The 71,483-nt window shown below is 44.1% G+C and overlaps 2 protein-coding genes and 1 long non-coding RNA gene across 9 annotated transcripts in view; 1 reads left to right on the top strand and 2 right to left on the bottom strand.

The window, feature by feature from the left end:
* Positions 1 to 12,135: 12,135 nt before the first annotated feature.
* Positions 12,136 to 17,699, bottom strand: LOC121101553. Its single transcript, XR_005833544.1, has 2 exons — positions 16,574 to 17,699; positions 12,136 to 12,961 (listed from the first exon to the last, which is right to left on the bottom strand). It is a non-coding gene; the product is annotated as an uncharacterized LOC121101553 (long non-coding RNA).
* Positions 17,700 to 17,705: 6 nt separating this feature from the next.
* Positions 17,706 to 64,874, top strand: DAPP1 (dual adaptor of phosphotyrosine and 3-phosphoinositides 1). The gene is made up of 9 exons (XM_008707200.2): positions 17,706 to 17,924; positions 37,167 to 37,289; positions 41,084 to 41,217; positions 52,581 to 52,711; positions 56,951 to 56,998; positions 58,263 to 58,325; positions 59,320 to 59,405; positions 61,767 to 61,854; positions 63,172 to 64,874. Exons 1-9 carry the CDS (start codon positions 17,824 to 17,826, stop codon positions 63,238 to 63,240), a joined length of 843 nt encoding a protein of 280 aa, XP_008705422.1. The 5' UTR covers positions 17,706 to 17,823; the 3' UTR covers positions 63,241 to 64,874.
* Positions 64,875 to 69,490: 4,616 nt separating this feature from the next.
* Positions 69,491 to 71,483, bottom strand: part of LAMTOR3 (late endosomal/lysosomal adaptor, MAPK and MTOR activator 3) — a 15,596-nt gene continuing 13,603 nt past the window's right edge. For all 7 annotated transcript variants that reach the window (XM_040625414.1, XM_040625413.1, XM_008707201.2 and 4 more), the window contains one exon: positions 69,491 to 70,065. In XM_040625414.1, the coding sequence (XP_040481348.1) occupies positions 70,048 to 70,065 (18 nt within the window). In that variant the 3' untranslated portion in view covers positions 69,491 to 70,047. The remainder of the gene's footprint in view (positions 70,066 to 71,483) is intronic.

Here is a 71,483-nt window from a genome sequence, read left to right as displayed (position 1 = left end):
ATGGCTTCTCGCGCTAAACCTTGTCTACATCTGACAGCTCCATCAGGCCCTAAGCTCAGAGGAAAAACACCATCTGCACGTGTTATTTCTCATCCTCTGCAGCTGGAAGACACTGATGACATGTAATCCTCCAGACCTCTATCGTCGTTTCCAGGAATGAACGATTTTTCATGGCAGGTGTCCACGAATCACTCCATTCTATAGACGGTCAGGTCATTCTATAGCTGAGTCTCCAGGACTGAATGACTTGCTCTCTGAAAACTCCTACAGAGCAATGATGGAGTCAGGTTCGTAAGGCAGGGAGGGCCTCCAAAGAAATGGGTCACCCCACATGCAAACTCAGGAAATGAACATGTGGCCTCGGGCTCAATTGCAGGGGAGAACTCTTAGGAGGGTAAGTATAGTCACCCCAACTGTAAGACAGCCAGTGCTCAGGGTGCCAGCTCCGGGGGCTGACACGAGACCACTCTAGGAGCCCTAATTGCCTCAGGTGGATGAAATAGTTCTTTTAAGTCTCTCCTAAAAATGAATCTTCCATGAATCTAACTCCAAGTGTTGACTGTATTATCATTTTTTAAAGATTTTATTTATTTATTTGAGAGAGAGAGAGAGAGAGAGAGAGAAAGCCAGAGTCAGAGCATGAGCAGAGGGGGAGGAGCAGAGGGAGAAGCAGACTCCCTGCTGAGCAGGGGACCCCCCCCCCCAATGCAGGGCTCCATGACTTGAGATCACGACCTGAGCCAACGGCAGATGCTTAACTGACTGAGCTGCCCAGACACCCATATCGTTTTTAAATTAAGGATGAAGAGGTAGTGGTAAGGAGAAAGAAGAGGTGTTCATTTTTGAGAAATCAGAGGTACTGTCCAAGAGTTGCTCAGGAGCGATTTTTGAAAGTTGATTTTCTTCTTTAAAAAATTTTTTTTTCTTACAGACACCGATTTAATTTCTCCTTTACAGTATTCTTTTTGTTTTGAGAAAGCCTAAAAAGCGTATCTGTCAAAGTGTGGACTCCTCGCTGCCCAGGTGCGGGGGTCAGTCTCCTGCTCTGTCTGCCTCACCTTCAGAGCTGTCGGAATGCCGCCCTGAGGTGCGAGCCCCACAGTGAGTGAGGTGAACCCAACACAGGGGCCAGCAAGGTCCTTCTCCACCCTCCAGGGAGCCCCAGCCTCCGTGGGTGCAGGGTGGGTGGTAGAACAGAGCGGGTATGAGCAAGCGTTTTGGAGTCAGACCTAGAAGTTGCGCCAAGGTTTCACTTCTTACTGCCATGTCCATGCACAGACCTCAGGTTAATTGTTTCTACCTCAGAAATAATAATACCATGCCCTCAAACAGAGGCTATGAGAAAAGACAGGATGGCACAGAATAGTCCTCAAAGGACCGGCCAGGAGTATCATCCCTACACCTTTAAGGAATCTTGCTTAGCATGGAAATAGTAATCTTGAACAATTTAGGGAGTCATAGTTGCTTTTACTACATCTAAAACACTTCTGTAGGGGTGTCTGGCTGGCTCAATTGGTAGAGCATGGGATTCTTGATCTCGAGGTTGTAAGTTCGAGTCCCACATCAGGTGTAGAAATTACTTAAAATCTTTAAAACATAAATAGATAAAACACTTTTGTAAAACATGATTTGGTATTGGATATAGAGTACTGGGGACTGGGTTAGTTAGCAAATGACAGCGGTCCCACGGAATAACTCATGGAGAATAGCTTATTGTATCACTGCCAGAAATAGAGAGGGAAGACTCTTCTTAAATGGCATTTCAAATGTCTGCTATTTTTTTCCCTTGACTCTCAATTTTAAGTCGTATGAATTTGCTTCCTTGCTAGAAGTTAAGGTGGCATTCCACTATGGGAGCCCAGCTATGCCAAAATGGTTGCTTGTTTATGCGTTTGCCATTAGGAGTCTTCCATATTTTCTCATGTGTTTTTTTCCTTCCTCAAAAGCAGGGGCCACACGGGCACCTGTCTCGTCGCTTGCTTGCCCAGCCCAGGAACCAGCTAGTGTTCAGTGAACTCTTAGTTGATGAACTGTTGGGTGCATGTGGAACCATTTACTGCTGGGGGATTTCTCCACAGACACAACCTATAAGCTGAGTTATAGGTTATATATCTCTCCATCCAAATTTCTGTATTTAACTATAATTCTCAATAAACAAGCAGGTGTTTAGGTTTTTTGGGATTTGTTTTTTGTTCTGGGTTTTTTTGTTTTTGTTTTTGTTTTGTTTTGTTTTTGCCACTAGATAACACCTTTTCTGTTTAACTGTTTTTGTTTCAATCCAAGTCTACTTCTTTGTATTTTCTTCCTACAAACAACTTCTTCTCCTTCTTCTTCTTCTTCTTCTTCTTCTTCTTCTTCTTCTTCTTCTTCTTCTTCTTCTTTTCAAAAAAGGTTTTTCTCTGAGACTTTTAGCTTCCCTGAGGCTGGGCAGGTGGACTTATGTGGCTTGAATTTTGTTTATGTGCTTTGAAAATTCTAATTATAACTCTTTGGGGAGCTGCTGTGCGAAGTGCTGTATAAAAGAAGAGCTGGATGGTGGACTGACAGGCTGGCAGGGATTAAACGTGCGTGTCACTCTGGGGCTGGGCGCAGCTGCCGCCGCTAATGCCACAGCACATAACCCTGGGACAAAGGTTTGCTGTGACCCATTGTTGTATTTTACTGGGCTTTTAGAAGGGGGCCTGGTTAAAGGAAGGGAACGTAGCACTATTAAATATGGTGAAGTTGACTGCCTCCCTAAGCTGATTTAGGGGCACCAAGGGGTCCCCCCAAAATGGTGCAAGCCTTTCCTTCCCTAGCTGAATGGTCAAATGTGGAATCTAAAAATCCCTGCTAAAGTCATAGTGCACCACTTTCTAAGAGAGAGTCACCGGCTGGTCAGCGAGTGGCGATGAGGAGACAACATGGGGTCAATCCCCTTAGAAGGAGAGGCTTCAGAGTAGGGAACTTATTTTTATGCTCTGCTCCCGAGCTGGTGCAAGGAGGATAAAATAAATTTTCTTGTTAAGGACATCCCCTGAGGAGGCTCCCCTCCCACCGCCTCGCGTTACCGCACAGCTTACAGTCCACCGCGAACATCCAGCCTTGTGGGCTAAGCATTGTCTCCCCCCGCTTCCCGAGTAGTTATTTTTTGTCATTATGTGCGAATGCTAGGCCCAGGCGAAGGTCAATGGAAACATCAAGTTGCTTACACCTTTGCTTCTCAAAGCGCAACCATGGGCCAGCAGCATCAACATCACCTACTAACATCTCACTTGTTACTCGTGAAGGCTCCAGCCCCCACCCCAGACCTACTGAATCAGAATCTGTATTGTGACAAGGTCCCCGGATGGTGTATGTGCACATTAAAGTATAAGAAGCACTGACTCAGATCTTCATGTAGATTTATTCAATTTTGGTTTGCACATTAGAGAGACAATGGATCATTTCTGGATGTTGAAAGAGGATAGGAGGACATAAGAAACGGGACCCCGTTCCATTCCTTGAGAGATTCACTTGCGTGTCTCAAGGGCCCCTCATGCTGTCAGGCCTCAGAAAAGTCACTTTACCAGTTTGTCCCTGTGCTGCCTGGATCGATATCCTCCACCTGCCAGTGACCAGGTCTCCGTCATCCCCCCTCTGGCGTCCGTCTAGGGGTTTTCAGAAGGGGAAGGGAGCCGCGCTGCTTCCCCTCTGCTCCAGCTGTTGCTCTGTTCTTGGGCAGCCTCTGCTTCCGGTCTCTGCGGCCGCGATGCTGCCGCAGACAGTCTCCAACCGCCCACAGAAAGAGGGCGTATTCCAGACCTCCCAGGCCCAGAGCAGCGGCACTCCGGTCTACTGTTACCTGGAGCTCTCTGCTGTCTGCTTCCTGGGCTCTCATGGTCACCTCTCTTTCAAGTAAGAACATTTCCCTTCAAGTAGCCACCTCTCTTCTGGAGAGGGAGCCAGAAAATGACAAAGTTGGGAGAAGAAAGGGGCCCCACGCAAGATGGCGGGAAGTAGTGGCCAGAGGGCAAATCTGATCCCCAGATGATGCTCTGTGGAGATGGGGAAGAAGGAATTCACCACAGAGAGTCTGCTATTCATGTGAAGTTTCTTTCGGAGCTGTGCTAGAATAAGAGCTTCGCTCCATTTCTCAAGCAAGGCTTCAGCAAAGTCTGCTGTGTCCATCTTCTTGGCGGAGAGCTGAGGTTCAGGGACCGTGTCTGGCCTGCAGTCAGGTGGTATGGTGAGAGGAGATGTTCCCTCACCGTAGACCGTAGAAGGCACACCAGCTGCCTAAGTGACCTGGATTTCAGGGGAAGCAAGAAGTTGAGAACTCTAGGGGTTCCTGGGTGGCTCAGTCCATTAAGCATCTGCCTTTGGCTCAGGTCATGATCCTCGGGTCCTGGCATTGGGCCCTGCATTGGGCACCTTGCTCAGCGGGGAGTCTGCTTCTCCCTCTGACCCTCCCCCCTCTCATGCTCTCTCTCTCTCTCTCTCTCTCTCTCGCTGAAATAAATACAATCTTAAAAACAAAGAAGTTGAGAACTCTAACTATGAATGTGTTCATAGCATTCATAGAAATCTTGGGGAAAACCCTGTATTTGCCACAGAATATGGGATGGGGGAGCCTGGAGCCATTACTTTTTTAAATTAAATGAATGAATGCCTCCAGAAGGGACTTGGATCACCTAGGAAACAGTTATACTACTGAACAGTTATACTTCCTGCCAGGACACAAAGGTTCTGGAGGGGAAGAGAGATTAGGTTGAATTGAGATCTGGAAAAGCCACCGAGGCCTGCCTGCATCTAGCCCTGAGGACCACCATTGTCACTCTCTGAAGTCCTGCTTCTGCCCCTTCCCCCTCGGTCCCTTATCTGTCAGACACGTGTCTGTCTGAACCTGAAGTTCTAGTTCCCTCCCATGAGTGATATTGAGTAACCCATAACCCCTAGGAAGAGTTTGTCTGTGGAACACACTTGGAGGGTCTCCAAGGAGCCACCAAGTCCTGACACCTGCAGGGCTGAGTCTCAGCTGAGCTGTAGAGACACCAGGACAAGAGAGCTTGGATTTACTTAGCTGCCACTGTGCAAGCACGAAAAGACCCCTGCCTTTCCTGTTCCTGGACGTTCTCCTCGCTCTTACCTACCCAGCCCACTGCCTGCCAGCACACAGCAGATGCTTCAAAGGAATGACTGCGCCTTCTTTGGTCGGGAGTGTTGACCGGTGCAAACAGGTACAGCTGGCTAGGTCATGAGATGCTTGGATTTCTTCATTCAGGCTTACAGCACTCATTTACTTAGAAGCCTGAAAATCTATCACCACACCACTCATGGTCTGCAGGGTTTTCTGCCATCTCCAAGGGTCCTCAACCTTTGGAGGCCATGAGAATCACCTGGGGTGACTGTCAAGGATGCAGATTCCTGGGGCCTGAGCCCTGAGCCCAGTTGGGATTTGGAGATTGGTGGTCCGCAGACCCACTGGCAGAAGCCCTGCTCCAGCACTTGGCCTTTGGCTTTCCAGGGTGCTAACGCCAAGCCCCCCACCTTCCAGAGTCATTAATTTCTGCTCCTCCATGGCCTTTGGATTCTTAAACTCCCCTCAGGGCTAGATTCATCCTTTTTGCTTCTGGAATATTCCTGCTTTAAGAGCCACCTATTTCTTCAATGTAGTCAGGTTCCTCTTTTTCAGTTTCTCTGACTCCTTCTCAATGTTTCCCCCTAAAACCCCTTTCTTAGTTCCTTATAATTCTGCTCTTCCTCCTTCTTCCTCTCTCCACTTAACCTTCTGGAAATAATCCACCTTGGTAATAGTTCCTTTTATACAGACCACAGAACAGAACGAAACATATTTACATTTTAAGGGAAACTTCTCTTTTCTCTCATTAACATATATGAAATACCAAATACTCCATCTTTATATGATTCTAGACCCACGGGCATTGAAGGAGCACTGACAAACTTAACCTACCTCAAAATTGTTGCTGTGGCCAAATCACGTTCCCTGTAAACAGGGGGCTGCTCTCCAGCTGCTTTCACTGGGAGACCGAGCACCCAAAGACGTCTCACTGTTCCCAGTCACCATTACAATGAAAGGATGTTACTTTAGCAGTTTAATAGTACCTACATTCCTTATTTTAAATGAAAAATAAAATGCTTTGAAATTTATATTTACTAAATGAGTGGGAAAAGTGCTTAAAATATAATTGCAGGAACAAAGTAATCATTTTTTAGATGTAAAATTGAAGTTTTAGATTCAAATCACTTTTTATTCATTCAGACCCTTTTGGAAAGCTCTCAAAGCTTTAAAGGAAAGGACAGCTAGCTGAATTAAGAATTGAACTGTTTAAAACTTGATGAGACAGATAACGAATTACATCTAAATCATTTAATAGTTTGGTTTTTAATGTATCTTCTATAAATGTGGTGTTGAGTGATACTCCGTTTTTTTAATCAAGAGCTAAACTTTTGTAGATAGGAGGCACAAAAGCAGTGGATCTAATCACTCCAGGTAAAACAGTCGGAGCGCCCAAACCAGTGCGGTATGACTGCCCCCTAGTGGCAGCATATCCTCATCACAGAAGCCCTGCCTCGTGGAAGCCGAGGAGGGGGCAACCACCCGGTGACTCCAGTTAAGTTTTATTTTCCATCCTGTCTACACTTCTGGCTTCCAGGGCTACTTTAAGAAATATGTATTTGTTGATACAGTTTCAAAGAAAGTTATATAGAGACGTGTAATCATGGTCTTCACTCTCAGAAGTTTATCTTCATTTCACTCAGGCTCCAAATAGACAAATAATACATAGGTGAGGTTCAAATGTCCTCTCAATTTCATTCTACCCAGAACACACTTAGTGATTTAAAACTAAGAGAAGCAGTAAGGTTTGCTGGGTGTTGTAGCACCGGATTCAGTAAGGGGTGAACAGCGGGCCGAGTCAGTCCCCCAGCTGCCCTCTGCGAGTGCTCTATTCCTTGCCAACCCATCTGCCCAACCCGCTAAGCAGAGGGGTTGAAATAGAGTCTCTCTAAGATGCTCTCCAGGAAAAGTTCCAAGACTTCTCCGGTTTCTTAATTTCCACCCTAGGGGGGACCAAAATGTTTTGAAACTTTGGCTAAGCTGCTCCAATCGCCGGGCACCATCCCCCACCGAGCCTGCTCCACACACGTTGTTGTGGGTGATTTCAAGCCTGACCCATTTTCATAACCGGATTCTATCCCTTCTGGGAAATGCAGTGTCACAGAAATATCTAGCTGGCCAGTTGGTCAAATCATCTTTGCTCCTTGTCATTTGCACCGAGGGGTTTAGTACAGCCGTCTTTTCAAATAAAGTGGACCAAGAAGATGAAAAGGATTTGAATAAAGCCCACAAGTTTCAAAACTGCGTAACCTGATGTAGTTTCATTTTGTGGAGCTAGCAGCTACTTTAGCAGACTTAAAAAACTAACGCTGGTGTCTTCGAGGTTTCATTTCAGTCCGTGCTTTCAGTGTTCAGAAATCAGTGCCAAGACGATTAAGCATGACCTTTCCATTCCGACGGCTCCTCCCCTCGCGGGTGCAAACAGCATCTGTCACACCGACCTGCGAATGCAGATGTTTGCATATTTGCAGGACCCGGTGTCTTAAAATGGTAAAAGGAGTGCTGGAGTCCATGCTTGGCGGAAGGGAGCATCATACCACGTCATCTGTCCGAATGACTTGATAAGAAAGCCACGCTGCCGTTCTAGGAAATTAGGAGACGCGTAAAACGAAGCACCCCTCTTAAACCACACACACGTGTGCTCTCTTGAAGTTCTTGGCGTCCCATACAACCCCTGCTGCATCTGAAGGCATGCTGATTCACTGTGATAAGAGGCGTTTGGTGACATGTACGTGATCCCCCGCTTCCACAGCAAGCATCGCGCATACTCAGCGTCTGTGGGATCGCTCTCGCAATCCTGCGTCCTTGTTTCCGCAAAGTCCTACTATCTCACAGTTCAAAGGGATCTTAAAGGGGATTTCCTCCAAATAGAAGAATCCTTTCACTAGTAGTTACAAAGGCAGGCGAAAGGAAGGTTTGGGAGTGACCTCACTCCGAGGGTAGCCAATAAGATTGAGAAACAAGAATAAGCCTGTGAAGTCCGTCTGTTTTTATGCATCACCAGCGACCCGCAATTCCAAACCGTGTCAATGCTAAGATGCTCTTCCAGACAGGGGCAGACCACCTTCACTCCCCCCCACAGCCCCGCCCCCTGACTCCCAGGCTTCCTACGCTCTCTGGTCTCTGACTTGATAGTACATGACTAAGAGCATACTCCTTTCTGTTTTTCTTTTTCCAATAGATTTTCTACTTTATGTCTCCTAATTCTCAAAGTGATGTTTTATAACTTGGAAGGTATAAAAACAATATAAGCAAGCATTTAAAAATTTGTCCATAATTCCACTATCCAGAGATGCTTCCAGCCTACAAAAGGCCTGTTTCCTACATGTCCTCCTCCTATCAACTTTTCTTTACGTGATTGAGGTGATTTGTATATCTATACTAAAGACCTTTAATAAATCACATTTTTAAAGGCTGCATAATAATCCACTCTATTGGGCTGTGCTAAACATTTTTTAACTATTCTGTTAATGTTATGCATTTAAGCTGTTTCTAGCCTGTCACTCTTACAAGACAACATAATGATGAAGATGACTATAATAATATCGTTTTTGTCCAAGTATTTTTGTTAAAATTCCTAGAAACGGAATTACTGGATCACAGTTTAAGCACTTCTTGCAAAAACCTTAGCAACTATACTGCTAAATGGCTGGTTTGCATACGTACGACTGTGCATGAAAATGATGAACCCACCAGACCTCACCGACATCGAGCTTAATCAGGCCATTAGGTAGGAGGGAGAGAGGGTTGTTTGTTTCTTTTCATTTTTTTTTTTTTGCTAATTTGATAAGCAAAAAAAAAAATTCCATTACTAATACAATTTATACTTCTTTGATCACCAGTGGGATTTTGCATTTTCTCATTTACGAATTTCTCTTCAAGTCCTTTGCTCATATAGATAGCCACCCTTTGGAACTTAACTTTTACTAAAAAAATGCATAAAGAATCACAGTTTTTTATAAGTTTGCCTGCCTCGCCAACTCTCATTCTGAAATGCTTTCTCTGCTGCCATGTAACCTTGACCCGGCTGACCAAGTCCTGCCTCCCGGGGACACACATTACTTTTCATGGCCCTTACAGATAACCATTACAGTCCCGTCTGTGCTTTTCTTCCCAGATTGATCAACTGTTCCATCATTCTATTTGGTCACATTTTAGTTTGTTGGAGTCCACTAGAGTGGTAGACAGAGAAGGATACAAAAATCAAGCTATGGTCTCACCCGGAGGATGGGGCAGGACTTAGACCTCCACGGGCTTTGGTGCTGGTTTGTTTTTGTTAATGTTGCTGAAAGTTCTTAACCCTTTATCTATCATCTGTCTACCTATCATCTGTCTATCACCTATCTATCTATCTATGTATCATCTATCTGTATATCTATCTATCATCTATCTATCTATCTATTATCTATCTACCTATTATCTATCTATCTATCTATCTATCTATCTATCTATCTTCATTCATCTACTGCACTATCTTATGGATGTTTCACAAGTAAGAAAGCTACCAAAACTCCCATTCTTAAGATGACTTTTCTCAAGCCAGGTCTCTTTATTCTGTGCACAAAGGATTGATTTGAAGGCTCTAAAAGCAGATCTTTACATTCATGGGAGGTGTGACAGACACTACTAGCAATGCAAAAAAACAAAAAACAAACAAAAAAACCCATTCTCCTCTTATTTTAGCACACAGCTAGATTCCATTCCTAGGCTCCGTTGCAGTTGGGTAGAGCCATGGGATCAGACGTGTTCAGTGGAACTGGGGAGGTTATATGTATCTCTTATTGGTCCAGCCCATCCAAACCTCCCTCAACTGCTCCTCCATGCTGACTGCATTTATGAAACTGAGAGCAACTTTGCAATCCATGAGTTGAAGACAGCAGGACCACTGGTGGCCTGGTTTGCAAGTGACTGTGAGGTAGAGGCTGCCCCCACTGACTTGAATACCCTCACTGGACAATTACAGGAATAAGAATTAAACTCCTTACATGTGCAATATTGAATGTTGAGTCTCTGAAGCAGTAATTTAGCGTCCCCTATCTAATGCAGGAGAAAGCAAGGTGTAGTGGAAAGAACCTACAATGAAAATAGTATGTGGCAGGTCCGTTCCTGACCTCTGTTCTCCTTATAGCACAGGAGGCTGGAAGCCCACCAACTGCATTTTGTTGATTCCCTTGCCAACTGTCTCCCAGAAAGAATCTGTCAGCTGGGAGACTGGAGAAAGGAAGAATTTTTTTTGTTTTGTTTTGTTTTTTCCTTTCTGCTTTAGGCAGTACATGCAGCAGCAATGGTGGCATCTGCAAGCTCGAGAAGCATTAGTCCCAGTTTTCAGCTGCATCAACAGAGCTGTGTCCTCCTCGGTCCCCCAGACCAGCAGGGGCAGTGTCTCCCTCAGTTCATCAGCAACGCGGACTTGGGTGCTTGGATCAAAGGAAGTCACAACTTCGAGATCTCCCTCTTATTTCTCTTGTCCTTCCGACATCTTTGTAGCCAATTCCCGTGTTATATCCCTCCCTGGATAAAGTATCTAGAATGGTTTCTTTTTTCTAACCTGGACACTGACTGACAATACACACAAATTCTGTTTCTGGAGTTGCTAATTACTAAAATATCCCTTATCATTTCCAAGCTCCAGTTTTCTCATCTATTAAAAAAATAACAAGAGGGGCACCTGGGTGGCTCAGTCGGTTAAGTATCTGACTCTTGATCTCAGCTCAGGTCTTGATCTCAGGGTCGTGATTTCAAGCCCCACGATGGGCACCATGCTGGTTGGGGAGCTTGCTTAAAAAAAATAATAAGAAGAATAATGAAAGCCACTCTGCCCAATTAACATAATATGATATCCAAAGGAAAGTGGTATGGAAACTCATTGTAATTTATACATACATTACTATTTTTTTTTAATGGAACCTGGTTACGTTTCCGCTTGTTGGTCACATCTCCCTCTTTCTAGAATTTTAGGAGCCTCTTGAGTATTTCTAAATCTTGATCCAGTTAAATATGCTGATTATTTCCTCCTCTGAAAAAGACTAATAGAACTTGCTGCCAACAGAGAGAACTGTTCTATTACCACTGAGGGCAAAGCTTCAGTCCTTTCCCACCTCCTGTTGGCAAATGTCACCAACGAACCAATGAGCCTGGCTTCCTGTAACTATGTCGAACTGACTAAATGCCAAAGAAGGGCTTGGACACAGGATACATGATAGACACAAAGGAAGACAGACCTTAGTATCCCAGGTGAACGTTCCTTGATTTACTCACAGACACTTAGGCCCCTCTTCGAAGAGCAGGTCCTCAGCCCATCATCCCTCATATCCTCCCCAATTATTTCTGGGAGTTCCCAGAAACATCACCTCACGTGTACTGAAGACCAAGTCCCCTCCTGTTCTTTGCTCTATCCTTTGTGCCAAGAGTCCTATGAAGACCATTTGGCCATGTTCTCCATGAGGCCGTTCTCTGGAGAGTACAGGGCTCCACCCCGCTCCCCCAGTTCTGTGGACACAGTTCAGGTAAAGTGGAGAGAAACAGGAAAGGGCTGGCTTTTGACCCCACTGCACTTCTCTCCTCAGGTAGGTGACTTTCCATAGCTGCCTATAATGGATTTATGATATCATCATTTTTATGATGTTCTTGGGGTGCGAAAAAATTGTGCTTGAGGTAGACTGGCCCTTTTGATGTTTTGGGGCTACACAACACTTCGGGGTGAGGCGTCATGTGCACTCTAGGGTGGTCAACAGCACGACTTAACAGATGCCAGGAGGTGCTTCACAATGTGAAACCAAGAATATCTCCAGACACTACCAAATGTCCCCTGGAGGACAAAATTGCTCCCAACTGAAAACTACTATCTCAGGGTCTATGGAGTATATACTGTATTAGGATTCCCCAGAGAGGGGCACCTGGTTGGCTCAGTCTGCGGAGTGTGCAACTCTTGATCTCCGGGTTGTAAGTTCGAGCCCCGCGTTGGGTGTAGAGATTACTTAAAAATAATAACTTAGAAGAAAAAAAGGATTCCCCGGAGAAACAGAACCAAAAGGATATGTCGATATAGAAATGAGATTTATTATAAGGAATTGGCTCGTGTGATTATGGGGGCTGACGAGTACAAAATCCGCAGGGCGGGCTTGCGGGCTAGAGACCTAGGAGACTTGGTGTTCTTTTGAGACCGCAGGCTGCCTGCTGTCTATCAGGAAGATAGACGTTACAGATGAAGTCTGAAGGCATTCTGCTGGAGAATTCTCTTGCTCAGGGGAGGTTGGTGTTTTTTTCTATTCAGGCCTTCAATTGACTGGGGGAGGCCCCCTCAATTATGAGGAGCAGTTTGCTTTACTCAGAATCCATCAATTTAGATGTGAATCTCATTCAAAAACACCCTCACTAAAACACCCAGAATAATGTTTGACCAAAGAGCTGGGCACCCGGTGCCCAGTCAAGTTGATACATAAAATTAGTCATTATGGATACATAGCTATCAAGACAAGGTCGCAGCTTCCTGAAGCTCACATTCGAGGCAGTGACCCAAATGATAAACAAGGGTTTCAGTTGTCTAGCACTGGGTAACAGACCATCCCAAACTTTGTGGCCCAGAACAGCAGCCATTTTATTATGTGCATGTATTTTTTAGATCCAAAATTCACACAGGGCACAGAGGGGATGGCTTGTCTCTGCTCGTCAGAGTGAGACCTCGGTTGGCAAGACTCAAACCATTGGGAGTTATTTAAGTGGCTGGAGGCTGGAATCATCTGGAAGCTTCTTCAATCATGTGTCTGGAACCTGGACTGCGATGACTCAAGCTGGGCTGCATGAAACTCTCCTTGTGACTTGGGTTTCTCTTGACATCACAGCTGGCTTCCAAAAGGGAGCACCCTGAACGGAATGCTGGAGAGTGAGTGTTCCAAGACATCAGGCTTCTGACAACCTAGCCCCAAAAGTCATGCAGTGTCACCTCCATGTTCTATTGGTCACAGGTGATCACCAGGGACAGGACAAATTCAAAGGAAGGCAATTAGGTACCGCCTCTCAATGGGAGAGTGACAAGGTCACATTGCAGAAGATCATTTTGGGTGAGAGATAAAGATAGATACAGAATATATAACTTTATATATTATGTAATTTATTTGCCACAACAAGTATGCAAAAATCCTATATAATGAATTCAGGTAGAGCTAAACAGGAGAGGTGTCAAAAATATTTAGATTGCAAATGGAGGCAAGGAATCTTTTGGAGCTATGAAAACATTCTAAAATTGAATTATGATGGCTGCACAATTCTGTAAATGTACTAAAAATCATTGAATTGGGCACTTACAGGAATCGGACACTATGTACGTGTATTGTACCATAATACACCTGTTATATACACCGTTAGCATGCCACAAGCATTGAAGATTCAGAATAACCACAGCTGCTGGCCCTAGTGCTAGAAGAGAGGCCAGAGATCCCCTTCATTTACTGGGTAGTGGAAAGGTCTCAGGTGTGTGGGAACGGGGGTGGCCAAGATGACTTGGGCCAAGTTGACACTCAGGGGTACAGGGCAGTGGCTATTTACAAACTTGGACAGAAGTATTTTGATATTTTAACAACCAGCATTGAGTGCTTTGACAAGCATAAGGTAGCGTAAGGGAACTGGAAGGACAGGCCAGGGTCAGAGGAGAAGCATTTTAATATGGCAGCTAGGGAAGCTCCTTCTGAGAAGGTGACCTTTGAACAAAACACCTGAGTGAAGTGAATGAGGAAACCCCATGAGATCTAGAAGGAGAGAAAACCGAGAAAAAGGAAAAGCAATTATAAGGCCCTGAGGTAAAAATGGACCAAGTTCAAGGAGGAGCAAGGAGGTCGGGAAAGCCAGGTTGAAGAGAGTGAGGAGAGTGCCAAACATGTATGTCCTATAATCTAGGAGATACCCTATCCCTGCTTCAATAACGCAGCAGCCGAAAACACTGGTAGGAATAGAGAGAAAGTCCACAGCACCCATGAACTTGATCCTTGGCACACCCTTCCTGTGGCTCTCATGGAGCTGGGACTTGGCTTTACTATGGACTACAGTGGATGCGTGCACACATATGGTCCTCGAGAAGTTCTGAAAGAATGGAGCTTCCTGGGTGACGTACACAGTGTGATTCCTAGGGAGCCTCAGTGCAAGACAAGGATTTCCCACTGCTGCAGGGGACTCTTGATTCTCCACCTTCCCTGATGGGTTTTGTGAAGTGCACTGCATTATTACTTCTCTAGAACTTTCAAACACTGGTAGATGATATGAGGGAATTAAACCACATCACTGGCTTAGCGAAAGGAACCAATATTTCGCATTAGATAAAGAAGGTGGAGATAATGCTAAGCGAAATAAGTCAAGCAGAGAAAGACAATTAGCATATGGTTTCACTCATTTATGGAACACAAGAAGTAGGAAGAACAGTAGGAGAAGAAAGGGAAGAATGAAGGGGGGTAAACAGAAGGGAGAATGAACCATGACAGACTATGGACTCTGGGAAACAAACTGGGGGCTTCAGAGGGGAGGGGGGTGGGGGATTGGTATAGGCCAGTGAGTAAGGAGGGCACGTATTGCATGGTGCACTGGGTGTTCTACGCAAGCAATGAGTCATGGAACTTTACATCAAAAACTAGGGATGTACTGTATGGTGACTAACATAATATAATAAAAAAAATATTATTAAAAAAAAAGAAGGTGGAGAAAGGAGTTCAAGATTGACTACTGAAAATGAAAAGTGGGAAAGCAATAGAGAAAAGGGGAAATAAGAAAAAGGAACGGGGAAGGGTTGGGAAGGCTGGAGTAAATTTTACACCCTCAAGTTGATGAGTTATAGCCATATCCAGACAGCCTATTCAACAAAGAAGCTAGGAGTGCTTATAGAGATGAGAAGAAAATAAAACAGGGTCTTAATTAATTCGAGATGACCTAATTGCCTTAGCCTTTGATACTGGATTAAATGATCACATAATTGTGTCACAGAACACAGAGGAGGTGTCTTCAAGCAAAACTAAATTGGCTTATTTTTAAAAGGAATATGGCAGCTCTGAGCCTGCCACAGAATTAAGAGGAGAAATGGAAGCCCTCCCGTTGGATAGATGGAAGCCCTCCCGTTAGAGAGCAGGCCTATAGCTGAAAAACATGGTCAGTTCTTTCTTTCTCTGCTGTCTCTGTGCTCTAATTTAATTTGAAATGGTGATTTTTTTTTCTTTTTCATGAGTCTGAAGAGCAGACAGTGGGAAACAGAGTAGACTCCCTCAACCCCAAGCTATGGTTACCTCAGTCCATGGTTATCCCAAGCCATGGTTTCCCTTACAGAATGTATCCTTTATTTCCCACCAACATAAATGATGGAGAAGAAGAGATCATGCTTTTTAATAACACAGTTAACTAAGGAAGCTGAAAGACCATTCCTTCTGTGAAGAGAATGAGTAGAAATGCCATTGCCAGGTAACCAGGTAAAAAGCAGACATTGTTATATTTAAGCTTTCTGTAGAGAGAAAAAAATTAAGACCAAAAAGGATCTTCAACTATATAATCATTTTTTAAAGTTCTCTTTAGAGGAGTCTCGAGTGTTAGAAGCACATTCTTCTAATAAAGAAATTCAAATCTAGACACATTAGCTCGCCCCAAATTCTCTTTATGAGACAGTTGATGGTTCGGATGTGGTAGTCATTCCAATAAAGGCCCAAGATTTCTTGACAAATAAAAATTTTTCCAAAGAAGCATAAGATGTTCCAGAATTGTTAAAACAGCTTGATCGTTTGTATCCATTTCTACATTGAAAACCCGTATGGAAAGAAGTCAGTGCTAGGAACCAGTGCCATTGAAAGGAATACTGAAATAAGTAAAACATATTATGTGGTATTAAATATATATGAGCCTCTTATTTGTTTGGAAGCAAAAGTTGCAGTTTCTTTAATAACATATATGTATATGTGTGTGTATTATATATATACTATTCAAACAATCTAATGTAAAATCTATTACCAAATATTTTTATAAGCAACCAGCATTTTGTTGAAACCATCTGGTAATGCTGCAGCAACTGGTACCACTCCAATACTGAATGGGTATTTAGTGGAGCAGGGGGCGATAGGGAAGTGAGAGAGCCTGGGGAAAAATGGAGTAAGTAACGGAAAGAATGACCTCAAAGGAGAGGGTCACAGACGGGATAGCAAAATGAGAAAAGGACACAGGCAGGAGGAAGACCTGAAAATGGGAAGAGGGTGATCTTAGTAAGTTTTGCTTCTTTCCTGAAAAAAAAAAAAAAGGAGGAGGGGAGGTTAAGTAAAAGAAAAACCAGAATTTGCTAAAATGGGAACAAAATAGATACTGAAACATTGAACAAAACGCTCTAGAAAGAGAACAGGAACTCCCCGCCCAGCTGCTCCGATCTCAGCCCCTCCCGGGCCAGGGCTGGCATCTGTTTGCAAGTGGCCCCTGTGCTCCTGTCCATACAAGCTGTAGCAAATAGAATCCTGGATGTACCTGCACCATCACGTACGTGCGTGTTATCAGAGCTTCGGCTCCCCCGGGGCTGTCTTCAGACCGCAGGAATTTCTGCCACGCAATCAGAGCAAGCCGGGGTCTCAGGAGTCACTGACAAACAGAGACCGTAGGAAAGGTGACGTGATGCCGGGTAGAGATCCTCTCCTTCAGGAGCACCGCCGTCTTGGAACCCTGTAAGGCTGTCTCCTCGACGTTAACAAGCACCAGAGTCACCTTGGGGATCCGGGTTAAACGCAGCTGCGGGTTCAGACGGGCTGGGACAGACGTCGTGCATTGTAACAAGGCCCCGGTCGTGCGGGTGCCGCTGGTCTTCAGTCCCAGAGCAGCCTGGTGACCCCGGAGTGAGTGAGGGGGTGTGTGTGAGAGAGAGAGGAGGGAAAGAACCCAGAAGCACATTCTGTGCGGGAGAAGGCGGGGGCCGCACAGGTTCTTTGTTCATTGTCACTGCACGTTGTCCGCCTCCCGAGCGCTCAGAGCGGCCGCAGTTTCCCTGGAGCCCCTGCAGGCGGGTGGGCTTCTCGCCAGGCAGGGCCACGGAGCCATGTGGGCGGTGGGTCAGCCCCGGGAAGGACGCGGAGCGCGGAGGCTCGGGCACAGGCTGGCCTCTCCAACTTCGCTGCCTTCTCACCCAATGTCCGCCCCCCCACCCCGGGACACAGCCACTGTCTCGGAATCAGGCCCATCTGAACGTCAGGGGCGTGTCGGAGAGCTTGGGTCATCGAGGCAGAAATACGGAGATGGTGCTAAAAACCAGACTTCAGAGTCGAGGCCAGGGATTTGACTGATGTCTTCACCCACGGTAAAGATGTTCCTGATACAGAAGCTTCCTCGGAGCCCTTTGTGTGGGAGACAGAAGGTGGGGGCGCCGGTGCCCTCTCCTGCCAGGCTCTCGGGAAAAGAGATTGAATGGATAGTCCATCCCGGCTGGTGTGACTTCATCATTATGTCCTTTGACAGAAACTGCGTGGTGCACGATGCAGGGTGCTGTCCTGAGAGGCCCTACCTAAGTTTGCATACTTCCTGGATGAGGGCTCCTGCCCGTGCCCCGGGGCCAGGCTGGTGAGTGTCAGTGGGAGGAGTAACAAGTTTCACTTCCTCGCTGGCTGGAGACTCACAGACACAGCAGGCTTCTCTCAGAGGAGCAGAGAGTGAGGAGCGGGAGGACCCATCTCTCTCTCTGCCTCTTCCCGTAGCACCTGGCAGGGGCGCAGTGGCCGTGAGGAGCGCGAATGGGCAGAGCAGAATCTCTAGAAGGGAAGATGAGCGCCCAGGATCCTTCAGATCTGTGGAGCAGGTCAGATGGAGAAGCTGAGCTGCTCCAGGACTTGGGGTAAGAAAGCAGGTCCTCTTTGCACAGTACTGCTTGGGGGCGCGTTGACTCCCAACTCCCACCCAAATGCTGGCTTCGGGTGATTTTCCTTAGCGCCCTGCCACCTCGGGCTTCTCTGCTTTCCACTACCTCCTTCGTGCCTGCTGTGGGCGTCTTGCTGCTCGGGACCAATTGCATTTGAAAAGCATATAGTGTTTTCCCAGGTGTGAAAAAACACGTAAGTGGAGAAAATGGGACGAAAATCAAATGTTGGGCATTCTTTGAGACTAGGGGCAGAATGGAGATGTGTGAGTTGATGTTGCTGGGTTTCCTTGATATGGATCTGGTTTATGAATAAAAGCGCTGCTCTAAAGTGTGGGTCTCTAAGCCACTGACAGTAGAAGGGCTGCCTTGCCAGTAAGATGAACAGAAAGCCCAGCCTACTGCATGGGAGAGGGACTTTTTCAAAAGAGAAAGAATGAGGAAGTGTCTGCACTGTCCCATCTGGGTTTCTCTCTCCTGACACTGCGTTTGCGAGCTCCTGTATGTACACTCGTCTGTAGGCACAACTTTGAGCCTTTCAAATACAAGTCAGGAAGAGGCTGGAATTTCTGCCTCAAGCGGGTTATAAGTTTAGGTAGGTAGAGTCATTGTAGTCCTGCCTTGAAGAAGGGACCAGGTGAGGCAACCCATCAGGGTATTTAATAAAAGAAGCAAGGATTACACAAGAGAGGTGCAGGGGGTTTCCTAGAGAAACTGGACCTTTACTCGGAAGTGCCAGAACTATCCTAACGGGGCTGGGTTTGACACCTGTGCTTCACAAGAAGCAAGACCAGCGCCTCTTCATAAACAGCACTATCTCCACAGCAACCCAGTGACAGAGAAGTTGTTAGCTCCATCTTAGAAAGGAAGAAAATGGCACCAAAGGGGTTGAAAAACTTGCCTACGTCACACATCCACAAATGGCAAAGCTGGGATTTCAACCTGCAAAAGCCTACGTTCTTCACCAGAGAAACACTGAAACAGGGATGAAATCTCTGCGTTAAGATGGCAGAGACTGTATCTTTTTGTGTGATATTATTGTAAAAGTTCTCAATAAAGTCCCGTCTTCAGATTTTAAGACAGAGTTCTCAGACTTGAATTCTACCTTCACAAGATATATCAGAGATAACAGCTAGAATTTTCTATAAAGTCAACTCCCCTTACTGGGAATCCGGAGTTCTAGGATACCACTGTTCTTCTAGGTTGAATCTCCGAAGAGAAAGGGTAAGATGCCCCTGAGCATTGAGACAAAGAAGGTATTCAGTTCTGGTTCTTTAATTAAACCATCCTGAGCCCACATTCTATGCTTGAGTGACGTTGTCACCTCCTTGGATGACAAGGATGGGCTAGATGATGTCTCTTCTTTCCACCATTGCCCCAAACAGGAAGCGACTGTGGGTAAAACCCACAAGGAAAACAGAATTGTGCCTTCCCTCTGTGGTCAAAGAATGGACGTTCAGTATAGCCCAGAAACACCCCAAACAGGTGCATTTACGCCCAGACTTCTGTATTTTAGAAGACCTGGAAATGTATTGAACATTTGAGGATGGTTTCCATAACAACAGACAAGCTACAATTATCTGGGAAAACTGCTCTACGGTGGCAGTTCTCAACCTTAGCTGTCACTAGTGTCACACAGAGAGTTTTTAAAAATTCCCGTCCAGGCCACTTGCCAGACAAATGACATTAGTATCTTGGGAGTGAGCGTTTTCTTCTTACACTCCCCAAGTGATTCCAGAAAGAGACCAAGGTTGGGAGTCACTGAATAGAGTAAATATCCATCAGAAGTGCTGAAAAAAATGTGGCTTTATTTTTCATTTATTGGGTATGTCCCTGAATCTTAAAGCCATTAATAAATGTTGACATTTTGTTTGTTGGTTTGGAAGTAGTTTGCTTAACAGTTCTATTGAGGTGTACTTTACAGATAAAAGTCACTCCTTTCAATTGTACAAATCCACGATTTTTAGTGACTTTATTTATTTATTTATTTTTAAAGATTTTATTTATTTATGTGACAGAGAGACAGCCAACGAGAGAGGGAACACAAGCAGGGGGAGTGGGAGAGGAAGAAGCAGGCTCATAGCGGAGGAGCCCGATGTGGGACTTGATCCCGGAACGCCGGGATCACGCCCTGAGCCGAAGGCAGACGCTTTAAGGACTGCGCTACCCAGGCTCCCCTTTAGTGACTTTAAAGAGTGGTTCAAACCCATAAATCAATTTTAGAATATTTTCATCCCCCCAATAAGAACCTTCAGGAGCATGGTTTTTTTTTTAATACAATGTTTTAAAAATATAATAAATTTTTTTTTAAATATAATGGGGTGCCAATAAACCATTTGGACGAGGGACGATTTCTAGGGTCTGCCTATTTCCCTGGTATAAATACTCCTACCATGGGCAATTTCAAGGTGTCAACGACTTAACAACCTACCTGTAAAATTCCTGAAAATTTAATAATGGACTTGAACAAGTACTTGCCCCTTCAGGACATCGCTGATATACCTTTTGCAGGTGATAATTAATATCTGAGAAAACTTGAAAGTGACCGGTTGGCCCTGACAGAATTCTGAATATAAATGAAACTTTTTCTTTGGAAATTTAAGTCAGTGATTAGGTATGATCTATACTAAAACTTCAGCTTAATTCCATTTTTAAAAAGAGCCCTAAAAACAAAATGATTTCATGTAATTGCTAAATAATAGGTGGCAGGTTTTAGTGACTTAATTTTTAAATTATTTTAAATCTATTACTTGAGTTGTTAGGTAGATTCTTACGTTTGTATTTTGGGTAGATATAAACAGATAACGTGATGTTTAGAGAGATATTATACAGCCTTGCCCTTTGGTCCCTATTTTAATTCAGGCTCTGCACAATGTAAGTTTTGAAAATTAAACCCTGAGCGCCAGCAAATCAATCCATCACTTGCCTTTCCAGGACACACGTGGCTTACTCAGAGCATTGGTTTATTCCTTTCTGAAGTACCGAAATCGAGCAACTCAGATGCATTTCTGAGTCTCGTTTATAGAGCATCGATCTAAAAACGCGTATTCTCTGGGGCGCCCGGGTGGCTCAGGTCCTGATCCCAGGGTCCTGGGATTGAACCCCGCCTTGGGCTCCCTGCTCAGCGGGGAGTCTGCCTCTCTCTCTCCCATTGCCCCTCCCCATACTCATGCTTTCTCAAATAAATAAATAAAATCTTTTTTAAAAATTAAAAAAAAATAAAAACATTTATTTTCTTTAATCCTAAATGTATTAATGTGTCCAAAGCAAAGGAGAAATAAAATCGTCCGCGATCATTGCTCAGCCTTGCTCACACTTTGGCGGGATGGGACTGGGGAGGAGATGGACGGTGGGGAGGAAGGGAGGGGCACAGGGTGCAGAGAGTGGTCAGTGATAAGGAAGAGGTGGGCTGGGAACCGCCAGGCTGTTTGTTGCTTTCAAAATGAGGCGATGGGGAAATGAAACAAGTAGTGAATGCTAGATAGGTCACCTAAATAAATAACTAGTTCTAAAACTGCTAGTTAGTCAATAATTTAAAGTGCCTGACATTCTTCAACTATAACAAAGGTTCCTACAGGACAATGTAATAAATAAATAAATAAGTCTCTAATTTCTCTACCCCCATACGTGTAAGAGAAGGTTAGACCAGATTGGGGTCAGCAAGCTTTTTTTTTTTGGTAAAAAAACAGATAATAAATTTTCCAGGCTTTGCAGGCTCTATGTTTTTGTCCACAAGTACTCATATCTGCCCCTGACATGCAAAAACAGCCATAGATAACACGGAAACAAGTGACCGTGACAGTGTTCAAACACACGGTTATTTGTGGACACTGAAATTTGAATTTCATATTATTTTCATGAGTCACAAAATATTCTTCTATTTTCTTTTCCCCAACCATTTAAAAATGTAAAACCATTCTTGTCTCTTAATCTATACAGAAACTTGTACCCTGGCAGGAAATACAGAAACTTGTACCCTGGCAGGAAATACAGAAACTTGTACCCCGGCAGGATCTGGCCCTCAGGTGTTGGTTTGCTGACTCAGGGAACAGATGATAATAACCAAAATGAGTCGTCATTGTGAGGCACACATTTTGCATACACTAGCGCCGCTCTTCAGAAGGTCCTGGCATTCCAGCTTCATGTACCAGGAGACTCACTAGCAGAAAAATCCGGTTGCTGGAGGTGCCAGAGAATCGGTTGTGATATTGACTATCCTTTATGCCAATGCCATGCCGGTTACGCCCATTGTGTCCCTTAGCTTTCCCAATAATCCTTTCAATGTAGGATGATTATACCTATTTCATAGAGGCAGAGAGTGAGGTCAGATAAGTTCGGTGAACCATGCAGGTCACAGACATCATAGGGGTGCAGCTGAGGGACAGGCCCGCGAGCCTACCCCAAAGCTGATGCTCGTTGCACTGATCGAAGAAGCTATATGTTCTAATAATGGCAACGAGTCATTATTGGATGTCACTATGTGCCAGGCACTATTTTAAGCCCTTTGCATGTATGATTTATTAAATTCACACACTGTATCATGTCCATTTATAAATGAGGAAAGTGAAGGACAGAGTTTCATCACAAGTCCAAGGTCACATGCTCAAAAACCTTTAAATCCAGGAGTTTTGCTCTGGGGCCCGCATGCCTGCCCGCTAATGCAGCTTGCTAATTGTCCTCACACTTGTCTCTTCTTCCTGCACTAGCACTACCTGTTAGTACTAGTATGAACTGAGAGACAAAAAGAAGTCCTGTGACGGCTACAACCAAAAAATGTTATTACTAAAAGACATTATTCTTTCATGTGCCTCACATAATAAGCACACTCATGCACACAGAGCCAGGCCAATCGCCTAATTAATCAAAAATTGATTGAATTTTGTGTAGATTCCATTTTTCAGAGCTAGACAAACAGAACAGGCTAAGAAAAGTGTGGTAAGGTCAAAGTTTTGCTTTTGTTTTTTGTTTTTGTAGAGAGAAAGAGTGAGCAGGTGGGGAGGGGCAGAGGGAAAGGGAGAGGGAGAATCCTAAGCAGGCTCCATGCCCAGCACGGAGCCCGATGAGGGGCTTGATCTCACAACCCTGAGATCACCAACCGAGATGAAATCAGGAGTCAGAGGCTCAAGCGACTGAGCCACCCAGGTGCCCCTCAAGTCAAAGTTTTAAAGGAATCTGTTCACAGAGCTGTGATACCAAGTAGAGCACTAAAGCCTGCTCCTCCTCTGTGCCCAACTCTACAATCTTGGATTCTAAATACGGAAGGTGATTCTCCTGTGGCCGTACCAGAGTATGTCACCGGTATACGGTTCAATCCCTCCTTGACTCAAACGAACTTCCTCTTCAGTTGTTGTGTTTTCTGTTCCTCTATGGGTGATGGTGACTTCCTTCTACTTACATATGGAAATCTGTCCACAAAGGTTCTCCACATCGAGTGGGGTCCCTTTGTTTCATTCATTCACTCTTCCATCCATTCATAGATCCAGCCGTTGAATGATGACAAGGCAGTGTGGGGTCACCGAAATGAAGAAATGGCTGTCCGCTCAAAGAGTTTACAGTACAGAGGACAGAGACGCACTATCTAACCACACACGTGTAGTTGGGGTGCAGGGGAGAGGGGCTGAGGGCCGTGAGCGTGTGTAGGTCAAGTGCACAGCACCTGGCAAGAAGGAAGGACATCCCTGGTTGTGGACAGTATGGTTTTGGAACCGATAGGTGTTTGTCAGTTGACGTCAGAAAAGATGACATTTGCTAAAGAGAAAATGGCATGAGAAAAGGGGTAAAAGTGGCAAATCAGAGGGGTATTCAGAAAACTAAAGAAGCCCACATGACTCAGAGCCTCTCATCCCAGGGACCCAGCAGTTAAGGAGCGCGCTCATTCAGTTGACTCTGGGCTCTACTTCTCCGAGTCCCCGCCAGCAGCCTCATTGTCGGAGAAATGTCCACCTGCCTTTCCTGTTCTAGTTTCTAGTGTCAGAGCCATAGCCTTAGCCTTTAAGGAAAAAAAAAAAAAAGCCTGCAATTTCTTGTTCTTCCCAACTCCACTAGAGGATAAATTCCTATTCTGAGCCCACACGCTTCTGGCTCCAACTCCTGATACCGACCCGTCTAACACCAGCACAGTCCACCTGGCGGACTCTTAACCGTGTTGCTCCCGTCACCTCCAGAATCTCTGTGGTCATATGTTCTCCCTGCCCACCTGCCCACTAGAGCCTGCCCCCATCAGTTTTCCGACCTTTTTGTTTAAAAATATTGATAACTTTAGGGATGCCTGAGTGGCTCAGTTGGTTAAGCATTGGACTCTTGATTTCGGCTCAGGTCATGATCTCAGGGTCGTGGGATTGAGTTCCACGTCTTCCACACTCGGCGAGGAATCTGCTTGTCCCTTTCCCTCTGCCCTCCCCACCCAGCTCTCAAATGAAGAAATAAAATCTTTTAAAAAATATTTATAACGTTAAAAAGCATAAGAGCAGTAAGTTAATTTGTTTTGATAATAGTACGGTTAGGTAAGAAAATGTCACTGTTTAGAGACACATCCTGAACTACTCAGAGTGTCATGATTTCCATAATTAACTTTTAAAATGTTCCTCCAAAAATATATAAGAATATATGGCAAAATTTTGAAAATTATTCTACCTAAAATATGGGTATTATTTAAATATGCGTATTATTTTTTTCTATTATTTATGCTATTTTTCTACTTTCTGAAGTTATTCACAATAAACAGTTAAAAAATAATCATATATATTAAATATTGAAAATTTGGGAAATAAAAGCACCCAAGAAGTCAGCCATGTACAACCACCCAGAATGATATATTGTTCAACTTGTCTCCAGTCTTTCAAAAATATTTTTCTGTAAATACACACACACACACACACACACACACACACACACACACAGATTGAATTGTGGCCATACTACATATATATTTTTTTCTCTTGCTTTCTGGTAGGATATTTTTCCATCATCTACTTTTTAGTCTATGTCAAAACATGTTCTGGGTCTGGCATTTCCCCAGGTCAGCCTGTTTCCCTCTATTAAAGTTTGGATATTTAGGTTGGTCCAAATTCCAGAAGGCTTTACATAGATTAAGAGTTTGGACCTTGGTCAACCTCCATTTGACAATATGGACTTACTGAATGCTTGTAGGAATGTGGGACGACATGGTCATCATGGTTTGTTTTTAGATTAATCTGGTAGTTGAGCACGATAGGGAGCGATGGGACCAGAGCCAAGAAAGCTGACTAGTCAGGGACTTTACAGATTGGGGAATAAGGAACTAGAATGACAACCTGGGAATAACAAGAAAGGAACAGAGGTGGAAGCCAGTCCTTCCACTCGGCAAAGCCCAGGAAGCGGTTCACATGCAACTAAGAATGAGTTCTGCTTTTGCGTGATTTTTCCAAATAACGTCAAAGGAATTTTGAAAACCTTAATGTCACAAGGGTCCTTTAATTCATTCTTTGTTTATTTTACTGCTATACATCACTAAAGTTGTCTGAGGTTCATCTTACTGCTTGTAGGGCTCTGACTCACCACCAGGAGAGTCTATGCTTTGGGTTTGATTCTCCAGATCATAGAACCATTTTGCAATTGTCAATCCTAAAGCTCTAAGAGGTTTATCCACCTGCTCCAAGCTGAGCACAGGAAACTCCTTTTGATGGCGAGCCCCTGAGGAGCGGGCTGTAGCTTACTCATGTTTGTCTGCTCCGCCCCCACCCGCCACTGGGCAAAGAGCGGCTGTCCGAAGGTTTGAATTGCCCCAAGGTGAGTCAAAGGCAAGACCAGAATGTAAGGTCGTTGACTTCAGCCTCTACCACACCAACCCTGATACGTATTTGCATTTATTACCTTCAGACTCACTCTGTCACCTTAGACCAAAAGTTTGCACTGGTGGGGCAAATAGACATTGGCGAGAGGTCTCATCTGAGCCGTGCAACCCAGAGGAGATAATTAATAAAACAAGGATCTGTCTGTATTTTTTTCATCCCCCAAAGTTTGGGGTCTTTCCTGTAGCTGTAGCTTGCTGAAAGTGGCCCTCCCTGGCTCCTGTAGCAGCCCACAGTGGCAGCTTGCCGGCAGCCACTACAGTCCAAGGACAATGACCTGCAAGCAGCACTCTAGGCAGTACAAACAACAGAGTAATGAGAACGAGTGCGGAGTCAAGCTGGATTCCACTCGGGATGAGCCTCCCGAGAAAGCCTCTGGTGCGGGTCTCTGCCCAGCCATTCCAGGCCTCTGCAAGTTCTTACCCATGAGATAGTTTGAGCCCCAACCCTGGGGATCAATAATGCTCTTGTAGTCTTGCGACCATTCCTGCCCCGGGGTGGCTGACCTGGGGACCGGACGGAAGGACTTGTGCTAGAATGAGATGCAAGTTGCCCCTCTACCCCCAGGCCATGGCGTGGCCCCTCTGCTCTCCCAAGCCCTTGTCTTGCCTGGTGGGTCAATCCACTCACGAGTCAGGCTCTGCGGGTCTCTACGTGTCTGTGTCCTTCTCTCTCTTCGGATTCTCTGCCTCTGTCTCCTGAATACCGTGCACCCCTCTGTTTCGTGTGCCCTAAGCCACCCCCGTGTGCTTCTGCTATCTGCGTGAGCCCCTGTGCCTTGCTCTGGCATTGAGTTTTGCAGCTATGTCTCTGTCTCTCTGGACATGGCTCTTCCCTTTTGTGTCTCCGACTCTTTGTGCCAGTCTTCGTCTCTGAATATCTGAGTCTCTGCCTCTGTCTCTGTGTTTCCATCTCTCAGAATCGCTGACCTCATTCCTCGGACTCCTTTGAGAACAGGTTCGCCCTGATCGCCAGCTCCCACAGAATTCTCTGCTTCCTTTCCGCCCTGTTTTCCTTTAGCTGAGCCTTGACTCCCACCCAAAAAAACCAACAAACGTTGGGGCCCACCTTCAGGTCCTTGTCTGACCAGCTAGCCAGAACCCCGCCTCTGTCATCACTCAGGTATGTCTCCTGATGCCTGGGGCAGCTGGCCTCGCCGTGGAGCCCTGCTATTAGTGCATGTAAATGTGGGCATTCAGATGGCAATATGAAAAGCCACAGACCAGCGGGGCTCATGACAGAAACCTCCTTATTGGAAGGACTGTGGTGAGCTGATCTTCGGCCTAACCTCAGCATCACACTTACGCCTCTCTTAGGCCTCATTCAAATGTTCAAAATTTTTGCACGCCCTGTTTGGTTCTCCCCACTTGGACAGGGTTCATTGCTATGATCAATGGAAAAATAAGCTCACATGTGTGAATAGGGGACTGCATGTATTTATATGCACAACACTGTCTTATCCTAGATATTGTCGTGACCTTAGTACAATATTAATTGTGGCACTGATAGTTCTTGAGCTGACAAGGCTTTTCCTTATCCTGAACCCATGATTTTTGATGGCATAGAGGCCCAAGAGCTTTATTTTTCACAAAAAAGTCATCGTATCCAGCACCAACCATATGACCAAATGTACGTGAAGGAGATCAGCAGCCTAGCAATCCTGCAGAAAACTCCAGGGCTAAGCACAGAGTGACCCAAGTTACGGTTGCTTGGTGTAGAATTGCCCAATAGTTTCATCTTATGTTCTATCACCATTGTGTTCGGAAGGGTTCTGAGGCCAAGGATAGCCTTAGCGAGAAAGAAAACAGATCGATCAGTGGTATTATCCATGGCCTTTATAAAGGGGAGTGGCATCATCTGGTATTCAGTTGCCGTCTTTAGTCTAGAGGTCACAGAGAATGTGTCCATGTCATTCAAAAGTGAGAATAATTTTGAAAATGAAGAAAAAAAGAGAAAATTCTCTAGAGTGTTTTTATTGGCTCTTCAACTCCAAGGACTTTCAGCTGCTGTCACACAATCAGGAGTCTGTTCTTGCTTTAGATTGAAATATATGTTTTCTTTATAACTCTGGTGGGACTGAACGTAGGTTCTGTGTCACTTCTCTTTGCCAGGAAGGGGAAGAATAAGTCATGAAATATATGAATAATCTGTAGATGTGGGTTAGTAAGACATTTTCTCACCAAGAGATATATAATCTAACTGGGTGTGTGGCTCATGTTTTAACATGTACGATCACTTCCTGTGCCACTTGCTCTTCCAGTGTTCTCTGGCGTTACTCCGCTATATAAAGCCTCTGTTCCAACTAGGCATTCTGTTTCCTATATATGCCATGCATGTGTTAACCACAGTGCCTTTGCTTATGCCATCTCTCCCATCAAAATGACCTTTCTCTCGCTTAATGGAAACTGTATTGATTCTTGAAGCTCACATTCATGATCGTCCTCCTCCACAAAGCTTTCCCTGATATGCCAGCCCGTGTGAGCTCCCCCTCCTATACCATTTGCTGTCCGTATCACTAAGAGTGCAGCTATTTGGGAGACTTCTGACCATGTTAGCCTGCGAACCCTTCTCTTTCGTCCCCATTGGAACTTTAAAGCCACTAAGCACTTTCTTTGCCGTCTGTGTACTCTCCTGTCGACGAGACACACGGTGAACTCAAACCATCGAAGTTACTGAAACAAATCAGAGTTTTAGGACCAAGAGTCTTTGACCTCTGTGCTTCTCTAAACTGCATTATCAATCATATGGACCTCTAAATAAGTACAGATTATAACTTAACAGGTGTAGGGGCCAGAGAATGTACATTTCTAACAAAATTGCCAGGCACTGAGTAGCAAGGCTTTGCACTGTTTTTCAAACACCAGGTACAACCCATTAGTGTCCCTAAAGTCAGTTTAGTGGATCACAATCAATGTTTGTCAAAAATCAGTGGAGAAAAGAAAATAGTAAATAGTAAGTATCCTATGGAAAAGTAGTGTCATTTCCTGTAATACTCTGGGGTGGGTGGGTGTGGGTGTGGGTGTGTGTGTGTGTGTGTGTGTGTGGAGAGAGAGAGAGAGAGAAATCCATTTTATACTGTGGACTGATTCAAAAAGTTTGAAAGCCTCTCCTTTAAAGGATAAAGCAAAATGAAATATCAACTTCCATCAGTGAATTAAGTTAAGACAATAAAACTCAGTGGGGTAAAAACTAGGAAGACTCCAAAATGCCGGGGCAATCTCCGAGAAGGTTCTAGCACAAAGGAGCACTGCCCTGGAGTGGGAGAAGGCGCTGACTTGAGGACTAGCCTGCTGGATCCAGCTGGTCGGCCTTTCTCTGTGGTTGAGCTCGCTTCCTGTACCTAACTGAGAGGCAACGATGAAAATTCTTTAGTGGGTGGGTGTTTCCTAATTTGTTACTATATCGTGGAAGGGATAATACCACTGTTTCCTTCAAGGTCAACTGCTGGTTTTGGTAATCTCATAAACCCAGTGCAAATATTCTTTTGAAGCTTGATGAGTCTCTGCTCTGTTACCTCCATTAGCCTTGAGACATATTTATAGCAATGTGTGGGCCCTGGGGAGAAAAAAATATAACGTTGCTTGAATGTATGTTATAAATAGTAGTTTCTTGCTCTTTTTTACTTCTTCAGAAAAAATGAGACCAAAAGAATTTTTTTTTAATTTTTTGTTTCAGACTATTCCAAACTATCCCCATACCTAGCACAATGCCTGGCATATCTTATCTAGCATAAGATACAAGATTTGCTATTTATAATATGTTTTATATTTAGCAAATCTTATATCTTACTCTCTTCTGCAAAAGTTAAAGAATTATAAAAATAGTTTGTTAAAGGGCGCCTGGGTGGATCAGTGGGTTAAGCGTCTGCCTTCAGCTTGGGTCACGGTCCCAGGGTCCTGGGATCAAGCCCCGGGTGGGCTCCCTGCTCAGCAGGGAGTCTGCTTCTCCCTCTCCCTCTGACGCTCCTCTTGCTTGTGCTCTCTCTGTCTCTGTCTCTCTCAAATAAATAAATAAAATCTAAAACAAAAAAGTTTGTGAAAGAAGACAGTGTTCCAGTATATGAAAACAAACGGGCTTTCTTACCATATCATTGTTATTAGTCACCTTGACTGCTGAGAAAACTAAGGTTGCTGTGTGTGGGGTCACAGAGCTAACAAGCAGGAAGTTGGAGCAAACAGTCGAGCTAAGGAAATGACCAGAGACAAAGGCATGGTCTCTTCTCCACAGAACTCCCTCTCCCTGCTCCATGCTCCATAGATGTTTGTGACTGAAGTTCGCTGCTTATTCGCATTTCTTTTCAGGTGGCGTTTCCCAGTTGTCGAAAGGTTTCTTACTGTACTTAATTCTAAAAACATCAGCCTCCTAATGCAGTGGGGGGCGACGTGACAGAACAGCAGAGGAAAATGACTTACTTGGAGTTTGAATCAACAAACAGTAGGCGCAGGGTGAATCAGCAGCGTGATGCAATTGTCAAGAAACGACTGCAATCTTGGGCTGCCTTGCTAACGTAGCCGCTGGAGTAAGGGAAGGTCCTTCGAGGCTTAGTTTCCACATCAGATCTTACCTTCAAGATAGATTTTTAAAATTTGGAAGGTTTTCAGAGAAGATAAAGTCCCTGGGTGATAAAGGGACTGAAAGCCTCTCATAAAAAGAGAAGTTGAAGGTGGTGGAAAGAGACAAATACGATTTAAATGCTTTAACTAGTTGTTTAAGTATCATGTATAGAACTCCAAGGAGCAGCTCTGGGGCCATCTGTGGAAAGCTAGGCGGCAAGAAACAGCAGTTCAATATAGGCCAGAGTTTTCTGGCCGTCACCATGACAGTATGGAAAGAGCGGGCCTATGAAATAGTGAGATTCCCCCCCCACACCCCACATCATTATCAATATGTAGCAAAGATTGGATACAAGTCTTGTTAGGGTTGAGGCTTTATTCATCCACTGCACAAAAGAATTTTTTAAAAGAATTATAAACCAACCTGATGGGGGTTTACACATGGATTTTATTTACTAAGCTAAACATTTTCTTAAAGATCTATTTATTTATTTGAGAGAGAGAGAGAGAGAATGCATGTGCATGCGTGAGTCAGGGGTGGGGGGCAGAGGGAGAGAGAGAATCTTAAGCAGACTCCTCACTGAATGCAGAGCCCAGCGTGGGGCTCGATCTCACCACCCTGAGATCATGACCTGAGCTGAAAACAAGAGGCAGGCACTTAACCAACTGAGCCACCCAGGCACCCCAAAGCTAAACATTTTTAAGTGTTTAATTTTTTAGAGCTTAGAAGCATATATGATTTTTATAGTCACCAGAAATATGTTTACTGTGAAGCCAGTGAGGCCTCAGCTTCAGGGCCCCTCCCTGGTACAGACCCTGGCCATATAGTTAATACGTGTCATCCATTCAAAGAGTATTTAAAATTAGTTCTTATACATGAAAATGTAAAATGCCCTGGAATCTTAGAGCTCATATTTCAGAGAAATTTGATAGAGGTCCCAGAATTTGCCAACAATTTAAAAAAATTCATTATCAATAAACTTGAAAATAATTTTTCTATGCTGTCAATACTTTTTAAAAATATTCTAGATGTGGGGCAGCTAAGTGGCTCAGTCAGTTAAGCAGCTGCCTTTAGCTCGCGTCATGATCTCAGGGTCCTGGGATCGAGTCCCACCTCAGGCACCCTGCTCAGTGGGGAGTCTGCTTCTCTCTCTGCTCTCCCCCTGCTTGTGCTCTCTCATTCACGCTCTCTCTCTCAAAGAATAAAGTCTTTTAAAAAATATTTTTAAAAAATATTCCAAATGAAAGACTAAATTATTGTTCTAGTCTCTCTAAAAAATCTGTATTTTAAAATTGTTATCATATGAAGAAATAAAGATAATCCGACCAAAAATGCAGAGGGAAAAAAGTATAAGAGTATGTGAAACAGTTAATGAAAATAAGTTATTTTTCTGGGTTTTGGGATGTTTGTGATATTTGTCAGCTTTTTAAATGTATAGTGTTTTGTGATTTCTCATTTTAAATCATTACTTTACTTATTTTTTTGTAATTGTGTATTAATTTTCTTAAAGATAACTCCAAATTTTACAAGCTTCAAGCTCTCTAAAATCTGACTCTCCCCCCTAAAAATCAGAATAACAAAAAAAATTGTTTCCAACAGTTGCAGTGATAGGAACTTAGCGGAACCGTTCTGTGCAATTAGGACTTTATGTAAGGAGCTGTCAGAGGTGCATATTAAGCCATAAAATTCCCTGTAGCCGTCAGCCAAGGACCTGTCAATATTCAGCGCCCTGTGTAAGTCGGCCAGCCTCCCAGCTCCATCTCCCTGTACCTGATGGCTGCCCGCTGGCGCTCATCCCAAGCTACTCACACCGCCGCCTGGTGCTCAGACGCACTTACCATTCTCTTGTTTCGAGGCCTGCGCTCCTGTTATTCCCTCCCCATGGAATAGCTCCCTGAACAACTGTCACTCCAAATCTCACCAGGTTTTAAATGGAGAAGTCTCTCTGTCTCTCTGTCTCTCTCTCCCTCCCCTTCTCTCTCCCTCCCGCTTCATCCAAGTGCTAGGTCAGTTCCAGGGTTCAATAAACAGTAGTTGAATAAATGAAAGAATAAAACAAATTATTAACAGGGCTCTCTCTGGAGGCTGGATTCAAGAAGACCTTGACTGCTTTCATTTTTTCAAATTTTAGTTTCCCAATTGATAGATGAATCTATTTTATTATTTTTTTTATATTAGATCAAGCCAAATTAGGAAAATCTGATAGAGCTGAAGTCTCCCTGAACAACACCCTTAATCTTGGTTCCTTCCAGGATTTGAGTTTGGTGTGTATTTTTTTCAGACTTCTATTTTACGCTTTTACGTATCTTTATACGTAAACGTGTATGTGTTGTATTGTTTGGGTGGGGGGAAGATTTTTAAAAAATAAGTGGTGTTGGACGTCTGGGTGGCTCAGTCGGTTAAGCCTCTGCCTTTGGCTCAGGTCATGGTCCCAGGGTCCTGGGATCGAGTCCCCCATCGGGCTTCTTGCTCAGTGGGGACCTTGCTTCTCCCTCTCCCTCTGCCTGCTGCTCCCCCTGCTTGTGCTCTCTCTCTGTCAAACAAATAAATAAAATCTAAAAAAAAAAAAAAAGCGGGGTGTCATGCCGTACCTGCCACTAGTTCCTCTAACTTAATAACATGTTTCGGGATCCACCGACCTTGACGTGTGCACGTACACACACTTCCTCCCCGATGCTTGGGGGGGTGCACTTGGCTTCTGAGCAGGATGGTTTTCAGTTGTTCAGGACTGCGTCATTCTTTGTTGGGAGTTAAGCATTCTGGGCACCCCCCCACCCCCACCTACCCACACAAAGTGCTGGTAGCACCTGACCCCTTGTCCTCATCACTTGGCAACGAAATGCTCTCAATGCCTTTTCACCCTCAGTTAACTTCTTACACAGTCTTCCTCGATGAGCTCTCAACTTTATTTATCATTTCTCTGCTGGTGGATTTTTAGGATGGCTCCAAATTTTTCCTCTCACCAACAAGTCTGCAGTAAACACCTTGCTCCTATGTCCTTCTGCTTCTGTGTGAGTGTTGCACGAGGCCGACTCTAGAACAGGAGTCGCTGGTCCCTTGCCCACGTTCAGCCCACATGTGCTAGATTCCCCTTCAACTTCTGCCCTTCCCAACAGGGGACGGTAAGACCCGTGGCCCTGTGTTCTTCAGTACCTCACACCGTCTAATTCTTCAAGTTTGGCCACTCTGGCGAGTAAAGAAAATATCACATTGTTGTCTTAATTTGCATTTCTCTGATTAGTATTAGACTATTTGAACTATTTCCTCTTTTGTGAAAGACTTTCACTTTCTCTTCTGTATGTGTAATATCTTAATTTTTACTACATATGATTTATAATGAGAAAAAATGATACATACTTTATCAAATAACTTACATATCCCTCAAGGCCGGCTCAGATAGTGGTTCTTTCAAACAACGGTCTTGATCTTTCTTCCTGGAACCATTCCTTTGGACGCCATTTGCAAAGCACTTGTCTTACCCTCCTGACTAAATTAATGGAGACTAGACGGGGGCTTTTCCATTTTTGTTCCCTTTGACCTGCCTAGTATAATGCCTTACGTAATGTCTGGCACAGATTTGAAACTTAATAAATAAAGATTGGAATGATAAAAGGTAGAGAAGGTTGATTATGAGAAAACCATCAACTTTAGTCTACTAAAGCCCTTAGCTTTTTGTAGACACGGTGTTGAACGATCCCTACCGGAAGTGGATAGAGTCCTATAAAGGACACGTAATGTTATTTGGCTCAAGAGTCACTTCCCCGGAAGATCTGTTCATCAAAATTTCTAGGAAAAGAATACTTAACTAAAAGAGGACGGTCAGATGTTTGTGGAAATCTCTTTGGGGACTGAAGGTCCCATTGCCCCAGAGACATCATGACACCTAGGAGGCTGCCTGGCAGTGTCTGTCTTAGGTTAGCCCAGGCCCAGGCCTCCATAAAGGTGGCAATAGTGAGGCAACCAAGCTGCGACCCAGAAATTAACCCGTGCTCAGATGTTCCACATTCGAGCTCAGTGTGATTCTCCCTGCTTTATACTCAAGTGTTTCTCGTGTGTTTATGATACATAGGTATTATTTAAGGATGACCATAAAAAAATTCTTAGTAAAAACTGCCATCAAGCTGTAATTATCAGAAGAATTCTGTAAATGTTTTAAATGACGTCAGATCTCACTGAAAAGAATCCAAAAAAATGTCCAAATCCTTTATGCTTTAGAATTTCGTTAATCAAGCTTTATCACTTCAAATAAGTGATCCATTGGCCCAAACTGCATCTTATGCCCAAGTGTTCATCCAAAAATTAATTATTGGCGTAACGTATTCGAGGACTTGTGACCTTGTAGACATTTCACCTATCAAAAAGAATTAGAATTTTGGCTGTAACCAAACCTGATGTTTTTTAAGGCTTCACCTTTAATTCTTCCAATTATCCTTTTTTTATTAAGGTTTAACTGACATACAACACTGTATTAGTTTCAGGTTCCAATTGTCCTTTGAAAGCAGTTTGTAATGAGAAGACTTGAACTTGTCTGAATCCGTTCAATGAAAGGGGCTGCTTTGCGTGTTAACCACTTAGGGGGTGTTCTTGTCAAATGTGTCTCCTTGCCATTGCTTCCAGCCAGCAAATACTTTTCTAATACAGGATGGGAACATCTGTGCCCCACAGAGGAAATATGCTAAAGAAACATGTATTGGGAAATGCAGATTTAGAAAACAGATAGCTTGGAGACCTATGTAGAAACTTCCTTCCACGGATGGTCTCATGTGTACTGTTTATTATCAGGCCAAAGTTTCATGCCAGAGGGATGTCCCAGTAGAGGCCAGGGTGGTTCATGACAGCAGGAGCCCTCGCCCTCAGAGTAGGGCTCTTCCTGGAAAAAAAATTTTTTTAAAGATTTTACTTAATTTGAGAGAGAAAGAGCACAAATGGGGGGGGGGTAGGCGACAGAGGCAGAGGGAGAAGCAGGCTCCCTGCTGAACAGGGAGCCCGAGGCAAGGTTCCATCCCAGGACGCTGGGATCATGACCTGAGCCGAAGGCAGATGTCCAACCGACTGAGCCACCCAGGCGTCCCCTTCCTTGAAGTTCTTGCTCACTACCCATACCTCTCCGATAGCTCTCCCATCACTGACCTAATTGACTCCACTTGTGTAGTTGCCTGGGTCCCCTTCCTTTCTGCTGCCCTGAGCTGGGGGTCCCTTGCGGCAGCAACTGTCCCCAGTCCCTAGCTCCCTATTATCCAAGATAAATTCAGGGTAATAAAAAATTATATTCGAGCCACAAGAAAATCACACCACAGAGGATGTATCACAAGTTATGGCTTTGTGGGTCTCTGTGGTCTCACGAAACGACTACCTTGTCCTGAGTTCTGCTGTTTGCGAAGCCTGATTCGGCCATTTCACGTGTGCTCATGTGAGCAGTACTTCGACTGGCCCATGGGATATGGCTAGTGTGAATCCTGTTTTGGAAGTGAGAAAGCCGAGGCTCAGACTGGTTATGTAACTTGCCCAAGGTCACACAGCCGGTAGAGGTGTCTATCACCTGGACAGGACTCAGGTAAACCAACTCCAGGGGCCACAATCCCAGCCCATCACACTGGACTGCCTCTAGCGAGTCATTAAAACAAACAACCCTGTAAGATCTGTAATCAGGGGAAAGGAGCTAGGTGCAGAACAGTGTGCCTAAAATGCTCTTATTTCCACAGAATTAGAAGGTGGGGGACGTACTAGAATGCCTTTAGATGCATAGATGTCTCTGAGGAGGAAACACGGGAAAGTGGATGACATTGGTGTCCTCTGGGGGAGAAAACAAGGAGACTGGGAATTCAGGGTGAGAACAAGACTTTGTTTTTACTGCGTCTTCTTTTGAATTCTTTGGGGCTTTTTTTCTTCTACTACTGTGGATCTATGTTACCTTTTCTAAAACAAACTTCTTTTTAAACATATAGATCGATTTGAATCTCCTTGGGACTTCTCTGGCTCTTCAGATGTTTGTCAGTTTGAAACACTGTCTGATGGGGTTTCCACGACAGTATAAAACATCCGAATTCCTTGTGTTCGGCTTCATTTCACTCGCAACAAGGGACTCCAGTACAGTGGCTCGGTGCTTTGCAAAACGTAGACCCACACCTTATGAGAGAGAGAGCAAAACAAAGAGGGAAAACTGGCCAAACCTTATTCTTACGGTTATTTTTGACTCAGCCTTTGGAAAAAAAAATTGTTTACACAGTAACGTTGTATGTCTGTTCGCTAGGGCTGCCTTGACAGCGGCACAAAACGGGTGGTTTAAACAGCAGAAATGTATTGTCTCAAAGTTCTGGAGGATAGAAAGCCAGAAATCCAGGTGTCAGTTGTGTTGCTTCCTTCCAAGGGTCGTAAGGGAGGGTCTGTTGCAGCCCTTCCTTCTTGACTCGTAGACGGCCGGCTTCACGTTCCCAGGGCATCTCCCTGTGGGCGAGTCTGTCTCCAAATATGCCCTTTTTGTAAGAAGACACCAGTCATATTGGGTTCGGGTCCACCTTTAATGACCTCATTATAACTTGCTAAAGACAAGACCCTATCTCCAAATAAGATCGCATGCTGAAGTACTGGGAACCAGGACTTCAACCTAGGAATTTTCAGGACACAATTCAACCCATGACACTGCTATTTGCCCATTCTCTCTACTCTCCCTTCCGCCCGGCCCAGAGAGCTCCTTGTCCTGATGTTTGGGCTGAGAGTTTGGTCTCTGGGCCGCCTATGGTGGAGAATATTGCTGAGGTCGTCTTTGAGACGAAAGCCCAGGGAAGGAAGAGTCACTTGCGGTGAGTCCGGAGTGAAAGTGTGGTTCCCTTCCTCCTAGGTGGTATCACGGCAACCTCACACGCCACGCGGCCGAGGCGCTTCTCCTCTCCAACGGATGTGACGGAAGCTACCTTCTGAGGGACAGCAATGAAAGGACTGGGCTCTACTCTCTCTCCGTGAGGTAGGATGCTTACGAGCTCTATGAATTCAACACCATCCCATCTATCCTGCACGGGCATTGACTTTATCATCACACTCAGATTGCCAGATAACAGCATTCTCACGTTGCCCGAAAAAAACTCTCTTGACTCCTGGTAGACCTGCAGCTGTAAGGATTCCAAGCTCTGGATGGCAGACTGTAAGAAACATTCTTCCTCCTTCCCTCGGCTGGGAAGAAAAGGCGAGAGCTGAAGGACACTTTATGAATTGCTTAATGTCTCGCTTGCCTGATGGAGAAACTGAAGCCCAAAGTGCTAAAGTGTCTTTGCACCCCATAAATCAGAATCCAAATCCCTGAAACCTGGCCCAGTGCCCTTTTGACATTCCTTGCTTCCCCTGGAAAATCAGAATGATTTGTGAGTGTGCAATGTTCATGATCACAAACTCAAGCAGGCAGTAAGGCAAATTTTAATTTTTTTTTCCCATAAATGGACTGAACTTTCTCCAAGCTCCACTTCCTCTGAATGTTAATGAAATTAATCCAGTCCCTGCGCAGCCCAAACCCGTGATGGTCCAGTCCTTGCAGGGTCTCTCTCCTCCCCTGCTTCCTCCTAGCCGGCCTCCTGATCGGGGAAGCTGACCTCCGCAGGTGAAAATCAGGGGGAGGCGATGGTTCTCCGTCAGCATCTGTCACCTTGGCCTCTGCGGGCATGTAGCAGGTCTTTCTGGGTTTATGGGACATTGCGCTCTGCTTAGACGAGGGATGTGAGGACCCCATGAAATCGCCCTCAGACACCCACTCATTAATCTCAAACCATTGCTGTTTTGCCACTGTTCTGATGGCACCTCCATATTCCCCTAAAAAGAGTAGTGCACCCCTCATGTGGATCTGGCACCAGGAAGTTTTCTCTGTTCTGTTCTGCCCCATGGGGTCTAGGCCTCCTTGTCACTAACTCAGTAGCAACGTCTACACTCCTTTCTCTCTGAATCCTCTTTTTCATCCAGCTTAGAGACCGTTTTTTGTTCTGTTTTGTTTTCTTAAGTCTCCTCTCCCTCCAAGAAGGGGAAAAACTGGCTTCACAAGTATTTCCCTAAACAATTGATAGTGGGCTTCTATGAGCTCAAAAGCCAAGAATTAATTTTTTTTAAATCCTCTCTTTGTGCTTCTGGACTTCTGTATTTTCTGTGCCACAAAGCAAATAACCCCAAACTTAGTGGCTTTAAACAACTACATTGATTATCTCCCAGTTTCTGTGCGTCAGAAGCCCAGGCCGGTTCTCCAATTTCTGTGCTCAGGCTCCTACCAGGCCAAAAGTAAGGTGCTGACTGAGGCTGTGGTTCTCTGGGACTCAGCGTCCTCGTCCTTCATTCTCTTCTTTTTTGCTTCATTCCTTTTCATTCATTTCCTTGCTGCTGTAAGACTGAGCTCCCCGTTTTCCATCTAGCTATTGGCCAGAGATCAGGGTCAGCTTCTGGAATCCACCCACAGTTCCCTGCCAAGTGGCCCAAGTGAACTGGCAGGCAGTTCACAGCATGGATGTTTGCTTCCTTCTAGACCAGCCAGAGCGTGTCTCTCTGATCTCTTCTCCTGTGACCAGCCAGAAAGAACTCTTTGCTTTTTCCAAGACTCTCATGTGATTAAGTCGGGCCCACCCGGACAATCTCCCTATTGTCACGTCAGCTAACACGGGGCCTTAATTATCTGCAAAATCCCTTCATAGCAGCATCTGTACTAGCATTTTATTGAATAAATGGGAAAAGTTGTTCGTAGTCCAGGGACTGAGGACCGGAGTCATGATAGATGGCTGCCTGCCACACCTTCCACTCCTGGGAGCAGAGGTCTAGAGGCCTACTCTAAGGGCAGTGGGAGAAATCAGTGGAAGGGTGAGGGGGTTAAATAAGAGGGTCATAGAGAAAACACACACACACACACACACACACACACACAGAGTCATTAACATTTTTCATGTTACTCTGCCATATTTTGCTTAAAATTTTTCTAAATAACATTTTGGGAAAAGTATTACTCAGACACGAAATTCTGCTTGGGTGGAAGCAGGAATGGTGCTTTCTCTGATGGATAGCAGAGGTGAAAATGTCATCAAGTGGCTAGGCTACAACTCTTTTAATACGTAGATCTCCCCCAGTCACAAACCAACCTGCGGAAGTATTGGATGAAAGAATGTTAACCTCCCACCCGTAGATGTCTCATCTGAACAGTTAGATCAGAAGCTCTACAATTAGGTGGCGGATATCAATCGCATCTGTATAAAAATGTAAAATACAGCTTGTGAATTTCCAAGACAAGCACTTGGAAATACTTTTAGAAAAAAAATAAAAACCCACCAGCAGAGGTGACAGGAACCACAGCCCGGCTCAGAAGCATGGCTTAGTTCACTCATTCATGTGTTCAGTCCGTCAACAACAAGCACTTGAGAGCATCCGCTCTATGCCGACCACGCTGGTGAGTCTTGTAGAAGATTCGGACTTTCCCCTGAGTAAGTACAGCCTCCCGGGGGCGGGGGACGCTGCACAGGTGGCTGTCTGCAAGGCAGCGTGCAGTAACCCGCGGGAGAGAACGCCAGCTCCGTGCTTGGAGGGTTGAGGAGAGCAAAGCGAGTAACTCAAGATGGAAGTATCTCCAGTCATTGACAGAGCAGGCGGTGTTTGAACTGACGCTTGATCCAAACAGAGGGGATGGTGTTGCAGGTGAAGGGAACTGGAAGAGCTGAGGGGCAACGGCAGAAACTTCTAGGAGAATCGTAGGTCCACTTGGATTAGAGCAGCAGTTCTCAGGGGCCCCAGACCAGCAGCAGCACCTGAGAACATGTTAGGGATGCAAATTCCTGGGCCTTGGAAGTACTGATTCAGGAATTCACGGGGTACGTCCTAGAAACCGGGGATTCAACAAGCCCTCCAGGTGATTCTGATTTCTGATGCATGCTAAAGTTCGAGCAGGCCATTCACAGAGAGAAGACGGAGGAGAGGGGCGCCTGGGTGGTGCAGTCTAAGCGGCTGCCTTCGGCTCAGGGCGTGATCCCGGCGTTCTGGGATCGAGCCCCACATCAGGCTCCTCTGCTGGGAGCCTGCTTCCTCCTCTCCCACTCCCCCTGCTTGTGTTCCCTCTCTCGCTGGCTGTCTCTCTCTGTCAAATAAAGAAATAAAATCTTTAAAAAAAAAAAAAAAGACGGAGGAGAGGAATAGTGGAAGTCAAATAATACATACTTATGTGTATGTATATAAATAATATATATATAATTTATTTATAATAACTATATATACTTACAATTTATAATTTATTTAATGCTCTGCCTCATTCCAAAAATGAGGTGGAAGATGACGTTGTAGGAAATTGGGTATTTTATTCAGCAGGCAGTGGAACCAGCTTGGCAAGAAAAGGGCTGGGCTCACACAACTAATTAAGGGGCAGAAGCCGAATTCAGACCGACTCCCAAACAAGTAAGAGAGAAGAGCCAAAAAGAGGAGGACTTGGGGAGGGTGCAACCTGCCATTTCTGTCATCCCTATTCTCTGCCGTCTTAAACACTGAAGAGGGTTACCGGTCAAGGACCCTCTCGGGAAGTCAGAGAATGCACAGGGAGAATCGCCTCTTGTCTTCCATTACAGTGAAAAATTGAGAAAAGCTCTGCCCAAAAACACAAGTGCTTTAAAAATGCCAGCGATTTCACTATTGTGTCGAAATCCTCAGTTTTTAGAAGAGTTTAATGGTGATGCTAGTACTTAGGTTATATTTCCCTTCTTCAAAAAAAGATATTCGTTTGTTAAATAACCTTAAGCATTTCTTTTTCCCTTTCAGAGCCAAAGACTCTGTCAAACACTTTCATGTTGAATATACCGGATATTCATTTAAATTTGGCTTTAATGAATTCTCGTCTTTGAAGGATTTTGTCAAGCATTTTGCAAACCAGCCTTTGATTGGAAGTGAGACAGGTAAGCAATGAACAGGTAGCTGGCTCCAGGTTTCGGGGGGGGGGGGCAGGGCGGGTTTCATTAAGTAGCCGTCACTTCTGTTGAATTATGTGCATATGACACACAATTAGATATGTTTAGAAACAATTGTTTATCCAGTTACAGTGCCATATGCTACACTAATAAATTATATATGCATATATTAGAATTACCTTTAGGAGAAACCCATGTGCTCTGTACGAAGAGGGTCGTTTTCTTGGACTATGTTATTTAATGGATTGATTAAAAGTACACAATTTTTAAAAAATAGTCTATTCGTTTTATAACAATATATATAATCAACAAAGAAAGAAGAAAGGCCAGAACGACTTTTTGATTCCTCATGATTGTAGGTATGGGCAGTTTGCATATCGGGGAGGCCCATAACAGATAATTTTGAGCATTTTTAGAAATAAAATTGATGCTTACATTTCCACAAAGATCACTGAATATTGAAAATATTGACTAGAAATTGCTCTCTTTAGCAAGGCCTTTACTTATTTCACCATAAAATTCTGTTTCTCTTGTCTCGGTTTTTGTAAGTTTTTACACTGGACTTAAATACGGATGGGAAATTTTGAATTTCCCTGTTTGAGTGGTTAAAGTCAAACCAGAATATTCAAGTTAAAAACAAACCAAACCACACGCTTCCTTGGTATTCGAATTATCTAACCTGTTTTCCTGCACCAGCTCAATAAAGTAAGCAGATCACCCCACATTGGCGATGCAGAATCACAGTTTGATGTGACCTAAGTGATGATAGCGCTCAGCTAAGCAAAAGCTGGGCGATTCCAGAACTTGTGCAGAAGAGGACCTCAGGGCGTCACAGCCACTGTTCCACCGTGAGCTTGCGCATACTCGTTCTCTCCGTAAACATGGCCAGCGGGCTCTTTGTTAACTTCACGGTGGTGGGGACAGATGCCACCACTGGCTTTTCCTTTCCTGCTGTTTCTGTGGCCTGCATAGGCCCTCACAGGAGTCCTACGGTATCAAGTGCAGACGACGGGTACAGTGGGGACCACAAAATAGTTGCCTTGCTTTATACGGACCGCACCAGGCCTCTAATAGAGTATTCCAAACTACGAAATTGAAGCTATAATTTTTTTGTCCGGTGGAAATTCTTCCAATCGGCCCTGAACGTTACTTGGCCATCCAACCAGCAGTGGTTCTCATAAACACACGGCAGGTGGGCACGTATTATTTATTTCCGTCGCTGCTTCGGCGTTAGCTTTTCAATTTCTCAAATCCTTTCTCTTCAGACTTACTTCCTACTGGTTTCCAACCCTACACTCAATGTTACTCACTTCTTGGACACTAGAAATTGAGAAGAGATTTTTGAAGCTCCAGACTTTTTTATCTGCCTCTGTTGGTGTCCTTCTCCAGCACCCCCAGGTCCTGATACAGTGCCCGACGCTTCGGTGAATCAATGGATGAGTGGGTGGATAACTAAGAGTGGGAACTCTGTGTAGCCTCAAAGCCGTGATAAGTGCTATCTCGCAGCCTTCTTTCATCCTCCAACCAACATCAGCTTCCTTCTTTTAAACTGTCCGCCTAGACTCTATTTTTAACCCCTTGGATCATTCTCTGTGCTCCATCCTGAACTTTCTCCAAGTTAGGGAAAAGGTGCACACTCTCCCTATCGAAATGTTTCCAAAAACTTTAAGACCAAAGTGAATGTAGTGATTTCTGGTGGACCCTTTCTGGCACAGGTCCAGTCTCCGGGCAAGAGGATCACCTAAGACTTCACCAAAGTAAAGTGTCCTTGACATTGAATTCAGGACAATGAAGTTTCCTGTCAATACATTAATCTAACTAAAGAAGGTTTACCATTAATCTATTAGGGTTTGTTAAAAAAAAAACAAACTGTATAATCCTGACTCCTGTGGTAGTTTTATCCAAAGCTGAAGTTCGCTGTATCATTAACATGAACCATAACTACCGCACGCACGGCAGTAAAACTCAGGAAACTAAGATTTTTATCCTCTCTGCTGCATCTTCTCGGTTCCATTATTATCCAACAGGGAATTTGCTATCATTTGAACCCCTGCTATAGGCTCTTGATGCTTATGGGTATGTACTTGACTTAGTACCTTCCAGCCCTTGAGTTAGATTCCATAACTGAAATAGTCCTCTTATCTGTCCCAGCCAGACGAAGGCAAAGCCACGGAGGCTGGGCACAAGGGGGACCCATGACAACTGACTGTTCTAGGTTTGCCTCTCTGGGAGTAACAGGCCTCAGGAAACAAGATAACGTGCTGAAGTCATGATGACTCTTAAGCCCAGCAGATTTTCAGAAGCCACAGTCAGCACTGGGACCTGTGAATAACAGTGAGTGGAAACCAGGATGCCACCTTCTAAAAACAGGTCTCTTCTTATTCATTTAAGTATTGGCTCCTGGTGTTGACCCCCGGTGATCAGGAAACCTCCAGGCTGATGATTTCTCGTTCACCATCAGACGAAGTGCAAATTCTTAAAGTTTTCATTCGATTAAAGATTACCACGGGGAGTATTTGCATGCACAATGGATGAGGCCTGCCAGGGGTCTGACTTCCAGATCCTAGGAATGGAAAGGACTCAAACTGGGTATGTCAGCCCACTCCTTTTAGCCCAGACCCCCATCAGGCCAGCACGCACCTGCAGAGCCCAGAGAGTGAGTTTATTTAAGAGACACTTCCCCACACTTATCCATGGCTGCATTACCTCCTAGGGCAAAGGCGGGGGGGAGGGGGGGGTCCTCCAAAAAACCAATAGCCCTACACATAATATAGAGGGGAACCCAGGTTTCTCTTAGGCTCTGGGTCCTAAGATAATCTTTGTATTCAGGAGACGTAAAAGTGTTAACCTCAAGGGAAGAATACTATTTTAAGATATCCATTTTCTTACTCTATTCCTATTCTCTACTCTTTAAACTCTGAGGATTTCTGTTCCTAATCAGAAGAGTGAAGATTTCCTAAGCACGATCTAAGCCTCCTGACAGCCTCAATATTCTACTATTATAATTTCCCTGGCTATAATCTTCATTTAACCTTTCCAATCTCCATGAAAGTTTTTGTTCACTTTAAGTTCTCTTTATTGAAACCCATAAACACTCTTAAGATATTTCTGACTGTCAAATCCCAACCATTTCCCAAGTATATCATAGAGACACCTGACATGTTCTCTTCCTTTACTTTCCTCGGTGGCTCTTTTATCTTCTAACAAATTGCATAATTCACTTTTTAAAAAATCTTTGCAAAAAAATTAAAAATAAAAAAGAAATCTTTGCACTAGTATGTAAATCCTATGAGAAGAGGAATTTTTGTCAGTTTCGTACCCTGATCCTGATTCCCAGTACATAAAGGAATAATGCTACTAATTAACCACAACATTTCATCATTTCATGTTGATTTCCCATTCATCCCATTGCCCAAGCCTGGATTGCAACACACATGGCAACACCTCAACCAGTGAACTTCTGACAATTTTTACTGCCAAAGTCTATACAAAGCATCATTTGAAGTGATGCTTTGTGTTTGTATGTATGGTCGGTAATGATTAAATTCAGAATTTGACTTTCATTTGTAATCATAGGCTGCTATGAAAAACCTCCTTCATATGTGTACATGGCTTCTAAATTAAACTCAAATAGACTTGGGAATTTGAAACTTTTTTATTAGCATGGATATGTTTGGTCCATTATCAATTTTTACTGTACCCTCTTATAATTAGCTAAGTTTCATATATATAATCTTGAAAATTTAGACAGCATTTATTTTATTTTATTTTATTTTATTTTATTTTCGAGAGAGCTCATGCACAAAGGAGCAGGGAGAGGGAGAAAAAGAAGAGGTAGAGAGAGAGGGAGAGGAAGAAGCAGACTCCCTGCTGAGTGTGGAGCGTACAGCCCGATGTGGGACTCAAACCCAGGGCCCTGAGATCATGTCCTGAGCCCAAGTCAGATGCTTAACCGACTGAGCCACCCAGGCGGCCCTAGATAGCATTTACCTTTATCCTTACATGTCCAAATACTATTAGAACAAAAATGACCTTTCCTATTACCCTTTGTTTCTATTAGAATACTTCTGTCTGTGAAGTAGTCATATACGATGCATGATAGGAATTACTGTGCTGGGGCTTTAATCACCTACCCCGCATGAAAGCCTATGATACAAGTCAAGTGCTATGTCTGTGCTTACCCTTTATAATAATTGGTTCTCAGTTTTGAAGATCCTATCTGGTTCTTTCCTAAATGTCAAATTTCCACTTCTCTTTTTGTCTTGATGTGGGGATTCCCAACCTCTTGATAACTGCTAGAGTTATTATTTTATTTTGTAATACCAGCCTTTTTACCCAGGTGGCATTTAAGAATAATTAAGTTAAAATTAATTGTAGTTTGAGACTTGTGGGACATTTCTGGAAAATAATTGGTGACAACTCAGAATTCTGCCAACCACAAGCAAGAATCACTTCTTTAGTTTATGCTTGCCAAAAAAAGGAAATGATCTTAGTTTGTAATGAGTTGTGTTTGAAACAGGAAGAAAGCAGGCAGGGAAGGGAAGGGAAGCAACATGTGGAGTGCTTACTAAGTTCCTAGCATTCTGTCAGATGCTTTCACATATATCACATTCTTGAATCTTCTGAACCTCCCACCATCGTGTGAAAATGGTCCCATTTCCAGATGAGGCAATCAAAACTTAGACATTCTGAGTTATCTGACCAAGGCGCCACAGCTCGCAAGCATCAGAGCTGCGAGTGGAATCCGGGCCAGCCTTGCTCTGGGGCTTTCCGCTCACCTTGCCGTCTCCTGACACTGGTCTACCGGTGACACGGCAGCACGCCATCGCCATGGCACAGTGTGACCTCGAGTGGGTTTGGACGGGAAGAGCCCTGCCACCGTGACCTGGGAGAATGTTTGTAGGACATGGCAGGCCCCTCCCCCGGTCTCTTCTTTAAGGTCTGTAATGATATTTTTGGTATGTGATATAAAGCCATTGTCCTAAAAACTGCGAATCCATTCGAGCCTCTGTCTTTGTATTTACTGCTGTTCTTATTTTATTTACATGAATGGCCTTTTGAGAGATTATACCGGAGGAAATCTTAAAACAGAAAAAGGCCGACTAGAAAACATACGTAGGCCCATCTTATTTATGTCCCTCCAGAAAGGATACAAAACAGCCTCTGTATATACAATCAGGTAAAATAAAATGTAAAGTTCGAATGGGAAGGTGGAAGAAAGGGAAACCGAGGCACAAAGATACAATGACCCCAGGAGGAAAGTACTTGAAATGGATAGTGTACGTTTACAGGAAACAGGACACACATCGGGTTACTGATGTCTTCGTATTTCTTTGCCCTGCCGTGGGCCTGGGAGTTCAACTAGACTTACAGGCTATTAGAATGCAAAGGGAGCCCATGGACCATCTCAGTTTTCCTCTACAAATGAAGAAACGGAGCCCTGGTGAGAAATGTCGAGCAAAACCTCACATCCCCATTCCTCAAGTTGCCTCCTAAAAAATCCGTTTCTTTGAATTTTGATTCCTGTGTCTGCCCTCCTGCCCACAACGGAGTACGTTTCACTGGCCGCGGAGAGTTTCCATGGTGTGGCCACCGCGGCCGAGAATAATATGGTGAGATGAGTATGAACGCCCCGTTCAGCGCTGCTCCCTAGCTGGATGTCCTTGGGCAAATTATGGAACCTCTCTGAGATTCAGTTTCACCATCTTATAAATGAGAGCCTAATAGTTCGTGCCTTAATAGTTCATGACTTGCTGGTGAAGACTGAATGAGATTAGGTATGTAAGACTATAAAAATAATTTGTAGCGTGGCATAAATAATCATTATTATTGTCTTTTAATGAAGCATTGTTATGGTAATTCTCTCCGCCATATTATGCAAGAGCCGTAGCTTCTTGGGCAGGTCATGAAGAGTTAGTGAGGGACGACTGAATTTGCGTTTGTCAAATGGTTATGTCATCTCCAAATTTTAAGCCAGTTCCACAGTGGATTCAGATGAAAGGTCAGATCAAGTGATCGCTCCAAAAAGAGTGAGCTGACTTGACTTGGGTATTTTAACAGAACCTTCTGACCTGGCTGACTGACCCTCTGTGTAGGTCTCCCCGGGAGACTGGAAATGGAAATCAAAGCCCCTGTGTGTGTAAATGACCATAGTTTCACCAGCACCATTTTATGGCAGGTTAAAGTTCATTTGCAGAGCAGGTTGCAAAGAAGAAAGGAGAAAGGTCTTGAATACTCCTGTCACTCCCTCTAGAGAGCCACTTCCCACTGGCAGGAGGAGACAGAGGAAGTTGCCATGGGTATGCCGGGTACCAAGCATGTTTTCTGAACCTGAGGGCAATAACGAGACATGGATCGATGTGGTCTTATTTCAATTTAATTCAACAAATACATATTGAGTGCCAACTACGAGCTGCACACTATTACTCCTGAGAATGGAGTGATGAATCAGATAGCGTCCCACCCTCAAACATCTTACAGTCTGGCTGAGAAACCTGATGGGTAAGCGGGTGCTTTAGTGCAGAAAAGAAATGCTCTGAATAAAAATTTCCTTTTAAGGGCTCTGTGTGCTCTTGAACTGCTCTCTGTTGCAGATATCACCCCAGTGCCTGAGGCTTGAGGCTGTTCTTACACTGTTGCTGACGGCCTGCGAGCATATGCACCAGGGAGTCCCTCCTTGCAGTCTCACAATGTCACATACACAGGGGGTGGCCTGTAAGTTAACAGGGCAGCCCAAGCAAACCGAAGCACCTGCCTTGGTCTCGCTCTGATCACCTCAAAAATGTACCTCCCCGTAGCGCTTCTGAAACCAGGTTTCATGTCAGAGGCAGGAAACATCTCCTTCATGTAGCTCAGAAATTGAAGTGAAACTTGCAGCCAGGTCTCCAAGACCTGTGGCTGCAGAGCTTCCTCTCTCCTCCCTCTACCAGCCCCGGCCTCCTGTTGCTTTGTATCTGAATTTTCCCACCAAATCCTGGAGTTAATTTGGCCTCCATATCACTCACCTGGAGTTCCTCCCTTACGGAGCCAAGGCACCACCTTGGACCTTTGGTGGAAATATAGTGAGTCTATGGAGGCCACATTTTCTAAGTTTCTTTTGATTGCAAATGACAGAAACCAACCTCGGCTGGCTGAATTTTTTTTTTAATGGGGGGAGGGGAGTACAGGGAGAGAAGTGGATCTTTCTTTCTTTCTTTCTTTCTTTCTTTCTTTCTTTCTTTCTTTCTTTCTTTCTTTCTTTCTTTTACGGATATTAGTATTCTGTCCCCAAATATAAAGGCAGGATGAACCCCAAGAGACAATAAAGAATCAACCCCAAGATCACGGCAACCCTGAAGCTTTCAGCAAACTGAAAAGCCTCGCTTGGCCCTGCTCTGGTCGCCTCAAAAATGTACCTCCACCGCACGTTTCTGAGACCAGGTTTTATGTCAAAGGCAGGCGAGAGCAGTCTGTTCACGTAGCTCAGATACTGAAGATAGTGGGCCTTCTCCCCAGAGAAGTAACTAAGTAGATCCCCGGGCAGTGAGTCCCGTGAGTGCAGCCGGGAGAGGCGTTTGCGGGGGGCACCAGGGTCTGTGGGGATCTAGCCTGGTGTGCAAGGATGGGGCAGTCTCTGTGGAAGGGGAAATCATCGTAAGCCCGGCAGCCATGCCAGGAAGTCTATGTATTGCTTTCTCCGTGCGCAGAACCCTCAGCTAAGAAGACCCGTCTTTAGGAGGTGGGATTATCCGTGGGAGCTAACTTTTTATAAGTAGACGGCCATTTTCTTCATCCCACCATTCAGTCTAGCTTCATTCATGGTCTTACTAGTTCAAATCAATCTATACTCAATTCTACTTTCCTGTTGACTCATTATCATTTCCCTCAGTTTAGCTTTTGTTGGTTAAACTTTAGAAGAGGTTTTCGAAATAGAATTTGGTTGCCCCCAGTGGAGATTTGGACAGCTGTACTTGACGTTGTGGTTCTGTCCTGGTCCCGGGCAGGGTAATCGTGGCCCTGGGAGGCTGGTTCCTCCCAGGCTCTTCTCTGACTTAACCTGAATTACTGTGGCATTCATTTATCCACTCACTGACCAAGGCTTCATTGTGTCACCGTCTTTAGTGGGAGGTGGGGATACAGAGATAAACTTGGCACCACACCTGCTCTGAAGGGACTCTCAGGGTTGGGAAAGGCACCTGTTGAAAAGACAATGGCTTTATAATACCAAGTGGTTTTGGCACTGTGGCTCAGGCAGCACCCTTGGCCAGAGATCCTTACACAGTAGCACAGCTGGCCCCCAAGGCTACGCTTATCTCCCAGGCACTGATACTGTGATAGGCGAGATAATGCCCCCCCCCCCAAAGATGCCCACGTCTCTCCCTGCACCTGTGAATATGCTATGTTACATGGCAAGAGGGAATTAAGTTTCAAGATGGAATTAAGACTACTAATCAGCTGACTTTGGATAGGGAGGTTATCCTGGGTTTTCGGGGGGGGGGGCATTGTCATCAAAAGGGTCCCTATAAGTGAAAGACGGGGGCAGTAGAGAGAGACCCAGAGACATGGCAGTGTGGGCAGGCCTCACACATGCTGTTGCTGACTTTGAAAATGGAGGAATGGGGCTACCATGACGGCAGCCTTTAGAAGCTAGAAAAGATAGGGAATGGATTCTCCGCTAGAGCCTTTCCAGAAGGGAAGCAGCCCTGCCAATACCTTGATTTTAGATTCGTGAGACCCATTTCAGACTTCTGACCTCCAGAACTGTGAGATAATAAATTTGAGTTGGTCTAAGTCCCTACGGTGGTGGTGAATTGTTACAGAAGCAATGGGAAGCTACGTGCAAAACCAGGATTGACTAGGTACATCTTTCTATGGCATCATTTAAAAAATTATTTTCACATTAAACATATGGAAAAGGATGAAAATTTAGCATCATCTTTGAAGAAAAAGCATGAGATTTCACCTTTTCTCTAACTTAGGAGTGGCTTTGAGCCCTGGGCCCAGGCCCCTCTCCTCCACTGTCAGATGGAAGGGTTTGGGGCGTGCCCATGCGTCTCACACAGCGGCCGCCAGGGGCTACTAGACTCTGCCATTTTTGTTCTTGGCAGAATGTCACACATGGGTCTTTTTTAACTCGACATTTAAAAATTCATGTTCCAGAGATGCGATCATTGGGTTTTCATTTAAGAATTTAAAAATACTCTCTATCAAAGCATAATAACATCTCACATTTTCATAATCCTTTCACAAACACTTTTTCTTTGGTGCTTCAAACAGCCTTGTGAAGAAAGGGTAATTATTCTCACAACTCCAAGGGGGAAACAGAAGCTAGAATGACTGTCTAGGATCAACAGGTACCGAGTGGCAGTAAGCTAGCTCTTTCCGGGATGCCATGGTGACCACCAGGCACATCGCTTGGGGGGTTCCGGGGGGGGCACCTTGGAGCCAGCCCCATGTTCACGAGCATCTGGCACGTTACGATTGTGTCACACAGCCCCTGAGCCTGTACAACGGCTGCTCTTGATTTAGGCGTCTCTGCTTTCGTTATGACTGTAGAACTGTAGAACTGTCACTGGTCCCTTGTCCTGATATGACTGGCTCTGTTCTCATGAAAGGACCACATTGACAAGAGAGCGCTGACAATGCGCAAGCTCGGGACCAGGGCTTCAGATACCTGTGAAAGCCAGTGTTCATTGTGATCCCAATGCTACGGGTGTGAACTGGATGCAGAAGAAGGAGGCCAGAGTCTCATTCTTCTCTGGGGCCAAGGTCAGAGACCCTCTCCTGGCTTTTCTCAGTGCTCCTTTTCGAGTGACAGCAGGGCGCCCCGTGGGCCCACGGTCACAGGCTGCAGTTGGGTTTTCACAGTCGCCACGTCGGGCATACTCGAGCACCGAGCACCGCAGACTCGTTCGGCTTTGTTTGTAGGTGTATTATTATTATCACGTGCTTTTTAACCGCAGAGGTGGTCTCTCTGTCCTCGTTGTTTCTCTTACTCCAGTTCAAGGTCCATACTTTATTTTTTTTTTTAAGATTTTATTTATTTGAGAGAGAGAAAGGGAGAGAGAGCACGAGCAGGGGGGAGGGGCAGAGGGAGAGGGAAAAGCAGCCTCCCTGGGGAGCTGGGAGCCTGATGCGGGGCTCCATCCCAGGACTCTGGGATCATGACCTGAGCCGAAGACAGACGCTTAACCGACTGAGCCACCCAGGCGCCCAAGGTCCACACTTTCTATAATCTTTCAAGTACCTTCTCAAAGAAGCCTTTCCAACCACCCCTATGAATTATCGCCCTCCCCGACACCACTCTCATCTCCTGTTATGACCTTTATCGTGCTCTGTTAGGGCTTCCGTAACACTGCTGTCACCTGACATATTTCTCTTCATTTCTTTTTTGGCCCCCCCTCCGGAGGAGCGGGTGCTCTATCTTCTTTGCGTGGTGCTGTATTCCCACTGCCTGGACAAGCGTCTGGCACGTAGGGAGCCCAATAAATATCTGTTGAATGTATTACTGAATTCTTTACATCTCCCCGAATGTCTGGTACCATGTCGGGCCTGCCTTCACAAGGCCCCAGTGAAATAAAAGCAAGAAACCATAGCAATGGGGAAGAAACCCTTAACTTACTCGTTTTGTCAAGTATCTAGTTCCTGATTAGCTGGTTGACCGGGGAAGGTCAGAAGTGTTGAGTCGGAAGTGCTCTCAGCCTTGGAGGGACTCACCCAGGCCCATAAGCCAGCTCAGGTTACGTTCACCTGAGCAAAGCAAATTTTCATGTAGCTTATTTTGTTCGTCGGGTGGTAGAGACAGCAGGGATAATGCAACGAGTACACTTTTTCTGAGACCCACTGATTTGTTACAAGTTTGTTCTGAAACTAGTGAGAAATAAGGACTATGCAATCGATCCTGTCAGACCCCAGTGCATTTGTTAGGTTTTACTTTCGAGAATTTTATAAAGCCTACCTGGAAAACTTCCAGTTATAGCTTAAGGTCTGGATCCCTGTGGCCTCCTCCATGGAAGCTTCTCTGAAGTGTTCCATAGAAGGGGTCTTCAGGGCCCGGGCACCCCCGGCATGCGCCGTCCACATCTCTGACCCTGATCTCTCGCCCTGTTGATTTAAATGGCGACCATTAAGTGATATCCGTGGCTAGTTCTGCCTGATCACTAGAAGGACAGGAATCATCTCATCAAGCTTTGTATCTCACGTCCACCTTAAGCGCCGGGCACATACCTGGGTCTGGATACACGTCGACAAAATGAACGAGTGAAAAGATGAGAAAGCAAGAGGCTGACATCTAGCCACAGTTCTCTGGTTGTTCGCACGTGGGCCTTCTTTCTGGAGCTACTCTCTGATGATGTTCTTTTGTCTTCGCTCAGGCACTCTGATTGTCCTGAAACATCCCTATCCAAGAAAAGTGGAAGAACCTTCCATTTACGAGTCTGTCCGGGTCCACACAGCAATGCAGACGGGAAGAACGGAAAGTGACCTCGTGCCCACCGCACCTTCCGTAAGTGGCTGACGGCGGCGCTCCCAGGGCGCACGGGCGCCAAAGCGCACGGAGAGTTAGATGGTTCTAGAAGCACGTTCGTTCACGCGAAAATTCTAACTTGGGATATAAAACCCGGAAAGGAACATCCAGGGTGAAGCCCATGACTCTGTTCCTCTGATCCAGGGCGCATCATCAAAAAAAATAGACCACCACAGCGATAGGATTCTAAATACTTCGAAAAAGGCGCTTACATTCCTGTCCTTAGCGGGGGCCAGATCCGTCGTGATGTTCGCGCAGTGGGCTACGCTGTTACTCTGCCACGAGTTTCTTCTATTAAGAAAGGGTTTTTGTTTTTGGGTTTTTTTTTTACATTTCAATTGTCTGTGGAGGAAAACTATTATCCACTTTGACTACAAAACCTCAGGATGTTGTTTTCCCTGCTCTTTCTTGCGCACTGAAGGGGGGTTCAGACGGAAAACATTCGCGCTTCTTTGCCGCGTGGGCCCCGGTCCCATTTCAGCGCAGCCTGCGCGCTCACTGTTCCTCAAGAGCCCATTTCTGTTTGTCCTGTGAGCTGTGACCCTGCCGACACTCCTCCCGGCACCGCCTCCCCGCACCCCTTCGCCGCGCTCCCTCTCTCCTGCTCTTGCTCTCTTCCTTGCGCCCACTACTCCGGGTGCGGGAGGGCAGGATCCGTGCGCGTAATAAAGAAGACAACACACTAAAGAAATACGAGGAACCATTTCTAGACAGCAACCATTACACGTGAAAAAAATCATCCCTTGAAGATGTTCAGCTGCCGTGATCTTTGTAAACGCGTGGCCTTGCTGTCTCTGCAGTACGTGTTCTACCCTGCCGCCGCAGAGATCGTCCTTAAAAAGCAGATGGATCACAGGACCTCCCTGTTTAACCTTTGGCGGTGCCCTCTGGCTTCCCGGCCCACGTGGCCTGCTGGTGCCTCTGGCCTCACCTGCGCTACTCCCAGGCTTGCACCACTGTGCGTTGCCCGGACTGTGCTCCTTCTCCCCGCCCCACCTCTCGCATGCTGCCGCCACGGCTGGGTCCCCTCATCATCTTTCAAGACTGGCGTCGGAGACCAGCATCTCTCGGGAAGCCTTCCTGGGCCCCTCCTAGCTTTCTTTAAGTGGTCTTCTTTTGTGCTCCGAGCCCCCTCTGCTTGCCTTTATCCTGCAGTTATGCGGGCCCCCTCCCCTGCGGGCCTGACACTTCCCAGGTATAGCTTGGCTTTGTGGCCTTGGAGCCTAGCCTGGTTCACGGCACACACGTTACACGTTTGTTTCTGTGCTCCATCTACTCAAAAATAAAAATCCTGGAAATGGGGTAAAAGAGGTATTTTACCTTTGTTAGAGTTGGAGGAGGAAACATCAAACCCAGAACTAGCAAAATTGAGGAAGGCAAGACCATAAACAGTCCTGGAGCCAAAACGGACCAAAGAACAAATCAAGACCTACCTCATAATCAATTCTTTGATTTCCAGCCAACCCGCGCCTCCCTGACTTTCCTCCTTTTCCATCCTCGCCCTGACACCAGTCAGCTCAACGTCTCTTGCATCTGTCCTCTCGATGTGACTTCACGCTCTCCTCGGCTACGCTTCCCCTAGAGATCCACACCCAGGGTCAGTGGCACCACAGCCTGCTACGTGTGCTCTCTAGCAACACTAAAATGCAGGACCTACTCTGCAGAGCCGGCGTGGGCAGGAGAGCGAGCATCCTCAGGTAGAAACACACCCAGTTACCCCCAGTTCTGCAAGCCTTCCTGCCTACCGTCTTTGCTCACTGCAAGGATCGGATGGATTCTCCTGTCCAAGTGTCTCAATCCGACTATACACAGAAAGTTCTGCAGAATGGGGTTTTTAAAACAATGGTGAGGGATTGGTGGAGCACGGCTGCACCGCACTAAATAGTGACAAATCCAAGGAGTTTGTTGTGCATTCATACACACAGAAAACCATCAACGTCGTCTAGTGTCGCAGAGAGAACAGTACAAAAGCCGTGAGGTGGGAACTAAATTGAGGTGTTTTGAAGACTACCAAAAAGATTGTAATGATTGGCACGAAGTGAGCAAGAGGCAATGTGGTAGGAGATGAGACTTCTGAGGCAAGGAGGGGTCGATCGTGCAGGGCAGTGGAGTGCTCAAAGGGCCCACGCCCGGCGGAGCGCTGGGAAATTCCCCGTGCTTTGGGGCGCTGCTAGCATTAGCGGGGGTCAGGAACTGTGCAGAGCCTAAAACTACACCCTGCTTGCAGACTCCCAGAGCTGCACGGCTTCATGGCAGACTGCTGACCGGCTGCCTTTTCCTCGGGAGGGAGAGACTGACTCCATCTTCTAAGGTTTTCTGCTCTACAAACATGCTTTAAAAATGGGTCTGAGGGGCGCCTGGGTGGCTCAGTGGGTTCAGCATCTGCCTCCAGCTCAGATCATGATCCCAGGGTCCTGGGGTCGAGCCCCACATCAGACTTCCTGCTCAGTGTGGAGCCTGCTTCTCCCACTCCCTCTACCCCTCTCCCCTGCTCATGCAGTAAATCAAAAATCTTTAAAAAATAAAAATAAAAACGGGTCTGGAACAAAGGGCTGTTGGCGCCTTACTCGTAAGACATACAAGAACATGAGAGCCCTAGAGAATTTTTCCCCAGCAATGGGCAGGGGCCTTGGAGGCTAAATATGCCGCCACACATGGGGAGAATTCTCCCGTCCAGAATGTCAGCTGTGGCTCCTTTAAACAACATGAAAGGCCTTGTAGCACAAGATAAAGGATTGATTTTTGTGCTAGGTGTCCAGGAGAAATTATGAGAGTTTTGAGCAATATACCTTAAGTCTTAAAATTTTTGAAAAGCTCATTGTCACCACTAAGTGGAAAATGGAATGTGGCCCAAGTTGGAGCAAGGAGACACTGGCGAGGGGGCTGTGGTAGCAGTCCAGTGAGAGATGGTGGTAGTTGCAACTGGGGAGTGGGGATAAGAACTGGTGAACTTCAGGATGGGCCGGGAAGGTAGAAGAGACGAGATTTATGACAGGTTGAATGTGGGATGTGCAAGAGAGTCACACAGTGGTCCTCCTGCCGTTTACCAAGATGGCCAAGGCGGCAGGAGGGGTAGGTTTGGGGGGTTGGGAATGAGCAGTTCTGCTCTGGCCCCGGGAAATGCGAAATACCAATTGGTTGTGTTGGTGGAGGTTAAGTGAGATAATCTGTTTCACAAGCCTGCCATAGACTAGGTCCCAGTCTAAAATGTCAGTTTCCTTAGCTTCCCTGTTGTAAGGACTCCTTCCTTCTAAAATTTCTGTTCCCTTTGCTTCTGCAACATGTTTCTCTCTTTGTTGTGTTATCTTAGCAATGTAAACTACAGTGTAACATTATACTAGAACAAAATGACCTATAAGGAATTCAGTTTCTTTGGAAATGTATGAAGTTCTACATTTCTTCATCTTAGGGTCCTTGTTTTAGGCATCTTTCTAGTTCCCTACCATTCCTTATATTTTATAGGCACTAGCTATGTGTGTGATACTGTTACCCTTGAATTAATGTTATGTGAGTTAAGAAATGACTCACTGTCACTTCAAATCCCTTTTGGATAAATTAAGTGTAAATAAATCTGCATTCCTGAAAGTCTTTTCCACAGAATAAAGGTCTCAAGAGATGGTCTGTTAAAAAAAAAAAAAAAAAGGGAAGGGTGGGGGCCTGGAATGGGGGAGGATCATGTGATAAAATAAATATTACAAATGCTATTTTTCACGTTCCCTCTTAAAAGTCACAAGGCGTACTGGCATAATGCATTCTCTGGTAGGTAAAGACATCCCTCTACTTCACCCAAAGTTTCCCAAATGTATTGACCCAATGTCAATGTGTGTGTGTGTGTGTGTGTGTGTGTGCACGCGTGTGCATGCATTTGTGAGTAATACCCTGCAACAATTTAAGCAGCTGGGTTTCACATGACACACCCTACCCAACACTTTAACAAGTGATGGGATGTGGCTTCTTGGTTGCAAATTGCTAAGTCAAGTTAGAAGAGAGTCTTTCAATTGTTGCCTCTTGCTACAAAACTACCCCCTCCCCAACGACCCAGTCTGAAAACAGTCTCTCCCAGCACTGGGAGGATTTTCGAGTATCTAGGTGAAGAATGTAAGGCGATTATTTAAAGATCAAACGCAAACCGGTGTTTCATTTTAAAATAGGACAGAAATAGAGAAAAATCATGTTGCGACTGTTCTGGGCTTCACTTGATGCTTCTTTCTTTTTCAGCTGGGCACCAAAGAAGGTTACCTCACCAAACAGGGGGGCCTGGTCAAGGTGAGCAACATGTTTCCGCTAGCCCCGGCCACAGAGACAGACATCGCATGTAGACTCAATTCTCGCTTTGACATTTTTTTAAAGCATAATTGCCTATTCATTTTGACCCGCTGTAATATTTTTCTGTTTCAAGAGTTGATCTTTACGACTAATATTAGTCAAAATTCTGGAAAATCACTTGACTCTTCTTTGGCAAAGTCCAATGTGCGAGAGTAGCCTACTGTTAAGACCCCACAAAACGTACAGTCCTTTTAATGCAACAAGCCAGAATGAAAGTAGCAAGTTATCTCTAGAATATTTCTTTTCTTTTCTTTTTTTAAACAAAGAAGAGGTCAAAATCGCATATGATGTTTACCTAAAAGTAGGCCAAAACGTCATTAGCATTAACGCAACTCTTATAAAATCCCAAAGAAAACACAATTTAAAACTTTACTCGTCTGGGGTATCCAGCTGTCCCTCCATGGATGTGATTGTACTTTTCAAGTTAGGCCACTTCATTTTAATAATCAAGAAATATATCCATGCCTCCCTAGTTTAAGAGTCAGAGCCCTTAACCTCTCTCATGGGTACTGGCCCGCTTGAATTCAACCTAAATATTTGGTTATTTGTGTCCCTACTAGACCACATGCTCCCTCAGGATAGGAAGTATTTATATTCGTGGCATATTTATTTTTAAGTTCTCTGTTACTTCTTTTAACTGGGCACATGGCCACCCAAGATGAGGGGAGGCTTCTGTTAGTACGTAAGAGGCAGAAGGCGGGGAACAAACGGTTCCCATCACCAAGACCACGGAACTCTTAGGCAAGTCTTAGAAAATCATGTGGTTTGAGGTTCCTAAACTTCACTTTGTGTATCTGTGAAGCGAGAATATTGGGCACTGTGTAAAGTTTGGCTCTCATATATATAAACCACCAAGGATAGTATCTAGCCCCTAGTAGGTGCTTATAAAATGGCTGCCTGTTCTTATCGTAGAGTTAATGCGACAGACATCTGGTGGTTTATTATAAATCACCTTGCGTATTTAGGACAGACTCCTTACTTGTTTAAATATGTCAATATCTCTGCCTTTCTTATGAACCTCAGGCATGGAGTCATTTTAGTTTTTGTAGATATTTTGAAACTTTTCTTCAGAAATGACTTACCGCAACAATGTTTTCTTGTATCTAATCTTTTAGATACTTTTCACATGAAAGGAAATTGTTCAGTTCAAATATTGCCTTCCTAGATCCAAAACCTACATGTTTTAATTATTTTTCTTTCTCAGACCTGGAAAACACGATGGTTCACGTTGCACAGGAATGAACTGAAATACTTCAAAGACCAGATGGTGAGAAACATGATAATACATTTTCCCTTTAAAAATCAGCTCTAACTGAACATAATAATAAAAAAAAAAATCAGCTCTCTAGATGGAAGGAACATCTGCCTTTGAAATCTCTGAAATTTTCCTTATGAGCACCTGAAACACCAATAAATGATTTAGAAATGTGAATTCTTGATTCCTGCTAGGGGCAGAGCTGTTTTTTCTTTTTAAGTAAGCTATACAACCAATGTGGGGCTCAAACTCATGACCCCGAGATCAAGAGCCACGTGCTCTGCTTCCTGAGCCAGGCTCCCCACGCAGAGTCCTTTTGCAAGGATGAGACACGTGTGTCCCAGCTAGGCTGACCTAGCTCCCCAGGGCACAGCACCCCCTGGTTTAGGGCAATGGGATTGTTCTGTTGTCACGATGTGTGAGCTCTCTCTGCAGCAGTTTCTCCCTTTATTAAAAATATGTCCATCTCTGGGGATTCTAGGTGGCTCAGTCGGTTAAGTGTCCCACTCTTGATCTCAGCTCAGGTCTTGATCTCAGGGTCATGAGTTCAAGCCCTACACTGGGCTCCATGCTGGGGGTGGAGCCTACTTAAAAAAACAAAACAAAACAAAAAACAAAACAAACAAAAAACCATGTCCATTTCCCATCCACTTCATTAAGCCAATTTGAAATGATTTTATTTCTTCTCACTTCCCTATCCCAAATTTCTGAGAAAGTATAAGTTTAAAAACATGAAAGAAAAATATGACTCCCTTCCGTGTTTAAAATACATCTCTACTAAGTTCAAATTGATAAAGACAGTCATCGTAACATCCAGTCTCAGGAATAGCCGAGCCCCAAACTGGGGGTTATGCCTTCCACGGGTAGCTTCTCTGTGGTCCGTCCCCTTGGTGAAGGTAAAATTGACACGTGCGCACAGTGGAAGATTTTTAGGGGAATAAGTGATGAACCAATTTGTGTGTTTTTTTGTGATGAGATAGGTTGCTTTTTTTTTTCTTTTGTAAAGTCACCAGAACCGATTCGGATCCTAGACTTGACAGAATGTTCAGCTGTGCAATTCGATTATTCACAGGAAAGAGTAAACTGTTTTTGGTAAGTTGTTTTGTAATGAAAATGATTTTAAAAGTCTTCTTGCCAATGATCTTAGCTGAGGAATTAAAAAAACCAAACAAACCTGTATGTCTTAATGTGTACTCGTGTCTTGATCTGAGGGGCATGGATTTAGCTGACACACAGGGCGTGTGATGACAGCACTGCTTCCAGCAGTGTGACATAATACCTCATTTAAAGTGACTTAAACAGGGACGCCTGGGTGGCTCAGTCGGTTAAGCGTCTGCCTTCGGCTCAGGTCATGATCCCAGGGTCCTGGGATGGAGCCCTGCATGGGGCTTCCTGCTTGGTGTGGAGTCTGCCTCTGCCCCTCCCCTTCCCCCATTCATGCTCTCTCTCTCTCAAATAAATAAATAAAATCTTTAAAAATAAAGTGACTTCAACAAATAGGCAGATCCAGTGGCTACAATTGGTTATGTTGTACACTGTGTAAGTATACGTAACAGGAGACCATTCATGTCTTACTCCTTTGAAGTTTTTTACTTGATTTTAATTTTAACTTTGACTCCAGCAATGGGTGATTTGTATTATTATGATCGTTTCTGGCAGATGGCACAAAAGTGTTTTTGTTCTAACCTCATCAGTATATCACAATTTTCTAACTAGGAGAAGTAGCGTCTAGAAAAAGGAGTGTCTTATTTCCCACAAAGTTTTATTTTAATATTTTTCAAACATACAAAGTTTGAAGGACTTATACACCCATATGCCTTTCAGCTACATGCATCATTAATATTTTGCCATATCTGCTTTATCTCTATTCACTTTCCTACTGAACCAGTGGAAAGTAAGTTGGAGATATCATGGCCCTTTACCCCTTCATACCTGAGTGTGCACTTCCTAAGAATAAAAATGTCACCATTACATACCCCCCAAAATTAACATTAATTAACATTAACACCAACCAATAACAGATATCTTTTTAAAATTCACTTAAATGTACCATACAAGCCAGCGGGGAGGGGATGTTATTTCTTATATAACAAAATATCAGGAAGCAGGCAGCTAGCGTGACAAGATCGACACCAGCGTCTCTACAGTTCTCTTGGCCTTTAGCAGTTCACTTGCAACTTCAGCGTCCAAGAGAGCTCCTCCAGCTTTAGGCCTCCCATTTTCATGTCGGTCATAAAGAAGGATGTAGGGATGGTTATCAGCCATGGCTGTCCCTTTTTATCAGGAAGGCAGACATTTTCTCAGAAATCTTCTATCAGATTTCCCCTCCTGTCTCACTGGCCATGGCTGGGTCCCACGGCTGTCGCAAGCAGCAGGGGAAGCTAGAAAACTAGTCAGATCATAATGGGCTCCCACTAATTATCATTTATTGCCTGGGGTTTTGTTAGCAAGAAGAAAGGGAAAATTATCTGCATTAACTGGCAATTAATAATGTCTCCCACAGGGAGTACCAAACAATAATTCCAGAAAGCAGTTTTGTACAGTGTGAGCCGGTAACACCACCCCCGCCCCACTGTCCACTCACCGCCCAACAGGACCTCACATCGAGGTTGACCTTCTATACACAGGGACTTAAGTCTTGTCTATTCAACATTAATTACTGATACGAACAAGGTATGCTGCTTTGGCTCTAGGATATAGAAATCCTCCTGAATTTCAGTTCAAGACCTTTTTTTTTCCTCCATGAGCAGGGGGGAAAAGCGTTTTTAGTGTTTTGCATCTCAACTGTAAGGACAGGAAGTATGGGCAAGATACAAGTTAGGGCCGACCTTATTAGTCAAAAGATTTGACTATATAGCCAAAAGGACAGTCACTGACGAGTTACCATATTCCTAGAATAAGTGGTTCAAGCCAGTAGGAGAGTTTATCTTCTTTCAGCAGAGAGTAACTCGTGACAGAGTGAGCAAAATGAATATTGAGGAGATTATCTTTTTTCCCCTGTCCTAAAGAGTTGAAACTGCCTACATCCATGGAGGCTAGCTTATTTTTCATTGAATTCAGCCAACACAAATGAGTTTCTTCAGTAAACTCTTATCTGTCTTGCTTATTCTGACTCACTTTGGCACAAGTTCTGAGTCATTTAACACATCAGCTGAATAAACACACAAGTGTTGTATTCAGTCTAAAACATAAGCAACAAAAGGATCGTGGTTTGTTTTGTTTTTTTTCTTTTTCGAATCCTCATTAGAAAATATAAATCTGGCCAGTGATAATATGAATCTCCAACTTCCTCAACATTTCTGCTGTTTGCTGGCAGGAGTCGTTTTCTATCTACCAATTCTTCAAGTTGCTCTTTGTTCATTCTTTTTTCCTGTTGAATATTCTAATTACTGCTCAACGAATATATTCAACCAACCACCTGGCATATCTTAAGTTTTTCTTTTGTCTTATCAGTTTAGTGTTTCCATTCAGGACATTTTATCTCTGTGCAAAGACAGGAGTAGAAGCTGATGAGTGGATCAAGATATTACGCTGGAAACTGGTGAGTTCTATAAGGCCTCTGGATGCCCAGTGCTCAGAAATTACATGTTGACGATTTCAAACATATTTCTATTGAAAGTGTCGGACTATCCCCAAGGGTCAATGGGATGCCCACTGGCAGGCTTATGGAATAGTCTGTTCATTCTTGTAAGACACAGAAGTCACGCTGACGGGGGGAAGGGAAGGACAGAGCTGCACTGGGATCCCAGGCCCAGAGCCTTAGTCTCACACCCTCAAGTACATTAGTCCTTGCTGAGTGTGCAGCCTGGTCCAGTCTTGCCTGGAAGAGGACAGGTGCGACCAGAAGGGCAGACAGAGGAAAGCTGACATATTTCTATAGGAGAAAATCCTTTTAAATAGTCAGAGAAGGGAGCTTGCCACAAGAACTTAGCTTAGCTTCCAGTGTGTTACTTTGTGAAGACCAAGGACAAAATGTGGTTTATTTGATCTGCTTCCTATATACCTCCCAGGGGGGAAGACAAAGTGCTTATAAAAATTTACCAGTCTCATACATTTTTTTGTATATGTGTTTGCAACTTAGTGAGTTGTTAGTTAAGAACGTATCCTTAAAGCTTTCTGGAATTTTCTACAAATACTATATTGAAACCCTTGATGTTTTCAAACACAAACAATTTTTCCTAATTTGTTTTTATGTAATTAGCTGACATGTAGAAATGTCTTGAGTATTCTTTTCTAGATGCTGGGACTTTTGCTTTTGGTTATCTTTTCAGTTTGAAATCCAAATAAATATACCACTCATTTTGAGATAGTCCCAATGTATTTGAATATTCAGTGGGGAAATATTTTGCCACGAAAAACATTTGCTCAGATATGAATCAACTTTTTATTCTTCGTATTTTGTAATTATGCAAGTGACACATCATTATTAGAGAAAAGTTAAGGCAAAAATATATCAAATTCACACACTTTCAGACTTCTCCCTGTGCAAATAAATATTCAAAAACAAAAATGTAATCATTCTTCAGTGTTCTTTACCTACGCACTCCACTGACGATGTATTATAAACATTTTCCCATCAATAAATTTAGATCTAAGTATTCATTTTGATTCATTGAATAGTATTGCATTTTATGAATTACCATAAGTGTTAGGCCAATTCCCAATTTGTACATGTTTTAGCAACGAATTTACAATATTTATCCTGAGAAAAATACAGAAAACCATACTGAAAACTGTCACATGTTGATTATAGTTGCACGGTGTCCTTAGTAACAGCATGCCTTATTTAATATCTTCTAAGTTTGTTATCTTAAAATTGCTCAATAATCAATATGCATGTGCATTTGCTTTATTACAGTCTCAAATAAGAAAGCAGCTCGACCAAAGGGAAGGCACAATCCGATCTCGGTCATTCATCTTTAAATAGACCTTTCCTGACCCAGGATGCCCTGACCCAGGAGCAAGGTGGCATGGTCCCTGATGCTGTGATCTGCAGCAGGCTTCGGAGGAAAGCTGACTGGGGATTTTTCTTTCAAAACAAATCAAAAGCAGATGCGGATTTGGACCTTGCAGAACCCACCACATTTGCGGACTCATGGGTCGCTGCTTACCCTTTAAGATGTTGTCGTCTCCTTGAGAATACCAAGCATCATCGTTCTGGTGCGAACCGTTGAACCACCAGCCCAGGCGTGCTCGCTCATAGAATGCTCATGTGAGAGAAGATGAAGGGTTTTTGTTTTCCCTCACTGCAGTCCCCAAACTGGTTGACATTAGTTGCTTGGAGTCCCTTCTGCATCACGGTCAGCCCATCTGACATCCGGGTCATGCTGTCCACCAGGAAGGGAACAGCCACGTACTCTGACTGCTTCTACAGAAAGTGCACGGAAATAGCAAACACCAAAGACCGGGGGGGAGGTGTGGGGGGGCGGGGGGGCGTGTTGTTTTTGCTTTTTTTTTCCTTCTTTATACAGAAAACAAAACAATTTCCAAAACTAAAATGGGAAATGTTCGCGGTTATTTATTTTCTCTTCGTTAAAGGCTCAGAAATCTAGTGGGTCCTTCCTTCCCTTCTAATGATAAACCTGTGAGAACTAAATGTCCTGTAGGATGTCAGGTAGGATGATAAAGATAAAGGAAGGTAAAACCTAAAAAACGTCTCTTAATCATTTTGGGGGGAAAGGTTTTAAAGGGTAAGAAAACGTAAATCGAGGGTAGGGATTAAAATAGTAGATAACTTGTAGTTTAATAATAATAATTGGTATGATTATTATTATAACAATCACAGAGCACTTGGAAGCACCAAGTTGTCTTCAGCCAACATTTCTGCGCGCAGACAGAGAGACTTCTCAAGCAGAGAAGAGTGTGCTATGCCCATCTCTCCCCCAGGGTGAGCTGTCCCTGCTGGCTCAGGGGAAGTAAGGATCCCCTTGCACTGAGATCGCTGAGCACCCTGAGCCCTTCTTCGAGAGCAACTTCTGTTGCCAGTTGAAGGAGCAACACGAAATCCATATGAAATATATGATGATGTATTACACCACATTTTCAAGCTAGACTAAGGGGGTTGAAATCGGGGAACAAGATGCTGGCATCGGCGCTCATAAATAGATTCTAGCCCCTTCTCTTATCTTTATTAATACTGCTTTTTTAGGTAGAAGTTTGAAGGGAGATAAAAGTGGAGGGAGACCCCAAAATAAAAGAGTATGGTGCAAAGCTCTGACACAACACTGCTTTTGCAGTCCAAGTGCATACCTTGATAAGTAAGTTTCTTCTGTTAGGGACTGAGAAGTTACATTAAATGCTTGTATATTTCAACAAGGTTTTTAATGTATTTTGTTACGTGTGTATCATATGAGATAAAGCAAATGTCACGTTAAAATGCATTCTGTCAGGTTCACCAAGTAAGGAGTTGCAAATGAATCCTCATGGAGATGTGCGTTCAGGTTTTGTTTTCTTAGAACCAAGAGTTTTTCTTTGTGAAGTAGATAATATTGTTCTTTTTGTAAAATATCATGTTTATTTATATTCTTTGGTTAAGTTTATTAAAAAGAGCATTTTGCTGTGCCTGTAATATTTTGCTATTAAATATACTTTTAATATCTGTAATTTAAAAAGAAATACAACCGATTGATGTCATAAATGGTCATAAAGAACCCACTTCGCTAGACTGTGTGCTATGAAGAATTTGGAGTTGAAGAAATAGTCCCAGTCCTGAAGTTCTTAGTTAAATATGGAGAAGATAATACATACACACACGATAATGTACAGAAGTAAGAAAGACTAGTTCTGCACGTGAGGCACACACAGCTCTATGATGGAGAGTAGGCCTCGGCAGGGATGGAGATGGAGTCATTTTTGGAGAGGTTCTGACATGAAGAGGTCAAGCTAACCTATCCTATAACATATCATATGCTACATAAGTCACTGGAACTGCCTCTACTTGGGAAGAGAGTAGGCCAGAAGCAATACCACACTTCTGGAAGGGTTTCGGAGCTTAGTGTCACGTCGAGGACTTGAAGGATGCAGGGCTGGTGATACCCACCGCATCCTCGTGCAGCCCACCCATTTGGCCTGTGCGGAAAACAGATGGCTCTTAGAGAATGACAGTGGCTTATCAATCAGGTGCTGACTAGGACAGCAGCTACGGTTCTAGATGTGGTTCCGTTGCTTGAGGAGGTTAACACATCCCTTGTCCCTGACATGCAGCTATTGACCTGGCAAATGTTTTTTGCTATTAGTAAAGCTGACCAGAAGCGGCTGGCTTTATCTGGCCAGTGATCCACTTTTCACTATCCTACCTCGGAGGTCTATCCTACTTCAGCTCAGCCCTGTGCCATAATTTAGTCCACACTGACCTTGATCGCACTTCTCATAAGACATTGCATGGGTCCACTGCATTGATGACATTATGCGGATTGGGCCTAAGGAGCAAGAAGTAGCAAGTATTCTAGACTTAGTGGTAAGACACTTGTTTGAGGATGGGAAATAAATTCAGCAAAAACTCAGGAGCATTCCACCTCACTGAAATTCTAGGGGTCTGGGGTCTGGTGGTATGGGACAGGTCAAGAGAGCCTTTCTCAAGTAAAAAATAACTTGTTGCATCTGGCCCCTTTCGCAACCAAAAAAGAGGCACAATACCTAATGGGCCTCTTTGGATGTTGGAGGCAAGAGATTTCTCATATTGCTCATGGAATTTGTTGGTTTTACCGTGTTCCCCATCGTCCTGAAGCAGCAGACCCGACAGAATGGGGGAATGGCCTTTTGAGGACTCAGTTACAGCACTCCCTGGGCAGCAACACCTCGCTGGGCTGGGGCAGTGTCCCCAAGTTCTTAGGCTGTGCTGGTCTCGAGGCTCTTGTTCCAGAGAGAGGAATGCTTCCACCAGGAGACACATCAATGAGCTATTCAACTGGACACTAAGACCGTTACCAGCTACTTTGGGCTCCCACCTCTGATTCCACAGATAAGGAAGGGAATGACGGTCCTGGCGGGGTGACTGATCCTGATGACCAGGGGGAAACCGGGCTGCGACTGCACCATGGAGGAAAGAGTATGTTCACGACACAGGACATCCTCTAGGGGATCTCAGTGCCACAGAGTCCTGTGACTAAAGTCAGTGGAAAAGTACAATTCAATTCAGGCAGGACAACCAATGGCTTGGATTCTTCAGGAATAAAGGTCTGGGTCACCCTCTAGGCAGAGCCGTGAGCAGCCGAGGTGCTCCCTATCAGAGCGAGTATGGAATGGGTAATGAAGGCGGTTAGAAACACCAGCTACAACTTCATACTCGGACAAACAAGGACAGTGATTATTACATTTCTTCCTTGTTTTGCTATGTTTGTGTGTACATAAACAAATATGTATTATACATACATACATATTAAGCACATTTTTTCTTCCCTCTTGTATCCTCTTATCATCAAACATAAGATGTATTAAAAAATGGTTAACCTTCCATCACAGCATTTAAACTGTAATATACGGAGGAGAAAAGTGAACGTCGCCCAAGAACTCTGCATCCTCTTCCAGGGAGAGCGAACACGTTCTCTGTATGTGGGTTAGTTGTTTCATGTTTGAACACAGAAATACAACTTGGTTACTGACTTTATTTGGAGGTTAAGTGTGCTTTCAGAAGCTATGATGCCAGGCTGACAAGGGTAAACTGAAGGGTGGTTCTAGGTGTCCCCTTAGCAAGGCTGCAGTACCCGGTTTTTCAACAGACGGTGAAACTCCATGTTGCCGTGTAGTCTGGAGATGCGCTTAACGTCCATCTTCAACCCACTGAATTTAAGCACGAGATTACCCTCCATAACGCGAGCAGGCCTCACCCAGTCAGCTGAAAGGCCGGCCTGAAGAGCAACACTGAGGTTTCCACGAGGAAGTCTTCTGCCTCGGCTCCTGCTGGCCCGCCCCACAGACTTTGGACCAGCCACTCCCCACAATCACATAAACCAGTTCCCTGAAATACACTTAATACATCTCCATCCTTCTGCTTCTGTTTCTGTGGCAATCCCTGACTGATACAATTTTCCTCTCCAAATACCCCATCGTCATGTTACTGTAAGTTTTGTTTGCTGGAATGTTTCATGATTTTTGAAGTGAAAAATTCAAAAACCACCAACGCAGTTTACAGTGAAAAGGCTCATTTCTGGGATCCCTGTCCCCCAGGCACCTAGTTCCACTCCTTGGAGGCTACCAGTGTTACCAGGTCCTTCTCTACCACATACAGTCAAACGTGAACGTGCATTTTTTCTTCTTATATATAAACTGCAGCTACCATGCAATTTCACATCCTTCTTTTCTCAGAGAACATCACGTCTTGGATTTCTATTCAGTAACTAAAGCACTTCTCCATTCTTTTTCCCACGTGCATTTGGAAGTTTCACAGAGATTGCCAAACAGGCCTTTATATATAAAGGGTATATAACAATATACGCTTCTAGCAGCAAGGCATAAAAATCGCCTGTCCTACTTATGGACTAATCCTTTTCCCCCTGACTTATGTCCTCCTCAAAATGTTTTAAGTCCTCATGTACCTACGAAAGTCTGTCTGTGGGTTAGTCTGTTATACTGTTCTAATTGTGCACCTCATCAAATGTATACCATCTTTCAAAAGTAGTCCATCGGGCCTGGCTGGCTCGGTTGGTAAGCATCTGCTTTTGGCTCTGGTCATGATCCCAGGATCCCGGGAGCCTGCTTCTCCCTCTGCCTGCCGCACCCCCTGCTTGTGCTCTCTCTCTCTGACAAATAAATAAATAAAATATTTTTTTAAAAAAATTTTTAAAAAGTAGTTCATCTAGTTTTGTATTAGCTTTGTGAACATTTCTTAATGATTTTCACCTACTTACTTTTCCAGATAAACTGTAGAGCAATTTATCTATCGCCTTCAAACAGAAATTTTAATAGTAGCTGTATTCACCATGCAAAAGTAGTGTTCACCATGCAAAGGTTAAAAGTATCTCCATTTATGACAGTTTCCTTTCCCGGGATTTTTAGGTATACAATAATCATTACCTGAAATTAATGTTCTACAGTACACATTAGCAACAATCTCCCAGACACTATTCAAGAAAAATCCAGACAATGGGAATTCTAGATTGTAAAAGGCACAGCTCGTGCATTATTACGAACTATTTCTAGCTCCCTGACGGGCACACATGCCCTCTTGCCTCTATGTCCACATAAAGACTTGCCCAATTTAAATGCCCCCCCTTCTGGGTTTCAATAGCTTGGCAGCTGGAGGGCTTTTTATCACAGCACTTCCTATACTTGTTTTTATTTACTGAGCTCTAAGTTCTTTAAAGGAAGGTACCACAATTTAGTTTCCTATCTGTATAGAAAGAAGAAGCAGGGAGAGGGGGAGAGGGGGAGAGAGGGAGGGAGGGAGGGAGCAAGCAGGCAGGCAGGCAGGCAGGCACCAGGCTGGCTGACTCCTCACTGCACAACTCCAGGGACAGCGTTCACACACTGCACACGAGAGGCTCCCCTGGAGCACAGAAATAGGATGGGAACTGTCCTCCTCAGAATTCTGCAATGGGGCAGCTCTGGGACATGGCACACAGCAGGTGCTCGATGCACGTGCACTGAACTCCACCAGTGACAAACTCTGATTGTCAAAGAACCTAGGAGGAAACTAGCAACTCTGAATGATGGACTGCCTTCCTGAACGTAAAGGGCATATTCTAGAACAAAGATACTTCTTTTGTAGAGATTGAATGAGGCTCATGGATACGGTTTGCTTTCCAACTGACACTAGGTGAAACAGTCTCCAAACCAGTATCTATTAGCAACACTCGCTGCTTTTTCATGTAGTTGTGAGAGTGAATTCAGTTAATTATATTCTTTAAACTTTTAAAAGAAGCCGGAAAAGAAACCTATTTAGTGCTCAAACTATACTTTAAAAAATACTATTTTATTTACACTCACGTATGAAAAACAAGGCTGTACTACCATGTGTACGTACATACCAATACTGGAAGCAGAATTCAATCATGAATCACTTCTAAATTTTACAAAGAACACACAAACATTACAGCACCGATTGGTTATAGAAAGCAGAGTGGAGCAAATAAACCGTTAGCTATCATCTTCAATTTTCATTAAAGAGCAGCACCCTCTGAGAAGAATCAAATTGGTACTATTCATCTAGGTTGGAAAATAATATATACGTAGAAAAGTTAGTGATTGTACTGATTTTATTACTTTTACTAAGCCATTTTATCTTCCTCACACTCCATGCTAAGAAATAAAACAATATAAAGAAAAATATGTCCTCATTATTATTCACAATTAAAAGGGTCTGCTTCACTCTGCAGGCCTGGGCATACTATATAATAGGGAGCACTTAATGGCTCAAGTGGATCCGAGTACCATTTTGATTCTGACCCACTGAATAGAATCTCATGCATATTTGTGCCTGGATTAACTCCATGGGAGCTGTGATGTACTGAACCATCTCCGTGGTATCCCCAGATCTCACTACATCAGAAAAAGACCCTGCACAAGAAAAGGTATCAATCTATCCATAAATTATATCTATAGGCTCTTTCTTTAGTGTCAGGTGGGAAAAGGGGCCCTTTCTTGAGTACATGGATACAAGCACTGTTGTGGTCTAAAGATTGCTGGATTGATATTGTGTCTGTTATAATGAAAATAAGGGGTACATCAAAACCACTGCCGGATTAAGAAACTTCCACAACTTGTCTCAATTCTTCGAATAACGGAGCAAGTTCCTTTTCTAGGCTGACAATGAGTCCTAAAACAGAGATTAAGAAAATGAGAACATTAGAAAAATGTTCCTGAAAAAGTCTTTGACTTCGATTTCCTCCTGTCAAAATTTAGTTACTAAAGAGCAAACAAGATCTAGCTTATTCCCCATAAGTAAAGCAAAATACTGTAATTCTAACTAATCAAAACCCCTTTTCATTATGAAGTTTATTTTCATCGTCTATTATTAAAGTAAATAAATGAAAAATATTTATATGTATTAGAAGATATAAAATGAATTACATGCACTGAAATATTGTTAGAGTTTTGAAAAGAAAACTTTAATTTATACTTTATTGTTTCAAAATCTGTACTGATTCAGAAATGATCTAATATTTTTACTTAAAAAGGTGCACTTTTTTCCTGAACAAATTTTAATGGACTTTATCAAAACAGAGGGAGACAGCCTGCTTCAACCTTGAGAAAAGAAATACTAGAAATTTATTTTATAAATTCAGGAAAGCTGAAGCATAAATGAGTATTTCAAGTGAAAAAATTAAGTTTAAAGATGAACGGTAGGAGTATAAAACATACACTTCCATGTTTAAAATTCGGCGCTGAATCTGGGAGGCAAAGTAGTCTAGAAATGAGCATATCTAGCTTCTCCTTGGTTTACCAGAGTGAAAAGCTCTATGTCTTATATATCTCAGACACTGTTTGTCTTACGCTCAAAGATCTTCCTCTATTTCACGGAATATTAAAAGCATCGGGGATTCTCAAAAAAAAAACTGTTCTAGATACTAAAATATAATTCTGTACATTATCAACATTGGTAACAACTGATGATTTAGTACATGATGGTGATTCATCACAACTGAGGTTTAATATACTTTAAACATCAACACCACTACTATCCTATATAATTTACAAAGTGTTTTCACATAGAGCATTTTACAGTTTCAAAATATTTAGAAACGGAAGAGATCTTCTACATCAAATCTATACTCCTCATTTTAAAGACAAGGAATCTAAAGACAGGTTTCAGTGACATAGCGGGACACAGACTTGCTCAAACAACTTGGAAAGAAAAAAACAGAAAAAGAATGCGTAACAGTTCTAAACAGTAGCCAAATCTAAAGGAGTCAATACTTAAAAAAAAATAATCCCACTTCATCCAAAAGGGAGTATGTAAATTACAGGATACAGGCATTATTTTAAACATAAATATCCAGCGAAGGCTACTGGATATAATGGGATCTTACGATCTGCTATAGAAAGTACAGCTTCCTGGTGTTTGTTCTCAGATTCTTCGACCCTCAGGAAGAACACATGTAAGTTCATTCTAGTCACACTCTCAGAATTCTCAATCACATTAATCTTGCCCACTATCATTCAAGGTTTTACAAACTCTAATAGATGGGTCTACATAGACTTGAACTCATCCTTGACCATTTTAAGTGTCTGGTT

Source organism: Ursus maritimus, unplaced genomic scaffold (assembly GCF_017311325.1).
Source record: "Ursus maritimus isolate PB19 unplaced genomic scaffold, ASM1731132v1 scaffold_8, whole genome shotgun sequence".
Taxonomy (NCBI): domain Eukaryota; kingdom Metazoa; phylum Chordata; class Mammalia; order Carnivora; family Ursidae; genus Ursus; species Ursus maritimus.
The sequence above is the reverse complement of the archived record's forward strand: the minus strand, read 5'-3'. Positions and strand labels throughout refer to the sequence as shown.

Coding starts and splice junctions, on each gene's coding strand:
- DAPP1 (XM_008707200.2), top strand. CDS start 17,824: ATGGGCAGAGCAGAATCTCTAGAAGGGAAGATGAGCGCCCAGGATCCT. Junction 58,326..59,319: donor AATACTTCAAAGACCAGATG/GTGAGAAACATG, acceptor TCTTTTGTAAAG/TCACCAGAACCGATTCGGAT. Junction 59,406..61,766: donor GAAAGAGTAAACTGTTTTTG/GTAAGTTGTTTT, acceptor TTGTCTTATCAG/TTTAGTGTTTCCATTCAGGA.